The sequence below is a fragment of the Loxodonta africana genome, chromosome X, assembly GCF_030014295.1.
Source record: "Loxodonta africana isolate mLoxAfr1 chromosome X, mLoxAfr1.hap2, whole genome shotgun sequence".
Lineage (NCBI taxonomy): Eukaryota > Metazoa > Chordata > Mammalia > Proboscidea > Elephantidae > Loxodonta > Loxodonta africana.
In genome coordinates, this window is record NC_087369.1 from 22,568,747 (window position 1) to 22,640,835 (window position 72,089).

Sequence of the window (72,089 nt, forward strand, 5' to 3'; positions counted from 1 at the left end):
CAAAGACGTGGATTTTCCATTTCTAGGCAGGGATCAGGATACAGAGTAAATTGAACTGAGATGAAGAGATTTGCGAAAATTATCATCTTTTGGCAGAGCTGGACCTTTTCGTTTGTTCAAGCCACTCTTTTAATTTCCCTGGATTCCTAACTGAGCCCACTTCTTTCCATTTCCTCCTTATTTTATGGCAAAATTAGATAGTGTTAATAAAAGTATAAAAAATGAGAGAAAATGCGTACACCTAGTTACACTACATAAATACATCTTTATATTCAATTTGTATAATCTCTTCCTATCTTTATATATATATGAATTCTATTTTTAATTTTTTATTGTGGAAAATTTCAAACATGAAGGAAAGTAGAGAGAAGGGTATAATGAATCCGTCGATGGTGGTCTTGCTGCATCAGTTATCGACATTTTTGCCAACCTTGTTTCATCTCTGCCGTCTCCCACTTTTTCTTCAACGTTTTATTACACAAATTTTCAATCGTAGAGAAAAGTTAAAAAATTGTAGTGAACACTCATATGTTCACCGCCTAGATTCTACAATTAACCTTTTCCTATACTTGTTTCAGCACATATCTATCTATCCCTCCATCTATCCATAATCAATCCCTCTTATGTTTTGATGTATTCCTGAGTAAGTTGCAGGCATCAGCATATTTTCCCCCAGAAACGTCAGTTAGCATATTAGTAATAGAGTTCAATATTTGCTTATAATTCCTTATTTTGAGGTAAAATTTACATATGGTACAATTCACAAATCTTAAGTGTACCATTCGAAGAGTTTTGACATATGCATATACCTGTGTAGCCCAAACTCCTATTAGGGCCTAGAATATCACCATCACTCCAGAACGTTCCCTTGTGCCCCTTCCCGGTCAATCATGCCTCCCTCAGAGGCAGTCACTTTTCTGATTTTTTTTTCTACCATGTATTAGTTTTTGCCTGTTTAGAACTTCTTATAAATGGAATCATACAGTATGTGTTCTTTTGTGTAAGGCTTCTTTCATTCAGTACAATATTTTTGAGAAGCATCGATGTTATGTGTATAAGTAATTTGTTTTGATCCTCCAATTAAAAAAAATTGAATTATTTTAAAGCAAATCTTGGGCATCATGCCTCCATTTTGTGTGTATTCTTAACTTGTACATAAGCGTAGTCCACCTTCAGTTTTCACTTTCTTTCCACTAGGTTTTCTCACCCCCATTATAGTATTCATTACATCGCAATCACACCACTATTACACTCATCTGTGTTCTATATCAGGAGCCATTTTACATGAATGCTCCTATTTTCATGGACCCTTTGAGTCTGACATGTATACATGGAGAAAATCACAGTAAATAGAGTAAGGATTCATGGTGGATTAAGATTGTAATTTTTATTCTACCTGAAAGACACTGTTTTTACTGAATCTGAATATTTTGGTATAAATATCAAAGAAGTTGTTTTATACTTTCTGATAATTTGAAATTATTTTGCTCTCGAATTTCCAAAGATAAGCTTCTGACCTAACTACCAGCAGTTTAATTGTGGGACTGGAAATGAACAAGGTTAGTGTATGTTCCGCTTCACCACAGATGTCAAGTTAATTAGTAAAAAACTCAGGAGTAGTTTGGGGATTTGATTTTCATCACCCACTGAAAGGGAAAACATCAGCCACCGAGAGCGTCTCAGCATGTCTGCACCCTGTTATTCTTCCACTAAAATTTGACATCCAGAAAAAAATGTGCCCTCTTGGGGAATCTCATGTGGTGGTAAACACATTTACTTCCTCTTTTGTGAGAAGCATAAAAATGCAAGTGACATGCTTATTTCTAAAACATGTTGACACCTTAAATTTTAAGCAAAACATAATATAAATCAAGATTTTATTTAAAAATGTCTCTTGCATAATTATGTACTATATTATATAGTACAAGTAATACTTTAGGCAAAAAAATAAGTAGTATATTCTTTGAAAAATATAATAGTTTGAACCAACTCACCATAAAATATGCTAAAATATCTAATCTGGAGACATTAATAAAAATGAACTTTTCAGGACTTTGTAGGTTTTCCCTTCCACTATTTAGAAATGGCCACAATAGGGTATGTAACAGCACAAAATTATTTTGACAATAGCATTCCACTTTGGCATAAAAAAGAATGTCTGTTGAAAAAAAAACTTCATCCCTCTTTTTCCATGCGTCTTTCCAGTACCATGTACCTTAACAAATATTTGTTGAAAAATTAAGTATAGATAATTGTGTGGATTTAATGGAAAATGGCAATTACCTGGAACTATCATTTAGGGGGAGGCCTGGTAGCACAGGGATTAAGAGCTTGGCTGCTAACCAAAAGGTTGGCAGTTTGAATCCACCAGGCACTCCTTGGAAACTCTGTGGGGCAGTTCTACTCTGTCCTATAGGGTCACTATGAGTCAGAATCAACTTGACAGCGGTGGGTTTGGTTTGGAGTTTTGGTATCATTTAGGGAGGAGCCCTGGTGGCACAATGGTTAAGCACTCAGATGTTAACCCAAAGATTGTTTAAGCCATGGGAGAAAAAACCTGGAGATCCATTCCTGTAACAATTAAAAAAACAAATCAAACCCATTGCCATCAAGTCGATTCCGACTTATAATGGCACTATAGGACAGAGTAGAACTGCCCCATAGGGTTTCCAAGGCTGTAATCTTCACAGAAGCAGACTGCCACATCTGTCTCCTGTGGAGTGGCTGATGGGTTTGAACTGCCAAGCTTTCAGTTAGCAGCTGAGCACTTAACCACTGCACCACCAGGGCTCCTTCCTGTAAAGATTACGGCCTTGGTAATCCTATGAGACAGTTCTACTCCGTCCTATAGGATTTCTATGAGTTGGAATCAACCTGACGGCACACAACAATAACAAATCAGTTAGGGGATTTATGGAATATGTTCAGGGACATTATCACCTTTGATCTGTTCAATATTCATGAAATATGCAAAATTGATGAGGGTCAGTGATGCTCGCTGATTTGCCCAAGGTCACAAAGCTGGAAATACCAGGACTTGAACCTTGATCATCTCAGCTTGTATCTGATTTCCTTCCTCTTATGTCAGGCATCACCATCAAAGACAGAAGAATAGAAGACAAACACAATTATAACACAAGACCATAGACAACGAATGATGTATGTGTAATGTAAGATTCCACGCATCACATCCCGGTGGGGTTATCAGGAATGGTTCTTGGAGAGTATGACTCTGGTTATTGACAGAGAAGAGATAAATTACTTCTCTCTCCCATTCCAAAATATTGATGACTTTTTCATTTGGATTCGAATGAAATATGCAAGTGTTCCAAGTTTGTTTGTCCTTTGTAAAGACAACTTCCTCTTAGGTTTTAGGAAGATTCTAAAATGACTTACATGACTTCCTGAGTATTAAATAGCTTGTGAAGAGCAAGATCTTGATGAGTTATGTGTAATCAGAGTCACAAATCTAAGACATGAATTTTAAAATTCCCCTCAAATACACGTTTCAAAGCAGCAAAAGGAAAGATAAGTTGACAGGAAAAAATGTTTGGGGGTTTTCCTCTTCCTTAAATGGTCACAAATTCTGTGAAAGGTCTAACAAACATAGACAAAAGTCCAACAAACATTGCTGCTGGTTTGTACATTTTGCCCTCAAGCTCACTTTTGAACAAACTTTTTTTCTAAAATTCTTTTTTGGCTGTAAGGCAAAGGATAGAAGTCCTGGAAGTTATTCCTGAAATGGGCTGGGAGACCTTTGAATCAAGTCCTTCCAGCATCCATGATCATGATCTGTTTGGTGCTGTCCAATTAGTTCCAACCAATAATGACCCTATGTATAACACAACAAAACATTGCTCGGTCCTCTGCCATTCTCCCAGTAGTAGGTATTTTTGAGCCCGTTGTTGCAGCCACTGTGTCAGTCCATCTTGTTGAGGGTCTTCCTTTTTTCACTGACCCTCTACTTTACCAAGCATGATGTCCTTCTCCAGGAATTGGTCTCTACTGATAACATGTCCAAAGTAAGTCTTGCCATTCTGTCTCTAAGGAGCATTCTGGCTATACTTCCTACAAGATATATCTGTTCATTCTTGTGGCAGTCCATGGTATATTCAATATTCTAACCAATACCATAATTCAAATGTGTCAAATCTTTTTCAGTCTTCCTTTTTCATTGTCCAGTTTTTGCATGCATATGAGGCAATTGAGAATACTAAGGCTTCAATCAGGCTCACCATAGTCATCAAAGTGACGTCATTGCTTTTGAACACTTGAAAGAGGTCTTTTGCAGGAGACTTGCCCAATGCAATATGTCATTTGATTTCTTGACTGCTACTTCCATAAACTTTGATTGTGGATCCAAGTAAAATAAAATTCTTGACCACTTCAATATTTTCTCCATTTATCGTGATGTTGCTTATAGGTCCAGTTGTGAGGATTTTTGTTTTCTTTATGTTAAGGTACAATCCATACTGAAGACTATAGTCTTTGATCTTTATCAGTAAGTGCTTCAAGTCATCTTCACATTCTGCGAGCAAGGCTGTGTCACCTGCATATTGCAGGTTGCTAATGAGTCTTCCTCCAATCTTGACGCTGTGTTCTTCTTCATACAGTCTAGATTGTTTTCTCAGTATACATACAGATTAAATAAGTATGATGAAAGGATACAACCCTGATGCACACCTTTCCTGATCAAACAGTATCCCTTCATTCTGTTTGATCTTGGTCTATGTACAGGTTTCATGTGAGTACAGTTAAAAGTGTTCTGGAATTCCTGTTCTTTCCAATGTTATCCATAATTTGTTATAATCCACACAGTCAAATGCCTTTGCATAGTCAGTGAAACACAGGTGAACATCTTCATGATAATGTCTGCTTTCAGCCAAGATCCAGCTCACATTAACAATGACATCCCTCATTCCATGTCTTCTTCTGAATTCAGCTTAAATTTCTGGCATCTCCCTTTTGATGTACTGCTGCAATCGTTTGTGAATTATCTTCAGCAAAATTTTACTTGTGTGTGATATTAATGATATTTGTTCTATAATTTTTCACATTCTTTTGGATCACCTTTCTTAGGAATGGCCACAAATATGGATCTCTTCCAGTTGGTTGAGAGGCAGCTATCTTCAAATTTCTTGGCATAGACAAGTGAGCACTTTCAGCTTTGCATCCATTTGTTGAAGCATCTCAGTTGGTATTCTACCGATTTCTGAAGCCTTGTTTTTCACCAATGCCTTCAGTGCAGCTTGGATTTCTTCCTTCGGTACCATCGGTTCTTGATCACATGCTACCGCCTGAAATGGCTGAATACTGACAAATTCTTTTTGGTACAGTGACTTTGTGTGTTTCTTCAATCTTCTCTTCATGCTTCCTGCATCATTCAGCTTTTTGCCCATAGACTCCTTCAACATTGCAACTCAAGGCTTACATTTTTTTCTTCAGTTCTTTCAGCTTGAGAAATGATGAGTTATGGCAGTGGGTTTTCTTTTTTTTTTGGTGGATAAAACTTTAACAATTATAGCTTTATACAGAATTTGTAGTTAAGAGTGTATTTATACACAATAAAGTATTGTGATATTGAAGATTTTTATGATTTTATCATTATCATTATTTTGATTTTTGTTTGTGGTTTGCTCTGATGCTATGGGGTCTTCTTTACAGAGAGCATAACTGTATTATTAACTTTTTTGGTGGAAAATAAGATACAATTTGGGGGGGATCACCCTGCAGTAAGATTTCCAAAGAGATTTTATGTAAGAAGAAAGCTGCAAATAAACTGGAATCCTTATAAACCTGAACACTGCAACCTTAGGTATAAATTAAGTTTCTAGAAAAGATGACTATAATGAACAATTTAATAATGATAGTATTGTACTTTAGCTAAAAGTCGAAAAATGTAAAAATAAGAAACATCAGGACCTAAGTAAAGGAATAAACCTGGACTATCCTCCACCAACATTGCTACAAAGCTAATTACTGCCACAAAGATATATGGTGCAGAGAATGGTATTGATCTCAACAATTCTGAGAAAATTAAAATCTTGAAAATATTTTGTACAGGATTATTGTTCTGGGTCAACTTTGTGTGGGAACATTTCAATGTGATGTCTTTATATGATGCCAATAGATAAGCAGTTCTGGACTGTTTAACATGTCAAATGTTTTAAAATAGCCAGTTGCCCACCTTTCTAAGTAGGAAGACATAACATGTCCTTCATGAGACAGAAGGGTTATTTTGAAATTAGGAATAATTTCTCAAGTGTTACAGGTGGACATATGGTTGCATTGATCAGAAAATGCTTAACTGACTTAGACGTCCGGAAAGTGGAAAAATAATTATTTTGGTCAAAGGTTAATTTGTTATACTGCAGTAGTTGGCACCAAGAGGTACATTCTAATCATTTTCTGGTGCTGCAATTGTGTATCAAGTCCAGCAGTGGGTGTGCAGTTGATTATATGCCAGCGGCAGGCTGCTGAAATGCTATTTTAGCTGGGGCCAGCTTGTAGTTATAATGATTTGACACCTCAGCCCAAATTTAGTGTCATGCCAGTTGAAGTCTCCTTTCTGAGGAAGACTATCTGAGGTGTGGGGGTTGTGCTTTCTGAATTGTCCTTTGTTAAATTTAATTTTAGAACAAAAGCCACGTAGTTATTCCAGTTGTATCAATTTGATCCAACTACTTTTAACAGGATCATCATCACATACAAAGTTTCTGCACTTTTTGTTCTTGTCGTTGATGGGGGTCTGCCTTTGGAAAGTAATGAGGAAAAGATTACATTTGTACAAATCTTAGAGTCTATCACTGGTGATGAAATAAAAAAAATTTTTTTAATTTCATTTTAATAGATTTTCCCACCACCTACCTATAAAACAGTGATAATCTGTGATCATGAAACCCTATACATTTCTAAAACATCACCATTTTGGTGTAATTTCCATAGTGTAAAGTAGAACCTGTCATACTTGACGGTGTTCCTTTCCTTCAGCTCTTTTTCTGTGAGTTGTTTATTAATACCACAATCTATTGGGTCTTTTCTCCTACTGGCCCCCTAGCATGCACTCTTGCATTCCTCCCCCCACCACTTTCCTCTTAACACTCAAGATATTCTGATAAAAAATGCAAATCTGATCATACTCACTCCCTGGACTTCCCAAGCACTGAGGTCCTCCTCCCAAGACAGAGACTGGAGAGATGAATGGCCTTTGTCTAATAGCTAATTGGAAAATTTCAAGAGGTAATTTCAAGCTTTAACCAGGTCTTTGTGTAGCTAACAGAGTGGTCATTAAGAGGTATATGGCTTAGTAATGGGCCATTTCTTATTCTTGGCAGGCTCAAGGAGGTACAATTTGAGAGAAGGGGATAAAAGAAAGGAACTAACACCGCTTTGCATGATAATGTGCCATACTTGCTCCATTGTGAGAGAGGTGACCTTGTAAATTATGGAACTTTAGGGAGTTACTTCCTTTTCGTTCTTAAGGGGGTTTTGTTTGCATTGTCTCTGCAGAATAGTGTTTGTCCTCAAAAGAATATGGGTGAGTGTATGTGTGTACACGTAAGTATATGTTCCAACATTTGAATAATTCAGTTTAAGGGAATTGCTGGGAGCAGAGAGTTATATAGCCTGGGCTGAGAACAAGACCTGTGTGGGTGGCATACAAAACAAACCAAACCGCTTGATCTCCAGTCGATTCCGACTCATAGTGACCCGGTGGTGCAGTGGTTAAGAGCTACGGTGCACTACAGCAGCTAGCCAAAAGGCCTGCTAAACGAAGGGTTGGTGGTTCAAATACACCAGCTGCTCTTTGGAAACTCTATGGGGCAGTTCTACTCTGTCCTGTTGGGTTGCTATGTGTAGATGGGATAGATGTCCCGAAAAATAAGTGGAGATTTGCAAGATGGAGATTGGAAGATTCTCTTGGAGAGGAAGGAATTCAGACATCTTTCCCCACATATATGCTGGGTCCTTTTCCCTGGGTTATAGAGAAAAACTTATTACCCTCGTGGCATAGTGGTTAAACGGTTTGGCTGCGAACCAAAAGGATGGCAGTTTGAATCCACCAGGCACTCCTTGGAAACCCTATGGGGCAGTTGGGTCTACTCTGTCCTATAGAGTTGCTGTGAGCCGGAATTGACTCCATGGTAATGGGTTTGGTTTTTTGTTGGTTTTCTTAAGGTTTTATTTATTTTTTTCTCCTTCCCTCCTCCACTGCAATTCTCAGCCATGCAGGGAAATCTAATACCCATATAGCCCTAAAGGGTGGAGCTACTGGGGATAAATGGACAGAGCTGAAGAGGAAAATGTGTGTTTACCCTTCACTGGTGCCATGTGGGGATGTTGTAGCCCACAGGAATTCTACCCAAAGTTAAACACCAAGTGCAGTGGAGTAAGCAGGGGCAGGCAGCCAGAAGATGTGGGCAGCAACCTACAACACAGGAGAATTTTATATGGACAGCTCAGGAGCCAAATGAGACAACCATTCCATCTCCCAAAAATACTGGAGGAAGTAAACACTTACTGAAATTGTTGGATGCCACTTGCATTAGTGATTTTATTACTTCCCTGCTTAGAATCAATCCTTCAATAGCTTTCTATTGCTTTTAGGAAAATGGGTGAAATGCTTATTGTTGTCTACAAGACCCTACATGATGGTGCCCCTTGTATTCCTTTCTCACCACCTCTTCCAGGCACTCTGAGGTGCCAAGTTTGCGTCTATCTTAGAGCCCTCCCACTGGAATGCTTATTCCTCTCCTTTCAGTAGGGTAACTCCTACTCAATCTAGGTCTCAGACTAAAAGTCACTGTCCTAGGAATGCCTTTTTTTTGGATCCCCAGATTCTGGTATATCATCTAGTACTGAACACCAAACTTCTGCTTAGTTAAGATTCATTGTAATTAGTCAGTGTCTCTTCTTTACTAGACAATGATCTCTTTGAGGAAGCTATTATGCCTGTCATGTTCACTGACACATCCCTTCCTGCCTAGCCAATTGCCTGAAACCTAGGTGCTCAAAATTAGTTGTTGGTTGATTGAACTCATCAGAGCCAGAAACAAGCACTTATGTGTAAGGTTATAGATTACATTGTCTAAAATAACAAAGACTTGGATACTTTATACATGTTTAACATCAGAGAAGTGGATAAATAAACTATATACAGATGCTAGATATTATTTGTTTATATTTTTATTTTTTGACTATTTTTAAAGAGTATGCTTTATCTCCCCAAAACCATAACCAAACCCAGTGCTGTCGAGTCGATTCCGACTCATAGCGACCCTATAGGACAGAGTAGAACTGCCCCACAGAGTTCCCAAGGAGAGCCTGGCGGATTTGAACTGCCAACCCTTTGGTTAGTAGCCGTAGCACTTAACCACTATGCCACCAGGGTTTCCTATCTCCCCAAATATACTGACATACCTCAAAAATTAAAAAAAAGGTAGCTGCTGATTTTTTTTTTTCTTTTCGCTTTCAAGTACAACTAGCAGTGTCAGGCTTTTAAAAAGCTTCTATTTCTTTTTCTCCTCCCATGCATTTCAAGATCTATTGCAATTTGGAATCTCCCCCCATCACTTTTAGCATCTGCAATGTCCTCTTAAATCTTTATTCTATTTTACCTCTGCCAAAGTTGACACCACTGAGCAGTTTCACTGTCAAAACTACTATTGTAAAAACTGTGATAACTCTGGGGATTGGGTGTGAAGGATTGACTGGGAAGGGGCCAAGGAAACTTCCTAGAGTGATGGAAATGCTCTTTATCTTGATTTGAGTGACCAAGTAGATTTATACATTTTATTCAAAAAGTTCCTTTTGCCATTAAAAAGGCACACTGTAAACATTGTTTCCCTTAAATTCATTAATTTAATTCCTTTTTACCCCATTATTTCTGTTTGTCTCTTTGATAACCTAGTGTTATTTTTAATTGAAGTTAAATTTACACACGATAAAATGCCTAGATTGTAAGTGTAGAATTGCATGAGTCTTAACAACTATATACACCTTTATATATAAACACTGTAACCGAGATATGGAGCCTTGATGGTGCAGTGGTTAAGAGTTTGGCTGCTAAGCAAAAGGTCAGCAGTTCAAATCCACCAGCTGCTCCTTGGAAATCCTATGAGGCAGTTCTACTCTGTCATATAGGGTTGCTACGAGTCAGAATCGACTCAGAGGCGATGGTTTTTTTAGGTTTGACTCAAGATATATAATATCTTTAGAGCATAAGCTTTGTATTTATTTAAAAAAATTTTTTAATTGATTCAATGCTATTGTAAATGGGATTGTTTTCATAATTTCCTTTTCACATTTTTCATTGCAAGTATATAGAAATATATTTGATTTTTATACACTGATCTTATATTCTGCAACATTGCTGAACTCATTTATTAGTTCTAATAGATTTTTAGTGGACTCCTTAGGATTTTCTAAATGTATGATCATATCATCTGCACATAGAAATAGTTGTACTTCTCCCTTTCCAACATGGACTCTTTTTATTTCTAAGATTTTTGTATTATTTGGGAAGAAGATAACATTATTGATTTACTTCAGACATGTTAAATAAGCATATAAAAAATCGTAGGGTAACCACACAGAGGAGTATAGTATGTGGTCCAAGCCACTAGAGAAAAATTGGAATGTGGGAGAATAATAAGAGCAAAAATAAAGCTCAATCAATGCACAAGAGGGTAAGAAAAGAACATTATCCTTCTTTGTTCTACTTTAGTCAGGTGGGCAGGCAAGATAGTCAATAAAAATTAGGTTTTTACAAAAAAAGTAGGAGAAGTTATAGAATAAAGTGGCTTCATTCTGAAGCTCAAAAATTGTGTCATATAACCCAGGCGTCTGCTTCAAATGCAAACAAGAACATAGGCAACGTGTCCTGTTCCACAAGCTGTCCTTCACTTGTTCTTCCTATTTGGGCAGATCTTGCTCCAGCTTTGAAGGCATCAGGCTGAACTGAGTTAGATCCCATTGGACCTGAAGCAGTCCGGAAGGTCTGGTCAGGCTGGGGTCAGAGAATCCCAGAATCTTAAAGCCTCTATATGTTAGGGTTTTCTTAAAATCCTGACTAGGATCAACTCCTAATTCTACTCTAGAGAGAATTTAAATTATTTCTTCAGGCCCAGAAGTTTCTGGGTCTTTCCAAGACAACGGACAACTGGTGAATTAAGATCAAGAAGAACCTCTTGGTTATCTTTTGACCTAGATTAATGGGATTCTCTAGGTCTGTGCTAGCATGCTGATTCAGTCTGTATTGCTCTTTTCCGTGTTGTTAAAAGTAAAAGAATCTCAAGAATTTTTTTCAGACCAGTGTGCATTACCTGAAATGAGTGAACCCCACTCACTACTTCTTGCCCCTGGTCTTGTTTATTGTCTGTTTTTCCTCACCCGACCTCCCACTAGAATGTAACACTCATGAGGGTGGGGATTTTTGACTGTTTCATTCACTGTCATATCCTCAGTTCATAGAATAGTTCCTGGCACATAGTGGGTACTCAATAAATATTTACCGAATGAAAAATTCAGGGAACAACCCAGGTAGCATTCTTCTTGGGAAAGGCAACACCATGGAATGCTAGAGCTGAAAGGACCATAGAGAACATCTTGTTAAATACAAGTAGCATATTGTCACGGATTCAATTATGTCCCCCCCAAAATGTGTGTATCAACTTGGTTAGGCCATGATTCCCAGTACTGTGTGGTTGTCCTCCATTTTGTGATTGTAATTTTATGTTAAGAGGATTAGGGTGGGATTGTAACACCACCCTTACTCAGGTCACCTCCCTGATCCAATGTAAAAGGAGTTTCCCTTCGGTATAGCAAGCAGAGAGTTGGGGACCTCATACCACCAAGAATGCAGCACCAGGAGCAGAGCTCGTCCTTTGGACCCAGGGTCCCTGCTCCTGAGAAGCTCCCAGACCAAGGGAAGATTGACGAGAAGGACCTTCCTCCAGAGCCAACAGAGAGAGAGAGAAAGCCTTCCCCTGGAGCTGACGCCTTGAATTTGGACTTTTAGCCTACTTTACTGTGAGGAAATAAATTTCTCTTTGTTAAAGCCATCCACTTGTGGTATTTCTGTTATAGCAGCACTAGATTACTAAGACATATATTTTGCCAAGAAGTGGGCCAACACAGTCTCCTTGGATGAATTCAGTCTATACCATGGCTCTGATGAACACATGGACAGTGAGGCTTCACACGTGTGTTTCTCCAGCCCAGTTTGTCTCTTGTGTCTGAAGCTCCAGGCCTGTGCATAGAGATGTTATTACCATTTCTAGTTAGATGTCCCACAAGCACCTCAAACACAACATTAAGTTGGTCTCATTAGCTGCACCTTTTGAGGGTAATGATGAGAAAACTGATCTATAACATAGTTGATCAACTATACACCAAATCAATTTTCTCACTTTGGCTGCCAGAATAACACCTGCTCAAGCCCAAAAGACTGGCCAATTTATGTCTTATTTCTATTCCAGCCCGCATTTTCTCATCTAATTTGTATTCCCCCTGATCCTGGTGCTTTATTTCTTATTTATTTAACTATTTTCTGTAACTCACTTCAAGTCCTTTGTGGAATTAAGTAGAGTATGGGTAAAAGGATGAAGAACTTATTATCTCTTCCTGCAAATTTGCTCTCCTGTAATGTCTATTCTGGTTTTTCAGGCCCTCTCCTTTTCTGGCTCTACCATAAGAGCATCTCTACTGATCTCCCTGTCTCTCTCCAGTCTTTCCCACTCATGGTTTATATCTTTAAAGTTGCCAGAAAAATCTTTCTAAAAGATACCCTTGTTGATGTTACTTTCCTGTTCCAACCCCTTCATTGATGACTCCCCACTCCCTACGAATGAAATCCATGCTTCACTGCACAAAAGTCAAGGTCAACTGCTGAAGATCTACCTCTGAATGCCTTTCCTCCTGAACCCTTCAGTTGGACTAGATCAAACATTTTGCACTTGCTTGGAGTGTCCCATGCTGCTCTACACCCACGTGCCTTACATGAGCTGTTCCCTCTGTGTGGAAACCTTGCTTTGATTAATCAAGTCCTTTTACTCAGTCTTTAGGACTCAGTTCAAGTGAAACTAATACACCCTGGAAACTTCACCTAAACCCCACTTCACTCCATTTCTTGTAGAACCACTGTACCTTCTATTTTCCTTTCCTTGTAGCCTGATTACGTATTATAGAGCCCCAGTTCTACTCTGTTCTATAGGGTTTCTATGAGTCAGAAACTACTCGACAGTACCTAACAACAACAACATAGCCCTACTCCACAGTTTTTCAATATTTATGTCTAACCTTTTCTGTTGTTCAGTGAGTTCCTCAACCCCATTGTATCATATGCATGGTTTTCCCCAGAGCACCTAGGAAAATGTCTGGCACATAAGAACTGAAAAAAAAAAAACAAAACCCATTGCCATTGAGTCAATTCCAAGTTATAGTGATCCTATGGGATAGAGTAGAACTGCCCCATAGGGTTTTTAAGGAGTGTCTGGTGGACCCCACAAAAGCCAATATTTATGAGAACAGAACTGTGAATCAAGCACTGTTCTCTCCATAATAACTCTTGGAGATAGGTATCATTATTAAACCCGTTTTGTAAATAAGGAAACTGAGGTAAAGGGATATTAAGTAACTTACCCAAGGTCACGCAGTTCATAAGTGGTGGTCAGGATTCAAATTTTACAATGTAGCTCTGGAGTCACTTCTCTTAAACACAAGGAACTTCCCTTATAATAAATGATACGAAATGAGGAAAACAGAGTTTCAGAGAAATTTAGGGTAATGTCCAAGGCCAATACTAAATCAGTGGTAAATATTCTAGGATAGAAATAGATTAATTTTAAAGATCAGTGATGTTGTTAGATGAAGGTTGTAGTTGTGGGTTCCAAGTTCTGACTCTGCCAAGGTAGTTAGTAGTTCTGGTTGTAGGGTTATTAGTATACTTCTTCAAGGAATCCATTCAAAATGAAATAGGTCTTAATAGAATTTCAGTTTAGGTTTCAGTGGAACCCTTAATGGACAGCGATGAGGGAAAATGCTTTCTTATGACTCTAGTTCTGTTCTTGAATTGTAGCTATGCATATCACTTAACCTTTAATCTCTTGAGCACACTATGAACTAGACTGGGTCCTCCAAGAGACAGATGCCAAGATGGGATTAAATGTGCCAGAAATTTATTAGGAGACATGCCTGTGAGAGAAAATGGGGAGGCAGCTGGGGGAGTCTGGAATAGATACTGGACCACAATGCAGATTTGAACCCAAGTAAAGGACAGATGGAAGGAAGGAAGCTTGAGTGGAAGTATCTTAGTCTGCAATGCAATTCTAAGAGTTTGACAAAACTGTAGAGGAGGCTCTGAGCCTAAGTTATCCATTAAAGGAGTCTTGCATCTCCCAGGAATGTGCTTGCTTTAGTATCTTTGCTGCACTAAGTCATTGCCAGGAGCAGCCCTACCAGCCCCAGTCATTGGCTGGGCGATGTGGCTTTGGAGCGGAATGCAGGTGGATTTCAGAGTGCAGCAGCTGGGGCTACCAGTCAAGTGAGCTGCCCAGAGTAGGAGATCTAAGAGGTTCATTCTCATGGCTGCCACACCATTCCATTAGCCTGTCTTTGAAGTCAGTGAAAGTTTTTGTTAAGTTTTGCTCTCGAGTTACAAAAGTGACTTACCAGCCCTGTTCTCCCAAACATGGTGGATTTTAAAAAAATTTTTTCTTTTTGTGAAAAGGAGAAATATTATAAGATTCTTTTCACTGAGAACACATTAAATCAAAGGAACTGACTTGACAAAAGACAAAGAACCACTATTTTAAAAATTTAACTATGTGACTTTGGGTAAGTTACTTAATAAATCTTTCTATTATGTTTCTGGATTTCAATTAAAGTGAACTTATCAAATAAGAATTTGCTTTTCACAGTTTCTGAAGTAGAGGAGACAGGTGAGAGAATGGTTGAGGAACACTGAGCACCAAATGCTTTCAATAAACAAGTGGAAAATGTCAGCATTCTGCTTCTAAACTAGACCACCTTCTGAGACTTGTCTTCATCTCCCACTCTGTTTCCAGATTTTACTTCTGAACACTCATATTATGCAAGTACTAAATGTGTGGAACTTTTTTAGAAATACAGATAAGCAAATCAAGCAATATTAAAACAATATGAAAATCTATGACCTCAAGATAATCGCTGTTAACATTTTGTTCTGATCTTTCTAATATTTTGCAATGGACATATATGTGTATAAAATTATAATCATACGATAATTACTATTTTGTAACCTATGTTTTTCACTTATATTACAAATATTTTCTTTTTAAGTAAATATGGATATGAGTCATCATTTTTGATGGTTGTGTGTTATTTATGCTTTGTATATAAGTACTGTAATATATTGGACCAATTGACTGTTGGAGGACATTTAAACATTTATTTTGTTTCTGGTTCTTCACTTTTTATAAACAATATAGTCATTAATATCTTTATGTATGTGTGTTCTCTAACTTATCTGGTTAGTTCCTTAGGATCAATTTCTTAGAATAGAATTGCTGGATCAAAGAATATGAAATTGTTTAAAGAAACCTGTTAGGATATAAAGCACATTGAAGTTATGCCATGAGTGGCGATCAATATTAGCAAGAAAAGGATAAGTTTGGTTAGTAGGTTTCCCATTTTTTGAAGTATCCAAAGAATTCAGGGCCTCCTCCTTTAATTCCAAATAATGGTCTCCCCCTTCTTTTTGGTGGCTCCACTGGAGGATTCTTAGAACCTCAAGTATACATACTTCTTCTTCAGGGTAGAACCAGGATGAGAAGGAAGAACAGAGGGGTAAAAAAAAAAAGTTTTTTTTTTTTGGTAGGAAGTACAAAATGACCACAAGAAAAAGGGACAAAAGTGAGGGGACAGAGAAAGAGAAGATGCTGTCTCTAAAATGCCATCTCAGGCAGATTGTGTATAAGCCAAAAGATAATCTAAAGACAATATTTGCATGCGTATTTGTGACCATGGAATAGTAAAATAGTTTTCTTCTTTCTGGTTCCTGAATAAGCAGCCAGACATAATAGGCATAACCAAAGTATTACAGATTATAGAAAAGACTATTTGTTCACCAATATCCATTTCTCTGCCTCCTTGTTGTATGACTAGACTTTATTTCCCGGGGTCCCTTGCCATTGAGTTATGGCTGACAGAATGTGAGCAGAAGTGATATATGCCACATCCAGGTCTGGTTCTAAATCTTCCCGTGATTCTCTGTACTCTGTCAGCTGGATGGATGTAGGGGATAATGGAGCCATATGATAGAAGCAGCCTAAATGACTACATGAAACAGAACCCCTTGGCTGACTTGCTCTGGTCCCCGATGGGAGCAAGAAATAAACTTTTATTGTGTCAAATCACTGTTATTTTGGGGTTGTTTTAGCAGTTAGCCTATCCTGACTAACGCACTCATATTTTCAAATAACTCAAGTAAATGTCCCAAATCACCATGTGTTTCATTCAGTTACTAGTAGGTATTTGGCCTCTCAGTGCTTTTGGGTACCCCATGAAGAGAAATAATTCCTGCTGGAACAATTCCTTGGTCTACTTTAGGGATCACAGAATTGTCAGTACCGAATCTGGAACTATGCTTTAGGCATAGTTCCATCAGGTATCCCCTAAACCCTAGACTTTGGCTAAGTAGATTGAAAATGTTGGACAATTTTCTCTCATGCAACGATTACTTCTTGTGCAGCTGCCCACAGTTGGGCTCAGATTCCTTGGACATATAATTTAGGGACTGATGTTTACAGTTTTCCCAAATCCACTCTCTTAGTCTCTCAATGAGATTTAGTAAAAAGACAGGGCAGCATAATATAGTAGAAAAATAGTGAGTGTTTGGATCCTCAATTGTTTTTTCTTTATTTGATTTTCTTGTGTGTTTGCCTCGGGCAAACCACTTAACAGCTCTAAATCTCAGGTTTTTTAGTCTGTAAAATGTGGATAATAATATTTGCACTAGTTCCTCACAGGGTTGTTGTCAGGATAAAATGAAATAAATGTGAGACTGTGTGGATATCTTTAAAAGACTGTACAAATTCAATATTATTATTGATTTCCTCCTGGGTGTAACTCCTAATGTCATATGGGCTGTATAATGGGCTTGGGTTCAGGTAAAGAATTGATGGCAGACAGAAGAAATGAAACTGATCCTTGGCTGGCCATTGGAATCACCTGTGTGATGCTTTCTGAACATTCATGCACCTGAAAACTTTAATTCAGGAGGGCCAAAATGGGCCCAGGTGATTATGGTGGCAGCCAGAATGGAGGGTTACTGGTGTGTAGTGTAGCATAGTGGCTTTCCACCTTGAGTATGTATCAGATTTACCCAGGGAGTTTGAGAAAAATGATGGGCCTAGAGTCCACCCCAGAGGCCTTAATTCGGCAGGTGGGGATGGAGCTCAGGAATCTGCCATGTTGAGGAAACCCCCAGGTATGATGGTTAAGGCTATGTGTCAACGTGGCTAGGACATGATTCTCAGTGGTTTGGCAGATACTATGTAATCATCCTCCATTTTGTGATCTTATGTGAGGAGCCAGACTGTTGAAAGGGGAGTTTCCTTGGGGGTGTAACCTGCATCCAATGTGTATGTTTTGGCAAAGCTTGCCCTCTCTCGATCCTGACTCATCATCCTCTGACCTCCAGTTCTTGGGACATGAGCCAGCAGCCTGCCATCTGACTTGCAGATTTTGGGTTCATCACCCCCTGCAACCACATGAGTCGAGAAACCTCTGACCTGATGCGTGACCGGGGACAGACTACCCAATAAGCAAGGTAAGCATGGGTTTACTTGTGCTTTCTTACTAATCTGTAGTGAACAATTTCACCTGTTTTTCATCACAATTGAGCCCATTCATACCTTGCTTACTATAAACCTGTGTGTACCATGCTTACTGGTTAATCTGCCCTTGTGCCTGACCCACAGATTTGGAACTTGCCAGCCTCCACAATTACATGTGCCATTTCCTTAAAATAATCTCTCTCTATATATTTGGCATAGTGGTTAATAGCTACAGCTGCTAATCAGAAGGTTGGCAGGTTGCATCCACCAGCTGTTCTTTGGAAACCCTAAACCAGAAAAACCAAACCTAGTGCCATCAAGTCAATTCCAACTCATAGCTACCCTATAGGACAGAGTAGAGCTGCCCCATAGATTTTCCAAGGAGTGCCTGGCGGATTCGAACTGCTGACCCTTTGGTTAGCAGCCGTAGCACTTAACCACTAGGCCACCAGGGTTTCCTTGGAAACCCTATGGGGCAGTTTTACTCTATCCTAGAGGGTCGCTGGGAACCCTGGTGGCCTAGTGGTTAAGAGCCACAGCTACTAACCAAATGGTCAATAGTTCATAATCCACCAGGCGGTCTTTGGAAACCCTTTGGGCAATTATACTCTGTCCTATAGGGTCGCTATGAGTTGGAATCGACTTGACGGCAATGGATTTGTTTGCTTGTTTTTGGTTTCTATATATATTTATATATATACGCTTCACTGGTTTTGCTCCTTTAGAGAACCCAGCCTAAGACACCATGTGATTCTGATACGGGTGGTCCATGGCTAGGGTGACCAAGTAATTTACAGTTCAAATTGGGACATTTTTGAGACATCTGTTAGTCTGGGTCCTCTGAGGAGCAAATGACAAAATGGAGTTAGATGTGCAAGAAATTTATTATGAGAAATGCCTGTGAGAGAAAACTGGGAGGGAGCTAGAAGAGGCTGGAAGTGCTGTCGGAACTAGATGCAGGTCTGACTCTGAGTAAAGGAGAGAGGGAAAGAAGGAAGGATGAGTGAAAGCACAGAGTAGTTCTAAGGAAAGTTCAGCAAGTCTGTAGGGGAGTCCTGGAGCCAGAGTCTATCATTCGAGAAATTCTGCATTACCCAGGAATGGGAAGGTGTTAGTACCCCTGTCACAGTCAGTCACTGGTTGGCTGCTGTCTACGGGGGCAGTGACCTCAGCACAAATAAGGATAGACTTCAGACTGCAGTACTTGGGGCCAGCAGTCAATTACACTCCCTGCAGTTAGAGATCTGAGAGGTGCATTCTGACTGGTGCCACAAGACAGAAGGGAGCATTTATAATAATTTTTCTAGGTCAATGGATGTAAACTGGAATTCTTCTGGTCAAAGCAGGACATAAGAACATATTCTCCATGACTCACACTTGAGAAATGTAATGGTTAAGACCATGAGCTTTGTGCCCAGTAGATATAGAAAATGGGAATATAACCAATATAACTGCCTTGGCAGTTGTTATGGGGAGAAAAAGAAAATTTTACATACATGAAGCAATTAACATAAAAAGTGCTCAATCATGATACGATTAGTATTTTTCTGGTTTATCTGGAAAGACAATGTACACTCATAAAATACTGTCCATGCGTGAATCACAGCTCTAAATTATACCATACAGCTAGTCCATTAAGTCTCAGCATTGCAGAGTTGCAGGGTAGACAGAGGAAGGCAGACCTAGTCATAAGACATAGGCTGGAGCAGTTGAGATTTGGATAACAGTTAGCAGAGCAGCCTCACTTTCCTGGGGACGGTATTGTGTAAGGGGCATGACCCAGCTTTAGCAGGCCTGACATCGATGGGTTCTCCGTGCTAGGTCAGAATTATTTTCTAGCCTGCTAAAAAGGCCACTAACTAACTGGCTTTTTATTCAGACCCTCCCTGCCCCTTCGCATGTTTGGGCACCATAGACCATTAGCATTCAGAGTTTAGAGAATGGTTTCAGGTGGTAAGCATTTTTAAATCCTCCCATAGCAATACACAAGAAACAAAATTAATGGAATGAGCTGTAAGTTTGTATGTTAAGGAGAGAGGTTTTGAACTGGTCAGATATGTCTAGGGTTTTGTTTTGTTTCTTGTTTTTTGCTAATATGCTGCAATTCAGAGAAAAAAAAGAGAGAACACTTAAAAATTATATTACTTGTAATTTTCAAAAGTTTCATTTATGCATTAACGTTATAGTTAAGCCCACTCTGAAGATAGATATCCTCCATGCTTCTGAACCTGACAGATTTTTATGGTTTTAATTAGCTAGGAAATGCCCTTTGTGAACTAGGCCTAATTCCAGCTATTGATTTACCCCCCGGAGAGGAAATCTGCCAAACAGGATCACTACCTGTTCCTGTCAACAAGCAACTCACTCAGTGGCATAACCAACACTCTCTCAGCCAGTTTCTGCCTCCTCTTTCCCAATGATCCAGATGTGTCCGATAATGTTGTTGTTATTGTTGCTGTTAGGTGCCATCTAGTTGGTTCTGCGTCGTAGTGATCCCATGTACAACAGAGCGAGACACTGCCAGGTCCTGCGACATCCTCACAATCATTGCTATGTTTGAGCCCATTGTTGCAGCCACTGTGTCAATCCATCTCATTGAGGGTCTTCCTGTTTTTCACTGACCCTCTACTTTACCAAGCATGATGGACTGGCCCCTCCTGATAATGTGTCCAAAGTACGTGAGACAACGTCTCGCCATCCTCCATTCTAAGGAGCGTTCTGGCTGTACTTCTTCCAAGATAGATTTGTTCTTTCTTCTGGCAGTCCACGGTATATTCAGTATTCTTCACCAACACTATAATTCAAGTGCATCAGTTCTCCTTCTGTCTTCCTTATTCATTGTCCGGCATTCGCATGCATATGAGGCGATTGAAAACACCACAGCTTGGGTCGGGTGCACCTTAGTCCTCAAAGTGATACCTTTGCTCTTGAACACTTTAAAGCAGTCTTTTGCAGCGGATTTGCCCAATGCAATATGTTGTTTGATTTCTTGACCACTGCTTCCATGAGTGTTGATTGTGGCTCCAGGTAAAATGAAATCCTTGACAACATCATTATTTTCTCCATTTATTACGATGTTGCTCATAGGTCCAATTGTGAGGATTTTTGTTTTCTTTATGTTGAGGTGCAATCCATACTGAAGGCTGATGTCTTTGATCTTCATCAGTAAGTACTTCAAGTCCTCTTTGCTTTCAGCAAGCAAGGTTGTGTCATCTGCATATTGAAAGTTGTTAATGAGTCTTCTTCCAGTCCTGATGCCATGTTCTTCATACAGTCTGGCTTCTTGGATTATTTGCTCATCATACAGATTGAATAAGTATGGTGAAAGGGCACACCCCTGATGCTCTCAGTATCCCTTTGTTCTATTCAAAGGACTGCCTCTTGGTCTATGTACAGGTTGTGCATGAACACAATTAAGTGTTCTGGAATTCCCATTCGTTGCAATGTTATTCATAATTTGTTATGATCCACACAGTCGAATGCCTTTGCACAGTCAATAAAATACAGGAAAACATCTTTCTGGTGTTCTCTGCTTTCAGCCAAGATCTATCTGACATCAGCAATGATATCCCTTGTTTCACATCCTCTTCTGAATCTGGCTTGCATTTCTGGCAGTTCCCTGTTGATGTACTCCTGCAATCGTTTTTGAATGATCTTCAGCAAAATTTTACTTGCGTGTGATATTAATGATATTGTTCTATAATATTCATACTCTGTTGGATCACCTTTCTTTAGAATGGGCACAAATATGGAACTCTTCCAGTCAGTTGGCTAGGTAACTGTCTTCCAAATATCATGGTGTAGACGAGTAAGTGCTTCCAGCGTTGCATCTGTTTGTTGAAACACTCGAAGGCATCAATTCCTCTTAAGTCTTCTTTACTCATCGTCCAGCTTTCGCATACATGTGAGGCAATTGAAAACACCATGGCTTGGATCAGGCGCACTTTAATCCTTAAAGTGACATCTTTGCTTTTTAACACTTTAAAGAAGTCTTTTGCAGCAGATTTGCCCAATGCAATATGTCATTTGATTTCTTGAGTGCTGTTTCCATGGGCTTTGATTGTGGATCCAAGTAAAGTGAAATCCTTGACAACTTCAGTCTTTTCTCCATCTATCATGATGTTGTTTATTGTTCCAGTTGTGAGGATTTTTGTTTTCTTTATATTAAAATTTAATCCATACTGAAGGCTGTAGTCTTTGATCTTCATCAATAAGTGTGTCAGGTCCTCTTCACTTTCAACAAGCAAGATTGTGTCATCTACATATCGTATTTCTTTTTAATAACAAATAATACTCCATCATATGTCTATACCACATTTTGTTGATCTACTCATCAGTTGATGGACATTTCAGTTATTTCTACTTTTTGCTTGTTATAAATAATGCTGCTATGAATATTTGTGTACAAGTTTTTGGGTAGATATATGCTTTCATTTCTCTTGAGTATATACCTAAGAGTGGAATTGCTGGGTCATATGGTAAGCCCATATTTAATTATTTGAGGAAATGCCAGACAGTTTTCAAAGTGGCTGCACCATTTTACATTCCCACCAGCAGTGTATGAATGTTCCTGTATTCCCACGTCTTCATCAAAGCTTGTTATTGTCTGTCCTTTTTACTATAGCATCCTAATGGGTGTAAATTAGTATCACATTGTGGTTTCAATTTGCAATTCCCTATATATGTCTTTTTATTATTTAGTTGTAAGAATTCTTTAAATATTAGAGATGCAAATTCCTTATCAGATATATGATTTGCAAAATTGTTCTCACATTTTTTGGGCTATTCGTTCACTTTCTTGGTGGCATCTGTTGAAGCACAAATGTTCTTAATTTTGATGAAGCCCAATTTATTTTTTCTTTTGTTGCTTGTGTTTTTGATGTCATATCTAAGAAACCATTGCCTAATCCAAGATAACAAAGATTTGAGCCTATGTTTTCTTCTAAATTATATTTTTAGCTCTTGAAGTTATATCTTTGATCCATTTTGAGTTTATTTTTGCATATGGTGTGAGGTAGGGCACCAACTTCCTTTTTTTTGCATGTGTCCCAGCACCACTTGTTAAAAAGATTATTCTCTCTCCTACTGAATTACCTTGGTACCCTTGTCAAAAATCAACTGACCATAAATGCAGGGATTTATTTTTGAACTCTCAATTCTATTCCATTGATCTGTTTATCCTTATTTCAATACCACACCATTTTAATTACTGTACTCTTACAGTAAGTTTTGAAATTGTGAAGTGTGACTCCTCCATCTTTGTTATTTTTCAAGGTTGTTTTGGCTATTTTGGGTCCCTTGCATTTCCATATGAATTTTAGGATCAGTTTGACAATTTCTGCAAAGAACTAGGCTGGGATTTTATGGAGATTGTGTTGAACCTCTAGATAAATTTGGGGATTATTACCATTTAACAATATTAAGTCTTCCAATCCATGAACATGGAATGTCTTTTCATTGATTTAAACCCCTTGCCATTGACTCATCTTTCAACAATATTTTGTAATTTTCAGAGTATAAATTTTGTACTTCTTTTTTAAATTTATTCCTAAGTATTGTATTCTTTCTGATGCTATTGTAAACGGAATTTTTTAAATAGCAGCATTTGTTTTTAATTAAAAGTTTCGCAGAGGGCACTTTAATTGAACTTTTCAAAAATGATTATAAACATAAGAAAATATCAATTTCAGCTTTCCCATTACAGAGGGCTACTTGAGTTAGGTGGTGTCCTGTCACAGCTAAAGCACTTAGCACACTATCCCAATTGCTAAAAGTGTCACCTCCAATTACTTTGCTTGCAAGGCAACTTCTGTACAGACTCAAGAAAGACATGAGGTCTGTGTTGAATTCCTCAACTTGTCCACATCACCCCACAGTTCTCCTAAGGGATGCCAGCTCTCCTGATGTTCTTTGTCTATCCAGAGGCCGTTAGTGCAGCCTCCAACCTAAGCTTGCTTTTGTTGACCAGGACCCTGAATCTCTCACTCTCAAGTGGTCACCCTTCCCCCTCCATCACTTTCTGTGTGGTGACATTTTTCTTAGCACAGCTGTCAGAGTATTATAGGGTTAAGGTATTGCCTTGCCAGAAATAGTAGCAGACTATGGTGGTGGTATGGTGGTGTAAGAATGGCATGGTGGTAGCATCTGACCTGTAACTTCACAAGGGAGAAGGAAAACCATTATCAGCATCATTAGCCCACAGCTGATTCCTATGAGGTGGGGGTCAAACATGCTTCCTCTCTCCAACCTTTTTACCAATTCTGACACCAACCGTCCCTTCCCTGGTGCTCTCTTTTTCTCTGCTGGGTTCGATAATACGTTGTAATGGCCACACAGAACTCACAGAAAATACTCATGATTTTGGGATTTATTAGGGAAATAACAGGTTACAATTCAGGCTTGGGAATGCTCGGGATACAGTTCTTCAATCAGGACAGCCTCTTCTGAGCTGTACCACAGGTAGACCTCCCTCTGGCCCTTGGCCTCTTGGGCCAGCCTGGCCTCTGCCCTGCTCAGGCAAGTGTTACAAAGCTCTTTTAGCTCTGCCTATAAGTGCCCAGAGGCACCTCATTCTACCAACAAGACTTCTTCCCGAAGGCACTCAGCTTTCTTGCTTCATGGGCCAGGAAGCCCACCATGCCATCTCCTGCCTGTCTCCTGGTTCTGCTGCCTCTGCTGCTGCTGCCGTTTCTCTCCCACTGCTTCTCGCCATCTCACTGTCTCCATTGTTATAGATCTCTCTCTCTTTCTGGGTCTAGGAGGTCTCAGCAAAGGGATCCTGGGTCCAAAGAACACACTCCACTCTTAGCTCTTCTTTCTGGTGGTAGTGAGGACCCCATTCTCTGGCTCTGGAATGGCTCATTTTAAGCTTAGCAGGATGCCAAAGCTGACCAATCCCCTTGTCAGGGTTCCATATATCTTCTTTGCATGGTCCCACCACCACAAAGGTGTTATGCACCTTATTTGAATTATTAGCAAGCTGTCCAATCCCCTTGGTGGGCCATAACCGCCTAATTTGCATAGTCCCACCCAGCCATTTGGTGGGAATTATGAAGACTATGGCTAAAAAAAAAATGGCTAGAAGGGCCATATTAAATAATTCACTGTACTGCAGGTGGTGACAGAAGATGTGGCCACAGATGTATTGCCATAGGCCTCCATGGTGTGGGAGGACTTCAATAAGAGGTGCAGCCACACAGGCAGGCAGAAGGCAGATCCAGGCATAAGGTAAAGGGAAAATGTTCACAAACAGGTGTCAAGGCAAGAATAGTTGCTAGAGTAGGTTGAGGTGTGGTCATGGGGAGGGATGAAGGCAGGGGCAATAGACAAGACAGACTGCGGCTTGAGGAAAGACAGGTCTGGAGGAGCAATAGCGAGACAAATGGTATTAATTCATGTCTCAGCTGCTTCCCTTAGATCAGATCAACTCCTGCCTCTTGAGACGGTCTTCCAAGGTCATAAAGCGTCCAGGCTTCTAGTATCAGTCAGGGTTCAATCAGAAGCAGAATTATTAGGAGATACCTATTCCTGTTATAGAAACCCTGGTGGTGTAGTGGTTAAGTACTACGGCTGCTAACCAAAAGGCTGGCATTCTGAATCCACCAGGCGCTCCTTGGAAACTCTGTGGGGTAGTTCTACTGTGTCCTACAGTGTTGCTATGAGTTGGAGTCAACTCAACAGTAATGGGTTTCAGTTTTGGTTATTCCTATTACTGTCTCTGTATCTAGCTATATCTATGTATCTATATCTGTATAGATAGATATATTAAGGGATTTATTATAGGGATTTGGCATTATGCAATTGTGAAAGCTGATTAAACAGTTCGTGTTTAAACAGGCTGTTGTTTCTGAGTTCAGTAATTGAGCCCAAAGTCTCAGCTCAGTCAGGAAGGGAAGATAAACATGAAGTGGGGGAAACAAAGGTAAACTGGAACCTGCAACGTTGAGCTGAAGATGGACTGAAACCATGTTGGTCTCACACCACCTTTAAGCCTCCAACTTGAAGGATGCAGTTTCCTCCAAAAGTTGGCACCCTTTGTCTTGGAACTAAATGCACAGCTGTTTTGGAGACACTATAGGAGGATCTAGAAGGAGCTGGGGGAGCTGTGGGTCCATCTGCTGCTCCATACCAACATCTGCCAGCAGATGAAAAAGATACTGCGTAAAGTACAACGGTGCCTTGCGCCCCACACTGATCTATCATGAGTAAGAAAATGGCTCTGCTTCACTTGTTCTCCTAGTCTCATGCAAAATGTCCCTTAACCCAGAACTATGCAGAAGAGAAAATTCTGGAAAGATGTAGTTCCAGTTTAGCTAAACTGACACCAAACAAGTCTGTCATGCTTGTCAACACAGACTATGCCTCTTGGTGAAGAATGCCTCCTTATTCTTCCATGCATACTTGATGTCACATCCTTAGAGAAATAACCACTGCCCCCACCCCGTGCGGTTCAGGTCCCCAGTGAATGGAGAGGTGCTACCTCAAGACCTTCTGGGGCAAGAATCTTGATAGCTGGGATCTCAAATGGAGCCCTAAGAAGCATTTCTCACTTAATGAGCTACCTTAATAGATTGAAGGAACAAAGCTATAAGGATGGAATTTCTCATTTCAACAACATCAAATAGGCCCATAACTACCACTCCCACTCATAAGGTTAGCCCTTTATTTTCTCATGGAGTATGGTATAGTTTCAATCATGTTTTAACTGCAATCTGTCCTCTTGTGAAATTTACTTTAAGTAATGGGAAATGAAGCAAATATGGAGAGAGTTGTCTGATATTTATAACTAGGCTTTCCTTAATGGATTTGACCACAGCTCTCTAAACAGAACTAAGAGTGCCTTCTCGAAGAGCAAACAGACGTGGGGTGGCAGGACTACCTATATTCTCCTTAAGGCAAACGAATTCCCTACCTTTAGGTGGGAAATTCTTTCCTTCCTTGGGATGTCTTTACACTGTAAAAATGAATGCACCCAGCATTACCCATTTAATTTTCTCACTTATTTTGTTTATTATCATTGTTAACGAATGGAGGTAGAAAAGTACAACAAGAAAAATCAACAACAACAAAAAACTGCTAGCCTTGGATAGTTATATAAAACTAGTTTAGAGCTTGAGGAGTTTCCAAGAACGAAAAGAATTACAGGTTGGCTTTGCAAATTTTCACCTGCCCAGGGCCAAACATGATTTACGTGTGCAGTTAAGGATTCAGTTTGTTTCTTGTTCTGCCCTAGGATTCCATCCCTCATCTAACAACTATGACATCACCCTCCCTACACATTACACATAAACCTTCCCCCCATCACCAGCAGCTTTGAAAAAGAAAAGCAGACCTTTGCAATGTCTGTATCCTGGTAAAGTGTGTATGCTTTGGTTGGGTTTGCCCAATAAACTACAAAACAAGCATATTTTGCTTCCTTCAAGAAGGAAAAATCTCTTCTTAAACACAAGTAAACAAGATCATGGTTTATTTATCTAGGACGAAAAATGTATTCTTCTTCATCAGAATCTGTAACCTGTATCTTTCTCTGGAGTAAGTAGTTATGGTAACTGGATACCTGCGTTTTTTTCTTCTCTCCTACATAATTCTCCTTGTTAGGAACCCCTTTGGAACCAGAATGCCCTATATTCTTAATGACTTGGAGAGACAGATTTATCCCTCTAGTTTCATCCTTCTTGAAATCCCATTAGAGAAGATGGCCTATTGTTATATTTCCACTGCAAATTGCACACCTGATATTTCAGGACATTTAATAATTAAGTGAGCAGCATGACTCCTGAGTAATTGCAAAATGATTTGACAGCAATTGACAAAGTATATTAGCCTAAACTTCAGCTTCAACAGCTTCCAATCTAAGAGGAAAAGGTGCTAGTACCCATTCAAAGAATTAGATGCAGGAGGACACAACTTCAATTCCTATGGACTGGAGAAAACCAGAGAATAAGAGCACAGGCCATCTCTAAAGCTCTCTTATAATTGGGAACTGAGAATGCTCTACACTGTGATTGGAGATGCTTGACCTGTCTTTGTGATATGTATCATGGATCATTATTGTAGCCCCAAGTGCACATGTTTTTTGATACAGTACTTTTGGCGGGGGGGGGGCGGGGTGTTGTTTTATTTGTTTTGCAAATACAGCGTTTGGTGCAAAACAGATAGCTCTTTAGAAAATATCCAGTCTAAATACTGAGGTAATGGAAAGTCAAAGATGGTTAGAATTAGCAACCAGGCCACTTAGCCTTTCCAAGCTGATGCTAAATCCATACTTACTTTCCCCTAATAGTCCCTCCAGGCCTGTTTTTTTTTTTCACCCTCCTTTGGAAAACATACTTCTGACCTCATTTTCTTTAGGTCTCAAATAAAGGAATCTTGGTTAGTTTGTGGGATTTAGTTTAAAAGAGCAAAATTTGACCTTGTCTACATTTCAGCAATTAGCAGCAGTAGCTATCACAGTTGTAACCTTTTCAGCTCTAAATGTGATTTACATGAGTACGTCACTCAGCTGAAATTCGAAGCAATGAACATATCATCTTTTCTACCTACAGAGAAAGTGAGCAGTTCTACTATATTATGCAAAACAGATTGTGTATAGGAGTCAGATTTTAGTGAGGCATTTTTTATAAGGAGAGCTTGATTAAATTGCCTGAGAACCATTGCCGTGTTAATTTTATAAAATTCAGAAATTTTGCTTCTCGATTTTAAGATTTTACTAGAATCAGGACTAAAATTTGTCTGACGATCGTGTTGCTCTGGTATAACATTCTTAACATCTGTCCGTATAAAAACCATGTACCATTACTGTCAGTAATGACTGGTTTTGAGTTTGCTTTTGTCAGCAAATGACCATTTGTTAAAACTGCAGTTCAAGGAAACTTTCATCTGATGAAATGGGGATTCTTTAAAGGAATTCAAGGAAGTAATATGGGAACCACAGGGCAATACTCCCCTTCCTTCTTGATACCCAAAGGAAGACAAATATACCAAAAAGAGGGAAGACAAATATACCAAAAAGAGGGAAGACAAATATACCAAAAAGAGGGAAGACAAATATACCAAAAAGAGGTCTGGGCACAAAATTGAGCACTGGGCTCAAAAGTTTTCAGACTCAGCTTCGCCACTACCTAGTCACAACCATGGGTAACTCAAATTATGTCTGTGAATGTGAGTTTTCTCATCAGAAAAATGGGCTATGATCTTTGCTTGGCCTACTTCTCTGTGTTTTGATGGCCTAATGAGGAATGAGAAAGTACTTTGCCAGCTGCAGAATGCCATACAAAGCTAAGATATTATACTGTAAGGCTGCCCATGAGTGACAAGGCCATTGGGAGTCAGGAACATCTCATGATGAACAAATATCTGACCATGTTTTTCTCTCAATCAATAGTTCTTAATCCTAGCTACATATTGGGGCATTCTAAAAAATACTGATGCCTCGACTTCACCACCAGTGGCTGATAATGATCGGTCTGGGGTATGGCCTGGGCATCAGGATTTCTAAAAACTCCTCACCTGCTTCCAACTTGCAGACAAGGTCAAGAAACACTGCAAAGCATTATAGAGCAAGAATGTCTGGATGCCTGACTACTGCCCACACTTGGTGCTGCTTTTCTGGCTTAAATGCTGGCCTTAGGAACATCCTCCCGAGACTCCATTGGGCCTACCTATAGGAGGTGGAGGACTGGGCTGGGATCAGAAGACCAGCATGTGAGTTCTGTGTCTGTCAGCTTTTAGCCATGTGATTTTGAACAGTTCACAACTTTGCTGATGATAATAACAAGCAGCCATGGCTCTTAACCACTATGCCACCAGGGTTTCCAACAGTATGATAAAAAAAAAACAGTATGATAGCTACTATTTATTGTATAATGACTAGGGGCTAATTACTAGGTGTGATAAACATGTCAAATCCTCAATAGCAATCCAAGATGAACATTAACAACACTCTTTCATAGCAGAGGAAACTGAGGCTTAACCATATTGAATGAGTTAGCCATGTTTTTTACTCATTTGCAAAGTGAGTATTATAGTAACCTATCGCCTGTGAGGATTAAGTGGCTTAATGTACGTGAAAGTTCTTTGTGGACTCTAAATCACTGTGCATAAATTCACCAAACATATAGCAGATTGGAATTGTGGAAAAAGCATGAGTTTGGGCTTTAGACAGACTTGGGTTTCTATCTTAGTTCTGCCCACTTAATAGCATTGCAACCTTAAGCACTTTACTTAGCATCCCTTGTGCTTTTAAAACCATATAATGGAGATAATAATGCTTTTGTAGGATAGCTGTAGATTACAAATAATGTACTTAAAAGAGTAAAGCATTAGTGCCTGGCACTACAGCTCAATAAAAGCAGCTTTTGTCATTTCCAACTATGTGCATCTCTGTAAGATCATGTAGTTCCTGTTCCCAAATTTAAAATTAATACCTAGTGAATCTGGAAATCATTTCTTGCTTATGTTCTTGGTACTTTTGGAGTAATATTTTTCCTATATTCTGTCTTGATTTTAAATCATTAGGTTTTGGCTTTTGGCTTTGTGTACACTTCATCAAAAGTCATACCGGTCTATCTCTGCAGTTAAAGAGTCTACTGTTTGGTTGATCTCTCATCAGTAAGAGAGGGCCAATGGCACATCTCTCCTTCCATGTTGGCAGGGCCTGGAAAGTCGGTTCACCTTGGCCACCATGATCTTTATCTTACTGGCCAGAGTGTCCATCAGGAGCTTCAGGGTTTATGTAGAAATTTGCAGACACCAATCTCAGCCCCATCCCACATGGGAGAATTCAAATTATGTCTAACAATCATTACAGGGAAATTCGAGCCTTTTCCCATTCTTGGCTCCTTTTTCTTTTTTAATAAAAAACTTCAAAAAGTTTCAACCAACTGAGGCAAATTACTACACTAACAAAACAAAAAGCTTTAGAAGCCAGCTGATCAACACTGGTAAACTATCCACTGGATGAGCAACTGTCCTCATGTGTGCTGTGGTGTGGTGGCTCACCTGAGCACTCCTGGTGATTTAAGTATTCTCTAGCATGTACGTGAAAAGAGAAGAGCATGCAACTCTGGTGTGTACTTAACTCCTGCTCAAGGAGCCACTACAAGACACTGTTAACTAGCAAGTGTGTCATGACATTTACACAGCTCAAATGCTTCCTCGGCTTCATTTCATCAGCAAATACCTGCTTAATACTTTCTACAAACACAGCATATGAGGAATACAGGTGCCAAATAAGAAATAATCCCTGTGCTCAAGGAGCTTATAATTTATTTGGGAAGACAAGATTCTGCAAAGATAACAATTCAAAAACGGTATGTAGTTAAATGATTGCGTCGGCAGTGCAGATGAGGTAAAAGTACTGTTTGTGTTTTTATGAATATGAGATCCATGCAGGCTGGGGTGATTTGGGAAGTCTTTGTGGAGATGGTAAAATGTGAGCTGGGTCTTGAAAGAATGGGGCAATTCTGGTGAGAGTAAGAGCAAAGGCATTCTAGATGACCGAAATTTTATGCATCCCAGAATGACTATGGATAGTTTCAAATGAGTATCTGCTCTGTGATCTCAGTCTCTGTCCCTCTCTCTCTTTGTCCCTTTCTGACTATCTCTCTCCTTCTCTTATTCTTCTTTCTTTTCCTCTCCCACTAGGCATGCCCAATTGTTAGACCAAGTAGAACTCTGAGGAAAATAAAAGACGGTGTTAACTACTGGCTTCTGTGGGACCTGCCATGTTCTGAATAAGATGCACTAACTTTCTAGCAGGTTCCTGTCCCCACCATGGAGAGATTATAACCAAGGCACAGGAGAGACAGCCTCTATGTGTGAGATGGCTTGCTAGTCACTGTGCTCCTCCACAATACTCAGGCGCTACCTTTAACTGTTCCTACCTCAACAGCATGGAGGTCTGTATAGTGACCACTTGGCCTCTGCCCCTGTCTGTGATCCATGCTGGCAATGGACAATAAGCCTAGCCCATTGACTGCATGTCCATTTGTTCTTTCCTGCTTGGCCTGAGCATATTGCCTATGACTCTGGGATTGCCTCTGTTTCCAGGGTACACACATTCTTCCTTCTATGTTCACTAATTGACTCTTCTAAACTCCAGTTGTGACTCCTTTCTTGGCCATACACTTTTCACTCACAATTGCACCCATGGCTCAAACTGCTACCTACACTGGCCATTCTTAAATTCGGGTCTCCATCCCAAATCTCTTTCTTAGTTCCAGATCTGTGGGGCTTGATAGCTTCATCTGGAAGTTCCATACACAATTCAGCATCAACTTACTCAAATTTATATTCTTCTCCCCCGAATTTTCTCTTCCTCTTTCATTCACCTACTCAATTAGTGGTGCCAGCAACTACCTGGTGTCTGTGTTAGTTAAGATTCATTGTGGTTGTGAATGACAGAAAACCTGAAAAACAGTGGCTTAGACAAAATAGAAGTTTATTTTTCTCTCATGCAAATGAGGGGACTTCAGGACTGCTTTGGCAGCTCTGCCGTCATCAGGGATCCAGGCCCCTTTAATCTTGCTGTTCTGCCCTCCTCAACATACAGCTTCCACCTTGTATGCCAAGATGGCATATGAGGCAGCTGAAAATATCATGGATTGGGTCAGGGACACCTTAGTTTTCAAGATGACATCTTTCCTTCTTAACACTTGAAAGAGGTCTTTTGCAGCAAATTTGTCCAATGCAATGCATCATTTGATTTCTTGACTGCTGCGTCCATGGGTGTTGATTGTGGATCCAAGTAAAATGAAATCCTTGACAACCTCAATCTTTTCTCCATTTATCATGATGTTGTTTATTGGTCCAGTTGTGAAGATTTTTGTTTTCTTTATGTTGAGCTGTAATTTTCACATAGACTGTTGCAATAAATCTCCTGAAGGATTTCTCTGACTTCAGTCTCACAGTCTTCTACACACCCAATCCATTCACCACAGGTTGTTAAAATTTTCTTTCAAACATGCAAATTTGACAGTCATTTTTGTTTGATTCTCTACTGCCTTCAGGACGAAGTCTAAACTCCTTAGCATATTATATAAGCCCACATCTCCTTGAACTGTCCCTCTCCTCTGGTCATAGAAAACTTGCATTTCTTGGAAGACACCAAAATCTTTCATGTGTCTCTACCTTCTCCACACTGTTCCCTTTGGCTGGAATGCCCTTCTTTCCTTGTCTTGGCAAATAAACACCTACTTCTCTCAGCCCCAGTGCAACTTCACCTGCTGTGTGAGGCTTCCTCTGACTCCTCCAGGCTGGATTCCCTGCACACACTTCCCTACGTGCGGCAATTCTCTAATATGTACTCCAAGGCTGGGCCTTGTTTATCTTTAAGCCATTAACCTCCAAGAACAGTACCTAGTCCCTAGCAGGAGTCCTATGAATGCTTACTGAACAAGAGCATAAAGACAATCAAATATCTACACTTGTTTGATTTGTATGCAACTTTATAGTAAATAGACTTTCAGAGAGGGTTTGAGGACCTTTCCTAAATATGAGGTGAATAAATTTAATGTATAAACTTGAAGACACTTATTTGGAATATTTTCAGTTACTTTCTGATTCTTAGCTGTGTTGTGAGTAGTTGATGGACTTATCAATGGGGATTATTATTATTATATGCTCAAGATTCAGTATAAGGCATGCAGTATAAAAAAGAATAAGATATGTAATTCTTACCTGAAGTCTATTGTTAAACATTCTGGAGGAGAGGCAGGCAACCTCTCTCCTAGTCCTGGCTCAGCAACTAGCTTGGGCAGGTTGATGAAATTTTCTGGGTTTCAGTTGCTTGCAAGTGAGAGATTTGAAAAAGATGACGTTTAAGTTCTTTGCCAGCTCAAACATTCTATAATTGTGTGAAGCCATTTTCTGAAAGGAAGGTTGATGTATTTTACATTACAGAGCATTTTCTCCCTTGGGTGTTTTATTCTGACTCAGGAATATAAACTCAGGTTCTCTTAGGAGAACAGTCATGACTTGAATGCAGGGGAGGAAGGTCAGGATAAAGATGGTCTCAAAACAGGAGAGCGATAGGGTAGAAATGGAAAGTGAGGTTTGCAACCCAGGATCTCTTCTCTCGCTACCCTCACATTGTCCTATTTATTTTTTAGGGCAAGAGATGAAAGTAGGTTGAACTGGAAGGGGGACAGGCAAAGGGGCATCCTGCAACTGGAGTTTTCTTTCATGTTCCCCTCAAACCTGGGGACAGGGTGGAGGAAAAGCTAATTGAGGTGGGATGACTTCCTGTGCGCCTGAGGGTCCTAAGTCCTTTCATCTCCCTTTTCTCTCTGAACATTTAAACTCTGTGTAATGACAACAAGGCTACAATCCTGACAGGGCTGGGCTGAGCATTTTCTGCTCAAAAAATATGCTTTCTAGACTCTGGGACCTGGGGAGGTTTGTGAGGGGAGATTGAGGACTCTTAATACCTCTCTTTTTTCCAGATGAAAAGGTGGCTGGCTGCCTTTGGAATTTCTGTGTTGGTGGTTTGACAGACATGAAGCTGGAAGTACCTGTGATTGAGAAAGCAAATAAAAGACTGGTTTCCCCTAAAAGAGATGGGAATTGCACTCTCTGAGGAATGCAGTATGACGTGGGAGTGTCTGAATTAGTCCCCAGAAGGTTCTAATAGGATTCTCTCCTTCAAGAACTTTTTTAAAGCCCTGAGGCTCTGTCATACAAGGCTACATTCTGCTGACTGTGCCGCTGAGGTGCTTAACAAGTAGCTCTGTTCTGAGCTAAAAGGTAGGAATTTTCAGTTGTTCCAGCACGTACTGGGCCCTTAGTTTCTCTCCAAGACTTTCTGATTCTTTCTTGTATTTTATTTTGTTTTCAATAGTTTATATGGTAAATGGATAGGGTGGTCTTTGAAAAAGAACTCCCAAGCTTCCAGTTTCCCTATTATGTTGAGGAGCTTATCAAAAGTGGAGTTTTTAGCTCTACCAAATAAGTGGCTGTGATCTTTTTTTTTTTTTTTGTAATGGTTTATACTGTGAATAATTACCATTGACCTCTTCACCCCCGACTAGATCGGCGACATATTGTTTGTAAGATAGTTCTTTTCCAAGCCCTGATTTCCCTGGACTCAGAAACCTGACATCTAGACAAATGCTGCAGTCAGTAGCAGGGCCAGTGGGTGCGTTCTCACCTTCCTCAGCACTGGGTATCTGTCTATACAGACTGGTGATGGAAAAATCTCCACCAATGCATATAGGCAGATCTCATCCTTTTTTTATGGCTGCACAGTATTTCATGGCATGGATGTGCCATAATATACTTAACCAGCTATAAGGACATCTGTAACTTTTAGAAATATGTGTGTACGTAAGACTAATTGCTGCAAGGGACAGCATCATCGCAGTTTCCTCCTCCCCTGTTAGGGTAAATTATGTGGTATCTGTGCCTCCTCCCAGGGACACTAAGTTTGGTGTTGAACCTCCCCATAGCCTGAAGCTTGCATTCCACCTTTCCACTCTGCCACCAGACCCCTGGTACCTGGCAACTGGTTTCTTTTCTCCAGTGAGAAGGCTGGATTTCTCACCTCTCAGCCTAGGTTATCTTATTACCAATATTCCTTTTATATAATTTCTGTCATTATGCTCTGGGCATGGGGAAAAGTTGTTTCTCTATTGCCAGGCCACCTAAAACTGTGACATGTAATTGCCATGTTACTCTATTCCCTAGTCTCATGCATATATGTCATCAGGCAGCTCCACTGTACCCAGACATACATCACAGGTTGCAGAGAAATCACTTGAGCAGCCTAGTTTGAGAGCATAAACTGATTCTAAAAAACTCGGAGTGCTTCATAACATTCTTTGCATTTTACAGTGGCTCACTTCCTTTGTGAAGCATTGGTAGTTTAGTGGTAGAATTCTCTCCTTCCATGCAGGAGACCAGAGTTCGATTTCCTGGCCGATGAATCTCAGGCACAGCCGCTACCCATCTGTTGGTGGAGGCTTGCATGTTACCATGATGCTGAACCGGTTTCAGCAGAGCTTCCAGACAAAGATGGACTAGGAAGAAAGGCCCGGCAATCTACTTCTGAAAATTGGCCAGTGAAAACCCCATAGATCATAACAGACTGGTCTGCAGCTGATCATGGGGATGATGCGGGACTGAGTAACATTTCACTCCCTTGTGCATGGGGTTACCGTGAGTTGGAGGCCCATTTGATGGCAGCCAACAACAACAACAATGCTGGTTTCTTTACATATCTCAGCATGTATACGGGACCCAGACTGAGCTTTCCAGGGCAGCAACAACCATCTGTCTTAATCATTTTGTTTTCTCCAGTGCCTGCCACAGTCCCTGAAATCTAGTAAGCATTTACCCCACTAAAGGATTTGGGTGTTTGGAAAAAAAAAATATTTAGAAAGATAAATCCTGTTAAGTTCTACATAAAGTTCTTGTATCTGTCAGGGTTTGATCATGGGACCAAAACCATAAGCAATTATGTAAAATAAGAGATTTATTACAGAGATTTGACTTTATACTATCAAGGAAACTAATTGAACAGTTTTTGCATGACTATTGCTTCTGTGACTGGTGCTGGGCCTGAAGTCAGTAGGATAGACAGTGGGTAGGATAGATGAACATGAAGTAGGGGAGCATAAGAGCAAACTGGGATCCAGAAGGACAAATTAAAATCTATGTCAGTCTCCAACTGTTCCAAGTCTCCAACTTCAATGATGCAGTGACATGCAAGAGAACCTGGAACCCTTCATCACAAAGCTGAGGGGGAGACATTGTTGGAGCTAGAGGGACTGCAGACCTTGCTGTTGCCCCAGAAACTGCATACACTGGCCCAAGAGTCAGAGAAGCTCTAGAAGCATCTGGCATGAGCTAGAGGAGCTGTGGGCCCAGCTACTGCCCAGCACCAACAAGGTGAGTCCTCAGATCAGAAAAAATGTGCAGGAATTACAACACTGCCTTTGTCCCGCATCGTCCTTCCAAGTGTAAAAAAAAAAAAAAACCATGCTGTGTCACTTCTACCTTTCAAATCTCACACAAAATGTCTCTTATGGCCCACAGTAACCGAAGACTATGAAGAGAAGGGCATTTTGGGAAATGTGGTTCCTGGTCAGCTAAGTTGACACAGCGTAAAAATCTACCACAGACCTACAATAGCATTTACTTTATTCTGATTTCTCAAAAAAATCAGGTTCTCTACAAAAAAAATTTGTAAATTGTCAATTAGCTGTCCAATTTAGCCTTTGATATCAGTAGAAAGGCAAAGAACAATGTTATATCTTTCCACCCCTCCCTAAAGATAGTATTTTTATCCTCATGGGAAACCCATGATTTTACTGGGATAGGATAAACACTTCCCATAGAAGAATCTATTTTATGAAGGCCAAAATATTCACCTCCAGATTATATCATAGAGCTCAGTTCAGGCAGGAAAAAATATAATCATGTTTTTCTAGTAACTGTTTCTTCTGATTTCAGTATTTTTCCCAACCCATTCAAGGTTTTTAAAAAAATGCTGTACCTATGAGTTCTTTTTTTTTTCTTATTTACTTCCATTTTATACTTAAATTTTCTAACATCCTGATAGTAGAGTTCAGAAAATCTATTAGTATTTTAAAAAGGAGATATTTTCAGCCCATTCCAAAGTTGCTCAGTTCATTTAGACCTGTGATAAGGTGCGCAATTGGTCCCAATTTTTCAGTCCTTGTATCCCCACCTTTGTTATGTGACTTTGCAGTTCCTCGAACTAAAGTGAACACGCATATTTCCTCACCCATTGATTTCAGACTTGGCCATATGACTTGATTTGGCTAATGACATGTTGGCAGAAACAACAGTGCCCTGTTCTGAGCCTACACTTAAAACTTAAGAGGACTTGTGCCCTTTGCTTGCCCTCCTACACCTCTGCCATCCCATAAGAGGAGCTCCTGCCAGATAGTGCGATCCCTTGGCTGGGGCCCCAGAATGAGTGAGCACAGAACAGAGCTGCTCCAGATGACCTCAAGATCTGTGAGAAGAAATAACTGTTGTTTGAAGCTGGTGAGTTTTGGGGTGGTTTGTTACATAGCATTTTTGTGGCAATACCTGTTCCCAGTATCTTTTGCTATGTAATCTCTTCTCCGCCCCCAAATTTAGTGGCTTCAGATAACAACAATCACGTACTTGCCAACAGATCTGAGATTTGGGCAGGGCTCTGAGGGAAGGCTCATCTCTGCTCCACATCGGGCACCTTGACTAGGGCTGGAAGATCCACTTCCAAGAGGGCTCACTCAGATCACTGGCAAGTTGGCATTGGTTCTCAGCTGGAAACTCACTGGGGCTTCCCCACAAATACTTCTTCCAGCTTCCTCACACATGGTGGCTAAGTTCCAAGAATGACCATCTCAAGAGACAGAAGATAGAAGCCGTCAGTGTCTTAAGGCCTGGGCTCAAAAACTGGTATAGCCTCACTTCTATCATATTCTATCAGTCAAGCATCCACAGAACTCATATTCATGAGGAATGTCAAATAATGTTGGGACAATATTCTAAAACTGCCATGTAACTTAAACAATATGGACATCTTTGGACATAAACCCTTCTACCAGAGATGGAAAGCACATCTCTGAGGGTAAGAACTGAAAAGGAAGGAGTAAAAGAAATACAGAAGAGGTATATGGTAAATATTAGATCATTTCTAATCTAACAACACAGCAAAAGAAGAGACCATACTTGTGTGGCCCACTTGGCAATTAGAAACATTAAAAGAACTTTGGACTTGAGGATTCGAAGTAGGAATTGACAAAACAAAATCTGGGCCACTGTGATGTTATGGATAGAAAAAGAACTTTAATTAGGTGATCCGGTTCTGCCCCTATTCTGCGCCACCTTAATGTGATCTCCAGCACATTACTTAACCTCTCTGGGTTTCAGGTCTTTGATCTCTAAAATGAGGTGAACAGGATGGTATTTGAGATTTCTTCCTGCTCTGACACTTTATGAGTCATTGTCATTTTCTTTATGATTCTGACATCTAGATGATGGCCTGGACTTTCTATATTTAACTTCCTAGAATCTATTTTTGCTACATGCCCTCGATAATGAATGGGATTCCTTAGTAAAAGCAAACCCTCCAAGGTCTGAGCAATAATGAGCTCCAGAATAACGATGGCCCGGGTGAGTGGGACAGCTACACCAGTGGCTGAGCACTCACTTCTCCCTGCAATGGGAAGAGAATGAAAATGAAAACACTTTTTCTTCCTCCACCTCACCATAGGCAAGGTACATCAGCATTTTCAAACAGCAGTTTACTAAAAACCAGGGAAAACAAAATAGAAACAATTACCCCCAAATAAATAAATAGTATAAAATATTCCTTTCTAAAATACAAGAAATAGAAGCAATAAAGAGCTGAAATCTCCTCATGCTAAATAGCTACCTCCTATCACTGTTGGGAAACCCTGGTGGTGTAGTGGTTAAGTGCTACAGCTGCAAACCAAAAGGTCAGCAGTTCAGATCCACCAGGCGCTCTTTGGAAACCCTAGGGGGCAGTTCTACTGTGACTTATAAGGTTGCTAGAAGTCGGAATCGACTAGACGGTGATGGGTGTGGTTTAATGGGTTTTATCACTGTGGTGTTATAGATTAAACCTTGTAAGACTTTGCCATTTAAAACAGTTTTTGCTGAGCCAAGTTACTTAAGCATATTAAGCTTCAATTTCTTCATCTCTAAAATGAGGATAATCATACCTATTGCTCACAGTTGTTGCTAAGATTAAATTAGATAATATTGGCAAAGTAACAGCCTAATACAAAGTTGACTTGACTTGGAGTCTCTGAAAAGCAGACTCTAACACAGATTCAAGCGTGCATGGCTTATTAAGGGAGGTGTTTTTTAGGGAACACAGTCAGGGAAGTGGGAAACTGGGAAATAAAAGACAGCCAATAAGGGCATGGTTATTAAGACAGCTACTAGAGTGATGACTGAAGCTTAATCCCACTGTGGAAATTCTAGGAACTGGCATAAAATACTTGATTCAGATTATTCCACTTGGGAGTCAGGGAAGCTTCCATTAGTTATGGTTGAGGGCTGCTCCTGGGGTTGTGAATTCCCCATGGCTTATGATCTGCTATGGCAGGGTAGAGTGGTCTTCTGGAAAATCCCTCAGGCACAGAGATTGAGATCCTGGCAGGTGGGAGATGGCCGGAGCACACTGAGGTGTGAGGTCCAAGGGGCACGGGCAGTGCATAGATAGCGTCTGCTGTAAAGGTAGTCACCAAATGCTCATTTCTCTTTTTTCCATAGGTTCTGATACACATTGGTGGCACCCAGCTGATTTTTTTCCCCTCCAGATTCTTAGTTTCACTTTCTGATCATAGAGACATTTCTGCTTCAAAATTTGAAATACAACAGTGGTTAATATCAAATCATTGAACTTTGGTGGTGAAGCTGCCATCTTAGATCTCTTTCTCCCTTCGCTCCCTCTTCAGTCTCAGGGTCACAAGCCAGAGACAACTGAACTTCCATCTGAAGACTGACACCTTTAACTCCTCACAGACAAGACCAAGGGAGAGTCCTGATGAATGTCATTAACTTGGCCCAAGAGTTCCACTTCTGATGCAGGGACAATGAAGTCCACCATGCCTCTCCTACTGTCCTCCATAGCACCAAAATGCAAACCCCTCTGAGCCCTTGTTCTCATCTGTACCCCCTTTCCCAAGCTGCCCTGCCCTTCCTTTTCTGCTCTAGCTGTAACCCTTCTTCCCAAACCTTTCAGCTATACCCTTTGGAGGTTTCCAGTAGCCTCTAACTTGTTGCGAGATACTTTCTCCACTTCCACAATTTACTAGAAACTTCATTCTTCTTGTCCTATAATTAGGAACATCACAGAATACCATTTCTGAATCTCTTCCTCAGAATCCTCTAAGCCTGAACTACATTACTGAATTTATCATGAAACCATGCAGACTGGCACCACTATAAGTTCATGGCCATCAATGTTAAAATATCAAATAGAATCTTAGCTCAGCCCTCCTAACTTGCTGGATTTTCCTGGTCCATGGCAACTATTTCCATGTGGCACAGTGGCTGAGAGCTTAGCTGTTAATGAAAAGGTCAGCAGTTCGAATCCACCAGGTGCTCCTTGGAAATGCTACGGAGCAGTTCTACTCTGTCCTATAGGGTCGCTGAGTCGGAACTGACTTGATGGCAACGGAGGAGTGGCAACTATTTCCCATGTTGTCCTTTCTCCTCATACTCCCTGACTGACCTCCTCCTAAGCTCCTATTCTCAGCAAACGATTTTGTTTCCTACTTCACAGAGAAACTAGAGGCCGTCAGTTAAGACTTCCACGTATGTTCTATCATCAAATCAGTCTTCATCCTTGCCTCTCCCTCTTGTTATGTTGGAGGAGGCTAATCCCTTTGTCCCCCTGTTGTCTGGATCCACACCTTCTTACCCTCTCAAGAATCTTGCTGTCTTACCTCTGCCCTTTATCTTGAATCTTGAAGGTCTCCATTACTAATCAGCATTTAAACATGCCCAAGCCTAATCTATCCAAACAAAACTAAATAAATACAAAAACAAAAATCACCTCTCAATCCCACACTCCTCTTTGAGCCACTATCGATCTTCTTTTTTTCCCCTAGTTTACAGCTAAATTTTTTGAAAGAATTATCTACAAAGCCCACCTCCATTTCTTTTCCTATTCATTCCTACAACCAAAACCAAACCAAACCAAACCCACTGCTCTTGAGTTGATTCTAACTCATGAAGACCCTGTAGGTCAGAGTAGAACTGCCCCATAGGGTTTCCAAGGCTGTAAATCTTTATGGAAGCAGACTGTCCCATCTTTTTCCAGCGGAGCGGCTGGTGAGTTTGAGCCACTGACCTTTTGGTTAGCAGCTGAGTGCTTTAACCACTGCGCTGTCAGGGCTCCTATTCATTCCTAAACTCACTGCAGTTGAGTTTCTGTCCATACCATTCCAATGATAACTCCCATATAACTCAGTTTGTAACTAAATCCAGTGGATAGTGGACAGTGACTTTTCGGAGTAACTTTCTTACCTGACCTGTCAGAAACATTACCCACTCCATCCCTGAACCACTCTTATCTTTTGGTTTCTCTGATACCGTATCTCCTGATTTCCCTCTACTTCTGGCCTCTACTTCTCAGCTTTCTTTATAGGCACCCCTTCTTCAACCTGCCAGAATATATATTGATGTTTTCCAGAGACTCCTTGGGTAATCTCACGCACTGATTATTCCCAATCCTATATCTTTAGCCTTAAATTCTCTCCTGACCTTTACTTGAATACCAACACGTCTACTTAAATTTAAGCTATACTGTAAGCCCTATGGAGCCCTGGTGGCTTAGTGGGTAAGAGCTCGGCTGCCAACCAAAAGGTCGGTAGTTCGAATCCACTGGTAGCTCCTTGGAAACCCTATGGGGCAGTTCTACTTGTCCTATAGGGTTGCTATGAGTCAGAATACTCAATTCAACAGCAATGAGTTTGTTTTTGGTTGAGTAAGCCCTATGGGTCTTGGAACTTATTCACTGATAGAATCCCAGTACATAGCACAGCACACTGTGCTATGTACTGGGATTCTATCAGTGAATAAGTGCATATACTAGGCACTCAATAAATATTTGTTGAGTGGATGAACAAATGAATTAGTAAATTATGTCTCACAGGCACCTCAAGCTCAACCTGTTAAAAATTGAACCATCAATAGACCCTTAAACCTACTCTTCCCCTGGAATTCCCTGCCTCATTGAATGGTACTACCATTCTCCTAATGGCCCAAGCTAAAAACTTTGACGTCTCCCTCATCTCCACATTCTATCTATCACTAAGCCCTGTCAATTCTTCTTAAAAAATCTCCTAAATCTCATTTCTCTCTGCCTCACAGTGGCTATAGATAGTCCAGCCACTATCTTTCATCACTAGATCTTCTTCAGTAGCCCCCACATTGGTCCTCCTACCCATTCTTCACACTAGAGCCAGAACAATGCTTCACACTAGAGCCAAATACAGTGCTATCCATACCACTTCCAAGCATTTCAAATTTTTCTGCTACCCTTAAAATAAAGCTCAAACCCATTAACGTGGTTTACAAAACCCATTATGACCTGGTCCCAGCTACCCTTTTTGATCTTTTTTTTTTTTAACCAATTCATCTTACTTCTTCTCTCAATTTATGTTCCAGCCTTACTGAATTTTCTTTTCAGCTACTCAAAGCCATCACACTCTCTTCCTCTTTCACTCCAGGTTTTTGCATATACTGTTCTCTTTCTGGGACACTCTACCACTTTTTGGAATGAATAACTTTATCTTCCTCTTCCCTTGACAGACTGACTGGCTTCTACACCCATTTTTTCCTCTTGCCACCCAGTTTTAGGAGATGAGTCTCCCTTTTCTATTCAAAGTCAACATATCCACATCTATTCTTTTTTCCCCCCTTTTTAAAAAATTAGTTTGTTTATGTTGAGAATATACACAGCAAAACATACACCAATTCAACTGTTTCTACATGTACAATTCAGTAACATTACATTCTTGGAGCTGTCCAACCATTCTCACCCTCCTTTTCTGGGTTGTTCTTCCCCCATTCACATAAACTCACTGCCCCTTCAGTTTCTCTCTGATCTTTCTAGTTGCTGTTGTCAATTTGATCCCATATAAACAGTTCTAAAAAGCATAATGCTCAAGGCAGATGTTTTTTCCACATCCATTTTTGGTACTTTACTTTCTTCTTTTTACTCCAATATTTTATTCCATCAATCCTCCTGTTCTATACCTTTAATTTCTCCCTTTCTTGTGATTCTTTCTCTCCTATAAAGAAACTTGGGTCCCTCCTAATCTAAAAAAATTCACTTGACCCTGGATTTCCTCTCTGACAACTTTACTAATTATCTCTGTCCTTTCGAGCCAAGCTTCTTGAAAGATTACTACACAGTCATTGTCTATATTTCTTTACCTCCTGCTTACTCCTCAACCTACTGCTTCTTCACTACTCCTCTGAAATTACTTATGCAAAAGTCATAAGTGACACCCATGTTGCCAAAACCAATAGACATCCCTCCTAGATGTCCCCCTGAACCTTTCTTCTGCAGTTGACCCATTGGACACTGACTGTTGCAAATACATTCCCTTGGCTTTTATGCAACTATTTTTTCTTCTCTAGCCCCCACATTCAATTAATTATCAACTTCTGCAAAATTGGCATTTGGCATAATTTTTGAGTCTTTCCTTTCCTCTCCATCCCTCCCTGCTGCCACTGTCCAAATTTAAGCTTTTACCATTTCTCTGTTAAATAGTCCAATAGCCTCCTAACAGGCCTTCTTGCTTCTAGTCTTGCCTCATTAAAAATTTATCAGTTCTTCCACCACAGCCAGAAATGTTATCTATCATGACATCTGGCTGCATCACTCCCATTCTTTAAAACCTTAAATATCTCTCAGTTGCTTATAGAGTAAAAGTTCAAGCCTCAGTATGGCATATAAAGCCTTCTATGACCTAGCCTCTGCCTACTCTGCCAGCTTCCACCACCCTCTACCTCACACTGCATCCTTTAATGAAACTAAATGGCTTGTAGATATACACACATAATACATAAACCCATGCTTTTCAGGACTCTATGCCTTTGATAATGCTGTTTACTCTGTTTATAATGTTTTTCCCCAGACTTCTTTGTTTAAGGGTCTCTATTCTGAGATTCCACAGTATCTTGTTAAGTGCCTCACATATCAGTTACCATGTGTCTTATTCATCTAGCACTACTGTAACAAAAATACCACAAATAGATGGTTTTAACAAAGAGAAATTTATTTTCTCACAGTCTAGTAGGCTACAAGTCCAAATTCAGGGCGTCAGCTCCAGGGGAAGACTTTCTTTGTTGGCTCTGGAAGAAAGTCCATGTCATCAATCTTCGTTTGGCCTAGGAACTTTTCTGCACAGGAACCTCAGGTCCAAAGGATGTGCTCTGCTCCCAGCACTGCTTTCTTGGTGGTATGATGTCCCCCTGTCTTTCTGCTAGCTTCTCTCTTTTATATCTCCAGAGAGATTGGCTTAAGACACTATCCAATCTTGTAGATCTCATCAATACTACTGCCACTAATCCATCTTATTTCATCACAAAATAGTAGACAATCAAACAGTACTGGGAATCATGACCTAGCCAAGTTGGCAGATATTTTGAGGGGACACAATTCAATCCATGACACCACGTTACATTAAAATCACCTATTTAGATGTTTGTCTCCCCACTACACTGTAAGGTCTTTAAGAACAGGAAGCCTGCTCTCAGCAGCTAGTGCAGTGCCTGAAATGAGCCGAGACCCCCAACTTCTTGAGCAATTTATTATTGAATAGCCAGTTCTCTGATAGCAGTTCAGTCATTTTAAATAAGAGATCGTTGTAGTTGGGAGGGAGCTTTTGGGTCACTCAGTGCAGCCTCCCCTTACAGGAGACCCTTCTACAATAAAAAAAAAAAAATTTTTATTAGGGACCGAGATAATTCATAGCTAAATGTGGTAGCCCATTCCAACCTTGGACAGCTCTAATGTTGACACATATTTTTCCTTCTAGTTAGAATGGAAATAGATACTGCTATCTTAGTAACACATATGAAGGGCCTTAAATGTTTATATATTTTATATAGCAATTTCTCTTCCAGAAATCTCAGAAAATAACCCAAAAATATGGAGGAAAAATATTAGTGCATGATAATGTTCATTATGGAAATACTCATAATAGAGAAAAATTAGAAAGGGCAATAGTACAGGAAGTGTTAAGTAAATTACGGTGCATTCATAATATAGAATTTAAATTATATCATTTTAACTGAAAAATTGAGATATAAAATTGTCTACTCACTATAATCTCAACTATACAAAAAATGTTTAGGGAAATAACACTGAAAAGAAATGTTACTCAACTTTCTGTGGTTGAATATGGATGATATTTTGTTTTATTTTCCAAATTCTCTACGGTTAGCATGGATTATTTGTAATAACAAATATTGTGGCTTTTGTTTTGTTTTGCTTCTTGTTTTAGGTTTTGTTGTTTTAAGAAGCTTCTCTTAAGAAACAAGAAGGAGGATAAACTAAGTTAACTTCAGGCAGAGTAGATTAGATTCAACAAACATGAACTGAGCTCTCACCAACAGCTAAGATGAGGCTACAGATAATAGATGAAACTACTGAGGCCTCTACCAGGACACCTAGCTATTGTAGAAAATACTCAGAAAAACGTGAATTAAAACTTTAGGAATTTTTTATTAAAAAAGCCTCACTCTCCCAGCATTTGTTTTCTGCATCCTACCCTTAAGGTGACACTGAGAACAAAAGACTCACTCCAACTTTAACTTTTGGCTTCCATTCAAACAGGCCTTTATGTGTAGTTATAGCCTGCTGCCTCTGCCCTCTAAAGTCTCTGGCTTATGCCAAGTCACCCCCTCTTGCTACTGGGCTTCCATAATTTATCTCTGGAGCACAGCCCAGTACAACCAACAGAGCTCATCTCTTAGGCCCAGTGCAGTATGTATATGTGTTCCCTACCTTAGTCCTTTTTGACTCATGCCTTTGTCTCTCTTGCCACACGCCAATTCAGAGTAGACCAGTCCATCCCTTCTTTCACACACATGCCTATCATGGCTTTATGTTAATTTCACTTCTCCCACGGAGATGAGTAAGTTATAGTTCCTGCCTTCTATGTTCAGGGTTGTATCCTTTTACCATATTTATTCAATCTGTATGCTGAGCAAATAATCCAAAAATCTGGACTATATGAAGAAGAATGGAGTGTTAGGATTGGTCTAACAACCTGTGATACGCAGATGACACAACCTTCCTTGCTGAAAGCAAAGAGGACTTGAAGCACTTACTGATGAAGATTGAAGACTGCAGCCTTCAGTATGGATTATACCTTAATATAAAGTAAACAAAGACTGTCACAACTGGACCAATAAGTAACATCATGATAAATGGAGAAAACATTGAAGTTGCCAAGGATTTCATTTTACTTGGATCCAATCAACACCCATGGAAGCAGTAGTCAAGAAATCAAAAGACACATTGCATTGGGCAAATCTGACCAATAAGTAACATCATGATAAATGGAGAAAACATTGAAGTTGCCAAGGATTTCATTTTACTTGGATCCACAATCAACACCCATGGAAGCAGTAGTCAAGAAATCAAAAGACACATTGCATTGGGCAAATCAGCTGCAAAAGACCTCTTTAAAATGTCCAAAAGCAAAGATGTCACCTTGAGGACTAAGGTGTGCCTGGCTCAAACCATGGTATTTTCAATCACCTCGTATGCATGGGAAAGAGAAAGCTGGACAATGAATAACGAAGGCCAAAGAAAGGAGAATTGATGTCTTTAGGTTATGGTGTTGGTAAGGAATATTGAATATACCACAGACTGCCAGAAGAACGAACAAAACTGCCCTGGAACAAGTACAACTGGAATGTTCCTTAGAAGTAAGGATGGCATGGCAAGACTTCATCTCACATACTTTGGACGTATTATCAGGAGGGACCAGTCCCTGGGGAAGTAGAGGCTCAGCAACAAAGAGGAAGACCCTCAACAAGATGGATTGACACAGTGACTACAGCAATAGTCTTAAAGATAGCAAGGATAGTGAGGATGGTGCAGGACCGGGCAGTGTTTTGTTCAGTTGTACATGGGGTTGCTATGAGTCAGAACCAACTGGATGGCACCTAACAACAGTAAAAACAGGGTCTCACAGCCCTGATAAGGGAGCCATGCAGGTAAAGAATTAAATCACCACCCAGTGTGATAAATAGAGCAATAAGTGTATCCAACCAAGGTAGGAGGAAGGAAGAGATTGATGGTTTCTGAGAGTTATGAGGAAGTCTTCTCTGTACAAATGGATGCAGGATGCCTCTGGGATAAGATTTTCTCCCTTAGAATTACAGCTTTACAGCTGACCTAGAGCTACTAGGGATTTAAGAGAACATTCTCCAGCCCACATATTATTTTACAGATGGGAACTCTGAGTTCAAGTGATGTGGTCAAGGTTTCACAGTGAGTTAGTGTCAGACCCAGAACTAGAATTCAGGCTGTTAGGCTCCTGTGGTCACACGTTCTAATGCTCTGCAACTCGGTTTGCTAAAGGGAGGACAGCTGTTTTCTTAAGCCTTTCAGAACAAGAGCCCTTAACCCAAAACAAAACGACAAAGAGTATGCAGAAACTAATAGAAACATAAACACTAGTTCCTGCTTTGGAGGCAGATTTAGGGACTCTGAGAACTACTTTGACCCTGAGGTTATTAAAAAATAAAAGAGGGCATGTTGGGAAAACAAACAAGAGTCAATTACTGTTTTGACTCCAATTATCTGGGGAAAAAAATGTGAAACCATTGCCTCCTTTCATCTCTTGACTGCTGTTTACTAAAGGAGGAGCTGATTAAAGCTGTCCTTTGGGAATGCTGAGCAGCTCTGGGCAAGGACCCTGCAATCCAGGCTGACCCTGCCCCACCAGGAACAACAGACTGAAAAGAGGCATTGATTACATATTCCCAACTCATAGCTACCCCCTGGCAAACAGAGCGTATTTACTGAGATTGGTATAAAAGGTATTTATCTAATTAGAGAGTGTTTCCCCCTTTTATTAGTAAGCAATTAGACCACACTTTAGTACATTAAGGAGGTTTTGAAAATCCAACTGCAAGCATATAAATTCTGTAATTGTATAATTGTATATTGGGCACAAAACCATGGATTTTCTTCTATTTTGGCTTGACCATTTTTTTTTAAAGCAATTTAGGGTTTTCTAAGCTATTTTTTTTTGAAGCTAATGTTAAGCTAATGTTCATGTAGTGAGTGTTTTTTAAAGCTTAGGGTGATACATATAATTTAGCCATTCTTTGGTCTTCAACCCAAACCAGAAAATGACACAAATTCCACACCAACATGTATCAACTACTTGTTTTCTTCTTCTTAAAGCCTGGAGGTAATTCTTTTGTTTCACAAATTTTTTTTTTTAAATACAAGGTAGCATACTGTCATTCTTTAGCACAGAAACCATAAATTCTTCTAGCCAAATAAACCCACAAATCTTCCTTTAAAGGGCTGTAGCTCATATGCATATGATTGAATTTGTCTTTATTAAATTATGTTTGCAAGACAGAAGTGGAGAAGAATAAAGAGCACATCAATTTGAATATTAGCTTTGTTAGGTTAAATATATTAGGTTGAACCATTTGACATGACCAACATTTGATCCTTTTTTGACTTACAAAATGGTAATTTCCTATGATTCCATGTCTACTATATGTGTTGTCCCAAAATTTCCAAGAAGGACATTAGAAATACCCAAAATGAAAAGCATGGTTGATTCGTACCCTTAATAAACAGTCCATCCATTTATAAAAGGTGTCAAAAGACTTGATAAATTATATAATAAAAAACAGATTTTACCACCATTTTTCCTAGTAGCTACCTATGGGACCTTGGGCAAAGCACTAGGCTTTGTGGACCCTCTGTTTTCTTCTCTGATAAATGAGCGGGTTGAACTAGAACCCAAAACTTTAAAAAAATTTCCATAAAAGGCATATCACTAATCAAATTAGGGCAAACTATAGGTAATTTTTTATAGGTAAGGCTATTATTTTAAGCAAATTGAAATCTATGTTGTTATGGAAGCAGATCATAGTATTTCAGGTTTTATATATTCTAAGAAGCGACTCAATTGATTGGATGATAATCATAATAATACTAATGGGAGCAACTACCATTTGTTGAGTACATATTATAAGCCACACACTTAAGCACTTTTTACACATTATCTCATTTAATTATACCACATACATGAGCACTGGTGTGCTGGTAAGTGCTTGATAATCAACCATCCCAGAGGGTGAAAAGCCCCGATTTGTAACATTGGCTGATTTCCGTGATATAAATATTCCCACCTTGACTCATTTCAAGTTACCAACCTGGCTTCACTGAACATGGAGCATTGGGAAGAGATGCACAGTAGCATACCATCATATAGCTCATCTACCATACACACTAGACATGAGTAACTTCAAGGGCACAGATAATAGTAAAATTTAAGAAGCAATATGTTTTGAGTATTATTTTGCTTTAATATAATTTATGTAAGTTTAAGTTTACATAATATAGTTTTTAGTAATGGCTGTGTTTAACAACCAGCTCACAAAATTCCTGAAAATTTAACAAACGATTTTCATAATCCAAGGGCAGTACTGTATGTGAAGTCGATTCTGCCATCTAATTTCGTTGAAAATAGGAAACAGTAATATATAACAGGAGTCCCTGGGTGGTACAAAAGATTAATGCACTTGGCTGCTAAAGGTTGGTGGTCTCAGTTCGCCCAGAGGTATCTCTGAAGAAAGGCCTGGTGATCTATTTCCGAAAAATCAGCCCTTGAAAACCCTATAGAGCATAGTTCAACTCTGAACATTTGAGATCGCCATGAGTCAATGAACTCAACAGCAACTGGTTTAATATATAACAGGTTAAGTAACTTGCCAAGGTTATATGCTAGTATATTCAAACCCTAGTTGGTCAGACTGTAAAGTTCATACTTCTTAATTCTGAGGAAGCTTATACAATGAATATTAAGAACACAGCTTTTATAGAATCCAAGAAGCAGTTGTTGCTGTTGTTATTTTGTTTATTGCAGAAAAAGAGCAGGATGAGAATTTAAAGGAATGTCTTCTAGAAGAGGGCCTGTTGAGAGAAAAGGTGCAGGTCACTGATGACGTGTTTCTGTTTCATGACATTCTTGAAGGTTAGTCACAAGGAACTGGTAATTGAAAAAAAGAGAAGTCAGAACAGTGAACAAGCCACTCTATTCGTAGACATCGCAGATGAGTACTGAGGTGTGAAATCCTCCTGGGAGAGGCTCACCAGTCTGTGAAATACTTAAATTCTGTCTCCTTTATTTTCCTGCCCTACGGTCCCTGTAGAGTAGGACAGATACCACCACACTTTTCCCCAACTGTTTGAGCTTATTTTCTCCATAAAAGAGGAGGAAAAACTCTACATTCATGTTGATAACTTTGTGATCTCTGGGTAATTTCCAGCTATATTTTATAAAATAATCAGATATAAATTGTGTTGCTATAGCAATCCACTTATTCAAAAGTTGTAGGCATCTTAATTAGGCAGTGCTTCACTGGTACCGTTGGCTAAGAACTCTGTGCCAAGTGCAAATGGGCCAAGCTTTTACGCCTTTCATGAAGACTTGGGTTTGTTCTGTATCAGAGTAATGCTGCGTCTTTACTTAGAATCCCAACCCCTCTAAAGCAGATGCCAAGAGCTGCCCTTTTCATTAATGCAGGCTCCAAATAAATACAGGGGTAAGGAAAGAAAGGAATAAACTCATACTGTTTGGTTACTCCTTCCATAGATTTGAACTTAGTCGTATGTTAATAATAATTCATATCATTTTGGCAAATCACAGATAGCTGTTATGCCCAATCGTTAGGAACTACCTCAGTTTTCTCCTCTGTATAACAAGGAATAGTAATAGTATCTTTTTCAGATGGTTCATGTGAACATTAAATGAGTTAATAATGTATGTAAAACATTAAGATCAGTGCCTGGCCATGTTGTTGTTGGGTGCCGTAGGGTTAATTCCAATTCATAGCGAACCCATGTGACAGATGAGAGTTACCCCACAGGGTTTTCTTGACTAATGTTTATGGAAGCAGACTGCCAGATATTTCTCCTGCAGAGTCTGGGTGGGTTTGAAGGCCAACCTTTCAGTTAGCAGCTGAGCTCTTAACCTTTGTGCCACCAGGGCTCCTTTTTTCTGGTCATAGGAAGTGCTATATAACCATTAGCTGTTATTACTATTGTTGAGAATTTCTGGGTGTCTGGCGAGTCCCGGGTTCAGGCTGCAGACAGGGTTTTCTCAAAATGATATCACTCAGATTGTAGAAGTATCTTCATTAGCAACATATTAGCCACAGGTTGCCAGAATTTGCACTTTCCTAGGGCTGATGTGGCCAAAATTTGCAGTTGTTTTTTTGGTGCACTTGGATTTTTGGTGCTTGAAATGTTTTATTTGATAGCTTTTGGGGTCCCTTTGTAAAAACAACTTTTTCCCCCAAAGAGGCTCGGCTCTGGTTGTCATATGACTTGGGCTCTAAGGTGTCTTGGTTGATGTTCAGTGATGTTAGTTAATGTGAAAACTGTGCCCTTGATTTTGCAGCCTGTGCACGTTTTCACCAGGGCCAAGGTCAAAGTAACTCACTCATGACAGCTGAGAAATGACTTCTTTTACCATCAAATCTTGCTTTTCAGTGGGTTTCTAGAAATGATTGGAGAGCCATGTAAACAAGTTTAAGATAGTACATCTCTTAGTAGATACAGAAAACTACAAACTTAAGAGCTTCACTTGAATTGACAAATCAAAATGTTACTTTGTATAATGGGTGGTGAGAAGGGTGAGCAGTCTAAGGAAATCATCAGTCTCAGTCTTTCTGCCTCAGAGTTAGACCCTTCAGACGTGTCTTGTATTTTGCTATTATGTCTTACTATTGCTCACTGTAATTATATTGAATTCATGCTTATTACTAAATTTGCAACAGCCTTATCAGAAATGTCAGCCACCTCCATAACTTTATTTCCTTGAACACCTGTAATTTTTTTCACCATCATTGCAGTCATTTCAAATCACATCCTTTTAGAGCTGGTTAGGCCTTCAGGTTCATTTAGTATAAACCACTTAGTGTACAGTTAAGGAATCAAAGGTCCAGAAGTTAAAAGTCTTGTCCTAAAGCTCAGCACATCAGCATCTTACTAGTTTTGAACTTTGTATTTTTGAATGAGTTATAAGCAAAGTCTGGAATACATCCATTTGTAAAATGGCATCAGTGATACCAATCATGTTGTCTTGATAGGTAATAAAACCACTGAGGACACAAGATGAGGAAATGAGTAGCTTACTGTGCTGTCCGACACAGTAGCCATTAGCTACATGTGGCTATTTTGAAATTTAAATTAGTTAAAAGTAAATAAAATTAAAAATTCATTTCCTCAATCATACTAGGCACATTCAAGTGTTCAATAGCCATGTGTAGCTAGTAGCTATGGTATTAGGTAGCACAGAATAGAACATTTCCATCGTCCCAGAAAGTTCTGTTGGACAGCACTGGAAGACTGGTCTGGATCTCCACTGAGCTTCCAATTTTGTTGGGGCCTTCTTAGCTGGGAAGGTCCTCCTTTCTTTAGGTAGTTGTATCAGGGGATGGGAGGGAGGCTTTCTGGAGCAACAATCTACTCAGCTCCTAAGTAGGAGGCCTGGTAGACAGCTGGAAGCTGTAATACAACTGCCTGGCACAGGAATGAGTCTCAGTATCTCATGCTTATGGCCCACTTCACCTCTGCCCATTTTGGGAGTGGAAGTGCAGGGCAAGGCATGAAGGAGAGAGCAGACAGGACTTAGGCAGTCTGAGGTCAGGTGAAAGTGTTTTTGAGACATATCCCAAACTTTCTGAACCTTGCTTTAGACTTCTGCGGGGGCTCAAAGGAAACTAACAGCAACAACAACAATCAAATTTGGGGGAGTGGAGGTGGTTCAGTGGTAGAATTCTCACCTTCCATAGAGGAGACCCCAATCTGATTACTGGCCAATGCACCCCATGTGCAGTCACCACCTTTTTGTTGGCAAAGGCTTGCATATTTTTATGATGCTGAACAGGTTTCAGCAGAGCTTCCAGACTAAGACAGATTAGGAAGAAAGCCCTGGCAATCTACTTCCAAAAATCAGCCAATGAAAACCCTAAGGATCACAACAGTCTGATCCCACTATGTGTGGGGTTGCCGTGAGTTGAGAGAGGGCACTGGCAGGGGGTGGGCTGACTCCCTGGCGGCTAATAATACCACCCTCTTTTTACCTCTTTTTACTCCCCTGTCTGTGACCTCCTGTGATAAGAGGTGTGGCCTTGAGGAGGTCCAGCCACTTTCTGCCACTTAGGGGTGTTGAAGAGGAAAATTAATAACAGGCAAAGAAAAACCTTAAAAAATTAATTTTAAGGTTTTTCTTATCCATGAAGCCAAATTAACCATAAAAAGCCTGCCAGAAAACACTCATTAAGGAATGTAAATTTGTTCTATCCTGCAGAAGAGGACAGTTGTCAAACTATTACCTTCTAATTTAAATCTCAAAAAGTCTCAGGTGGGTGGAGGGCCAGAAGTAACCTGTCATCAGTTGACCTCAGTAAAGGGGGAAGGCAGGGTTCAATAAGTCATGTTATCAATCAGTCATGTTATCAATCAGTCATGTTATCAATCAGTCATGTTATTCTTAGCCAATGATTGATCTTCTATTCTTCTCCCTCCTCTTCTGTTTATAAGTTTCATTGTAACTAGCAATCTTGGAGCCATTTGCTTTTTTTTCTAGAACCAGAATGGTCTCCCTATATGCATATAGAATAACTGCTCAGAATAGACTTCATGTTTCAATGTCATTGAGTTTTGATTAATGTTTAACAGAGGATAGAGGAGGTGATTAGCCAGACTCAGGGGAAAGAGATGGGTGAAGGCAAGAGTGTCAATCCCTCACCAAATTTGCTGAAGCCTTCAGCACACCCAGCGCAGTAGTAACAGCTCCATTGAAGGTACAAAGATGGTCAAAATTGCTTTAGAGAGGCTCCTTTTTTTCCAGGGCCCGTTTTATTTTCAGCTCCCCTAGCTGGATGGCCCAGAACTGGGCCTGACTCTCTAAGACCCCTCAGTGCCCACACTGGTACTGCCTTGGTTCAAACCAGACAATGGTCCTTCTGCACCCTACAACGAAAATACCAGCATAGTTCATTTAAAAAAAAAAAAAAAAACCTCATTGCCATCGAGTTGACTCCAACTCATAATGACCCTATAGGACAGAGTAGAACTGCCCCAAAGGGTTTTCAAGGAGTGGCTGGTATATTCAAACTGCCAACATTTTGGTTAGCTCTTAACTACCACCAGGGCTCCAAGTAAGGGGTTAATGACTTAATAGGTCTCTTTTCCCAGAAGTGTTTATATTTCAATAGCCACCTCCACACCCTCATCCCAGTTTTCTGCCCAGTAAAATGAGGAGTTTGAACTAAGTGATACATAAGTCCCTCCCAAGTACAGAAGCTGTTCGACCTAGTGACTTGGGGGGATGCCTTAGCCCAAAAGAGAGCTTGTCCTGGCTTGGGAGTTGTCCAAGAGATACCTCTAAACAGTAAAGGTGTCTTCTCACCTCCATCTACATTTTTCCTCCAACTGAAATATTATTTATTGTCTCTTCCCCCATTGTTGCCAGGTAGAATCCCCAGGTTCTGGTCAGTGCTACTCGTCTCAGCCAATAAACAAGAGACAAAGGTGGGAGAGTGGAAAGGTACCTTTATTTCATTGTGCACAGAAGGGAAACAGTTGGGGCTGCTGCCACCAAGCCTGCTCAGCAAGAGCAGGGGGAAGGTTACTTTTAAGGGGTTTACAAGTAGGACGTTCATACAAGTTACATCAGCCACATTCTTAATTTTACTACACAGGCACAATGGGGTTTACATATAACTTCATGCATCATGTGTTCAGAAAATGGTGGTTAAACTCCATCCAGAGGTGGGGAAGTTACTATGTATAAGGTCCAAAAAGATTATCCTGAATGTCAACATGGCACCTAAACTGGTTTCCACCAATTTTCTCTAGTTTGGGGAAAGCAGTTAAGGAGAGAAGAACCAGGATTCTAATGTAAAGCTACGGGGCATGCCAAGCAAGCTGCTTGAGGCAGTGGAATTTTCCACAGCCTGGGAACCTCTGTGTTACCATGTTTAACAGAGAAAAAGCTCCCTCAAATACTCTCATGGTTTGGTTTGTTAAAGCTGGGATCCTAAAGGCAACTGGCAGAAGTAGTAAAATATGAAGAGGTTGTCCCCTTGGCCATCATCACACCCAAAGTAAACCATGGTTTTCAACAATGTGATTCTTCAGAAACTTCCAGCACAGAACTCTTTCAGAGCAACACTGAAAACCTAAACCTTGTGTTTCTCCTAGATAAAAGCAATTGTTGTGTGCCATCGAGTTGATTCCACCTCATAGTGATCATGTAGCTGCCATTTATTGAGCAACAATTATACGCCGGGCATGCCTGGTTGACTCTTTATAGGCATTATCTCATTTACCCTAATTCTAGCACATTGCCATATCACAGATGCCAAAAAGGTTCAGAGAGTCTGGGTAATTTGCACTGATTCATATGGCTAATATTTTAGAACTAGGATTAGAATAAAACTTCATCGATTGTTACAGTCCATCTGTTTTACACTATGCCGTTAGTTTGGAAATCATTTTCCAAGGAATCCTAAATTTCCTTTCAAGATGTTCAAGACTGTTGAGGGGCTTGGGGATAGATAAGGGGAGAGAGGAGGGAAAGACTTCAAGGTCTCCTCTATCCCTGTCCACATCTTGTCTGTCCCTCTCAGCCCACTCACTTTAACCCCTACAGCTACCCTTTTAACTGTTTTACGTCCTGGGATTCCACGTAATATTTCTCAGCTTTAAAAAAAAGTTCAAAAACCATGGTACTAGGGCCCGCTTTCTCCAAGGCCCTCCTGACACCATCCCAGCAATAGCCTTTGTCCATTTACAATTGACATTTACACATGTAATTTTACATAAATTAATTTATCCAACAATTGAAGAACAATTAATTTTAAAAAATCATTGTACATCTTTAACTACGTTGTCTTAGTTACAGATTAGAAATCGCTCTGGTAGAAATTGATTATTCAGAGACATGTGAGTCTGATTCATCAGAAAGAAAAAAAGGTGTCTGGGCCACTGCTGCTTGCTTTCTTTCAAAAAATAAATTAGGTTTAGACAAGATGATCATTTGATGTGTGATGGCCCTTGGCCGAACAAAATATATTCACTTTCACTTTCTTCCAAAAGGATCATTTTATCAATCAGGGGTAACAGGACTGACTTTCAAAGAGGGTTTTGTTCACTCTTTTTCTCATTTATTAACTACCTAGAGGATTTATAGCCTCATTTTTTTTTTTCTATTAGGTAAAACTGCTTGGAGGCCTGAACAGAGAGAAGTTTCAATTTGTTTTTTACCTTCTACATGTGTTCTTTTTTTTATTTTTTGAAGTGTGAAGATGTTCCCCAAAGATTTCTTGTTTTGCTCCTGGTGTTCTTTAAGATTCATCTTTGTGTGTGTGCATACTTAAACTCAGGTCAAAATGTGCCAGCATATACTAGGATCACAGGGTAGTAGTGTTCTCCAGTATGTAAAACCTTAGAAAGATGAACAATGCAAGTCTACTTGGTGCTGTGTCCCACAGGAAGCTGCCCCTGGGCAACCTATTTGTTCAGTCCATTCACCAAACAGCAATTGACAATATTAATCAAACGTCTCTTACGGGTAACCAGAAAGGGAAATCAGGATGTTCAGACCGGGGTTGAATGAGTACTTGGCAAAGATATTGTAAATAGATTCCAGCACAGACTATAAAATCAGGGCTTTAGAAATTTAGGGTCTCTTCTATCTTGGAACTCTGAGTTTGTGACCATAAGATTTGGATTCTCCCCTCTAGGACCTTACAGTCCAGAGGGAAGGTGAAACATTTAGTTCATGGTGACTGTTGGATATCTTTGTTTGCCAGAGATGACTCTGGTCTTTGCATGGAGGAATAGATCTTCATGCAGAGCAGAAAGTTGCCAAAGGTGGAAAAACACTGTGAGATGCTTGGTCATAAAATTTAACTGAGGAAATACAGTCTGGGGGAGATAAGGATATGATTATATGGTCCTGGGAGAAGTTGCATGTTTGTTGTAGTGGAGTATTTTTTTTTCTTGGCCATTTTCATTGGTCTTCTTGGGAAAGAGGTAGGGAAAATGGGGATGCCCTGGAAAGAAAAGGAAGGTTTGCAGGGAAAGGGCACCCCCAACACTTGGAAGAATTATAACATTAGTTAGCAATGTGCTTATGAGGGATCGAGTGGGCACAGCACACAGGTTTCTCCTTTAACGGTGGACTGTTCATGCACTTTGATTTGGCCTTCAAAACAACCTCATGAGGAAGAGAAAACTTAGGTTCCTAGGGGTTCAGTAACCTGCTCAAAGTCACACAACAGGGTGGTGGAGCTATGACTAAACCCGCCACTGTCTGGAGCTAAACCCAATACTTCTTTCCATCATCCTTCAAACATGAAGGTAGGGAGATATAGGACAGTTTATGGTGATGGCCAAATTCATGGCAGAAACAGAGCTGTGTTACAGGATTCCCTTTCTTCTACTATTACAAGAACTTTTTTCGTTTTTAATATTCTAAGAAAGCATTTCCTCATTTAGCCTGGGGAAGGTAAAAGAACTAATGTTCTTGGTCTACAAAAATATTACTTTATTAAACTATACGATCAATAAGCACAACTTATAATGAATATTTGATTTGCAGATAATTTTTCTTTGATTAACCATCAGTAGAGAACTATTTTTTTTCCCAAGGAAGGTGGAGGGAGGGCACAAAATCAATCAAGAACCATACACTAAGGGCAACTTAATTTAGTGTGATTTTCATTAGAGTACAAAACCTTCAAATTACCCACTTTTTAATTTAAGTGGTGAGAACAGAACATTTTATTCATCAGAGCAAAGAATACTAAGTGCTTTAGTTTCTTATGAAGGCAGAACAAGTATAAGATGTACTGGAAAAAATATTGGAAGAAGGGCAGAGCGGTCTAAGAGACCTTGTACCTGACAAGCTCTCAGTGGGGCTGTGTTCTACTCTCAGCTCTGGATTTAGCTGCATGAACCTGGGCAAGCTATAGAGAGTTTGAAACTGAAGAAAACATCAGGGTTTTCGACTCTGGGAAAAAAAAAAAAAAAAAATGGAGTCCGACCTATAGTCAATAACTTGCTAACCATCATACAAATAGTGGAGAACAGGGACTTAACTTCTCAGTGCCTTAGTTTCCTCCTCTGTAAAATGAAGGAGCATGACTAGAAAGCCATATGATAGTGTGAAAAAACACTTGACTTGGAGATTGATTTCCTGGGTTTGAGTTCTTTTCTCCGATATTCACCCATTAACTTCAGGCAAGTCTCCACGCCTCTTGTAAGTCTCAGTTTTTGTAAATTTTCGGTTAAAATTTCTCTCAATATCACAGGGATATTGAGAGAAATTAATAAGATAATATTACAGGCAAGAACTTTAGAAAGTGTACTTTGAAGTGAGGCACTTCAGAGGAGCAAAGGATTTATAATAATGGTGATGATAATAATGACAGTGATAAAGCCCCTACTGCTCTCAAATTCTAGTTGGAAGGGAGAGTTTGTATTTGGGAGAAGTGGAAGAGGTTATATTGGTAGAACATGGGCCAGATCATGGAGACTTGTAAATGGCAAGATGTGAGTTCAAATGGCTTTTAACAGATGGTGGAGCAATTGGTAGAATTGCCAAATAAAATCTGGGATTCCTGGTTAAATTTGAATTTCAGATAAACAACAGATAATTTGTTAGTATCAGTATGTCCTATGCAATATTTGGGAAATACTCATACTAACAAATTATCTATTGTTTATCTGAAATTCAAATGTAAGCAGGCCTCCTCTATTTTTACTTGTTAAATCTGGCAGCCCTAACCAGTGGGGAATTTCTGTGCAGGAGAACAAGAGATAGAATGAAAGCAGTGGTTCAGGAATATTCAGCAGTCACTATTATAGGTATATGGGGATCAGGAAGGAGATAAGCAAGTAGACTGTACTAGTTTGGGTACCCCAAAGTAAGCCTAAGAAAGGACTTAAAGGCAGTAATTTATTTCTGAGGCAAGGCTAGGAAATATGGTGAGAAGTGGGAAAAGCCACTGAAAGGGTACATTATGTAGGTCACTGCTGTAGGCATTGGGGGCAGAATTCCATTGGGATCACTGGAAAGCCTACACAATGCCTCCCCCTAGGATAGGATTGTGAAAGTAGGGAGGCTAGGGAATTTATCCACTAGCTCTTGTCTCCCCACAGATTAAGGGTTGCTGCTGGGTGTATTCACACCTCCACATGTCAGGGCTGCACACCACCCTGGGATGAGCACTCTCCAAAAGCTTCAAAGAAGGCTCTGAGGCAATAAGCCTTGGAGGAGCTCAGGGCCCTTGAAGTGAGATGGTGTTGGCAGTAGTTTGATCCACATGTAAATGTTCATGACAGTTGTGGCTGAAATCAGAGGAGGGTTGTGATGGCAAAATTATGTGTAACTTGGCTAGGCTATGGTGCCCAGTTGTTTGGCTAAACACTAGTCTAGTTGCCATTAGGAGGTAGTTAGAAAAAAAAAGTTTTGTTTTTTTTTTTACATGTGATTAAATCAGTTGGCCTTAAGTAAAGCAGATTACCATCCATAATGTGAGTGGGCTGCAACCCAATCAGTTGTAGAAGGCCTTAAAAACAAAAAAAAGGAGTTTCCCTAGTCTGTGTTCTATTTCCAGACTCTAAACAAACATTGGCCAGAACTCCCTCTTCTCTTCACTTTTCCCATCACCTGATGTACAGATTTGGGGACAGGAATCTCCAGTCTGTTGCCTGACCTACAGATTTTAGATTTGCCAGCCTCTGCAATTGCGTGAATTAATTACTTAAAATAAATCTCTCTCTCTCACACTGGTTCTGTTTCCCTAGAGAACCCTAAGACAAGGATAGAGGGTTTGTGATGTGGAGCACCCAAAATATCTGCTACAGAGACCACTGATATAGCTCAGAAAGGGCAAAATCTTGAACTACGGTAGGTTATTCGTTTGTTCAAAAAACTCTTATTGAGCACTTACTATATAATAAGCATGTTCTAAACACTGGGAATGCAGAGAAGAATGATATAGCTCCTGCTTTGAAGGGAACTTCAATCTACTAGAGGGAAAAAGTCAAAATAAATATAGTAATAAGAGTATAGTGTGTTTAGTATTGTCACAGAGGTATATTTTGTATATTATCAAAATAGGAGAAACATACCAAAGAGAGAGAGAGAGCAAATCCCAAAAGTAAAAGAGATTTTAAAGACCAATCAGTCAAATTAGGCAAATGAATAGTTTCCGCTGTCTTTCACATGTTATACTCAAGTAAGAATCCAAGATTTTGAATGAAGGTGACTAAAGAGTGATAAAATTAACAGAACTGCGAATTTTGGAAGGTGAGTTTGTTTTATGGTGAATGATAATTTTTTTTTTTTTCTAGACCATATTAAGTTGGAAGCGGTTAGGACCTGCAAGGAAAATGTCTGGTAGGTCTTTAAGCTGATGTTTGGCTTAAAAACCAGAACTGAATGTCATCTGAGAATTCAGTAGGCATGAATGAGGGTGGGAGCCATGACATGGTGTGTTCAATAAATGAAACTGTGATGAGAGAACTGAGTTGGTGCCAAGAATAGTGCCTCAGAGGGTACCTGTGACCAGAGAACAGAAGGAGAAAGTGATCATTGAGACTGAGACAGAGAAGTCACAGACGTGGGGGAAGGCAAAGGAGGAGTTTCAAGAAAAGGATTGGTTGGCCAGGAAGTCAAGTAAGGTTAATTGGTCTTTAAGGAAAAACCATACCAAGTATGACTGCATTAAACCCAACTGGCAATAGCTTAGTTGTAATATATGGATATTTACAGTTAATTCCATGTGCTTTTCTGAATCCGGCTTGAAATTCTGGCAGTTCCCTGTTTATATACCTCTGCAAAAGTTTTTGAATTATCTTCAGCAAAATTTCACTTGCTTGGGATATTTTTTTTTCATTTTTTTTTTTTGGGGGATATTAATGATATTGTTGGATAATTTCTGCATTCTGTTGGATCACCTTTCTTTGGAATGGGCACAAATATGGATCTCTTCCAGTCAGTTGGCCAGGTAGTTGTCTTCCAAATTTCTTGGCATAGACAAGTGAGCGCTTCTAGCATTGCATCTGTTTGTTGAAACATCTCAATGGGTATTCTGTCAATTCCTGGAGGCTTGTTTTTCACCAATGTCTTCACTGCAGCTTGGACTTCTTCCTTCAATACTATCAGTTCTTGATCATATACTACTTCTTGAAATGGCTGACTATTGACTGACCAGTTCTTTTTGGTACAGTGCCTCTGTATATTCCTTCCATTTTCTTTTGATGCTTCCTACGTCATTCAATATTCTGCCCATAGAATCCTTCAGTATTGCAATTTGAGGCTTGAATTTTTTCTTTAGTAATTTCAGCTTGAGAAATGCCTAGTGTGTTCTTCCCCTTTGGTTTTATAACTCCAGACCTTTGCACATTTCATTGTAATACTTTACTTTGTCTTCTCAAGCCGTCCTTTGAAATCTTCTGTTTGATTCTTTTTCTGATCATTTCTTTCGTTCACTTTAGCTACTCTATGTTCAAGAGGAAGTTTCAGAGTCTCTTCTCAAATTCATTTTGGTATTTTGTCTCTTTTCTGTCTTTTTAATGATGTTTTGCTTTCTTCATGCGATGTCCTTGATGTCATCCCATAACTCATCTGGTCTTCAGTCATTACTGTTCAACTCGTGGAATCTATTGTTGAGATGGTCTCCAAATTCATGTGAGATATACCCGAGGTCATACTTTTGCTTTCGTGGGCTTCTAATTTTCTTCAGTTTCAACTTGAGCTTCCATACAAGCAATTGATGGTCTGTTTGGTTTTGGCAGTCGGCTCCTGGCCTTATTCTGACTGACGATACTGAGCTTTTCCATTATCTGTTCCCACAGATGTAGTTGATTTGATTCCTGTGTTTTCCATACAGTGAGGTTCACGTGTATAGTTGCCATTTATGTTGTTGGAAAAAGGTATTTGCAATGAATAGGTCTTAGTCTTGCAAAATTCCGTCATGCGATCTCCGGCATCGATTCTATCACCCAGGACGTATTTTCCATCCACTGATCTTTTTTTTTTTTTTGCTTCTAACTTTTGTGTTCCAACTGCCACTAATTATCAATGCATCTTGATTGGATATTTGATCAATTGCAAATTGCAGATGTTGGTAAAAACCTTCAGTTTCCTCATCTTTGGCATTAGTGTTTGGTGTGTAAATTTGAATAATAGTCATATTAACTGGTCTTCCTTGTAGGCATGTGGATATTACCCTATCACTGACAGCATTGTACTTCAGCATAGATTTTGAAATGTTCTTGTTGATGATGAATATGACCCCATTCCGCTTCAATTTTTCATTCCTGGCATAGTAGACCTATGATTATCTGATTCAAAATGGCCAATACCAGTCCATTTCAGCTCACTAATGCCTAGGATATATATATTTATGTGTCCCATTTCATTTTTGACCACTTCCAATTTTCCTAGATTCATACTTTGTACTTTCCATGTTCTGATTATTAATGAATATTTGCAGCTGTTTCTTCTCATTTCGGGTCATGGCACATCAGCAAATGAAGGTCCTGAAAGTTTTACTCTATCCGTGTCATTAAGGTTGACTCTACTTTGAGGAGGCAGCTCATCTCCAGTCATATTTTGAGTGCCTTCCAAGCTGAGGAGGTCATCTTCTGGCACTATATGAGACAGTATTCTACTGCTATTCATTAAGTTTTCACTAGCCAATATTTTCACAAGTAGATGGCCAGGTCCTTCTTCCTAGTCGGTCTTAGCCTAGAAGTTCCTCTGAGAGCTGTCCACCATGGGTGACCCTGCTGGTATTTGAAGTACTGGTGGCATAGCTTCCAGCATCACAGCAACATGCAAGCCACCATGGTATGACAAACTGACAGACATGAATTCAGAAGATGACATTGAACGAGGGATATCATTACCGATATCAGACAGATTTTGTCTGAAAGCAGAGAATACCAGAAAAACATTTACCTGTGTTTTATTGACTATGCAAAGGCATTTGACTATGTGGATCATAACAAATTATGGATAACATTGGGAAGAAAGGAAATTCCAAAACAATTTTGCTCATGAGGAACTTATACATAGATCAACAGGCAGTCATTTGAACAGAACCAGGGTATACTGTGTGGGTTAAAAACAGGAAAGATGTGTGTCAGGGTTGTATTCTTTCACCATACTTATTCAATCTGAATGCTAAGCATATAATCCAAGAAGGTGGACTATATGAAGAAGAATGCAGCATCGAGATTGAAGGAAGACCCATTAACAACCTGTGACATACAGATGTCACGACCTTGCTTGCTGAAAATGAAGACGGCTTGAAGCACTTACCAATGAATATCAAAGACTCAATATGGATTACACCTCAACATAAATAAAAAAACATAAATAGAAAACAAAAATCCTCACAACTGGACCAATAAGCAACATCCTGATGCACAATCAACACCCAAGAAATCAAACGATGTATTGAATTGGGCAGATTTGCTCCAAAAGACCTCTTTATAGTGTTGAAAAGTAAAGATTCCACTTTGAGGACTGAGGTGCACCTCACCCAAGCTGTGATATTTTTAGTCACCTCACTTGCATGTGAAAACCGGACAATGACTAAGGAAGACCAAAGAAGAATTGATGCATTTGAATTACGGTGTTGGCAAAGAATATTGAATATACCATGGACTGTGAGAAGAAAGAACAAGTCTGCCTTGGAAGAAGTACAGCCAGAATGCTCCTTGGAAGTGAGGATGGCGAGACTTCGTCTCACGTACTTTGAACATGTTATTAGGAGGGACCTGTCCCTGAAGAAGTACATCATGCTCGGTAAGGTCAACAAAAGAGAGGAAGAACCTTGCCTAAATGGATTGATACATTGGCTACAACAATGGGCTCAAACACAGCAACGGGGGGACATCTAGTTCAATTGACATAACAGTGTCTTAGTCATCTAGTGCTGCTATAACAGAAATACCACAAATGGATGGTTTTAACAAAGAGAAACTTATTTTCTCACAGTGTAGTAGGATAGAAGTCCAAATTCAGGGCGTCAGCTCCAGGGGAAGCCTTTCTCTCTTTGTCAGCTCTGGAGGAAGGTCCTTGTCCTCAATCTTCCCAGGATTGAGGAGCTTCTCAGGTGCAGAGACCCCAGGTCCAAAGGACGCGCTCTGCTCCCAGTGCTTCTTTCTTGGTGATATGAGCTCCCCCACTCTCTGCTTGCTTCCTTTTCCTTTTATCACTTGTAAGATAAAAGGTGGTGCAGGCCACACCCCAGGAAAACTCTCTTTACATTGGACCAGGGGTGCAACCTGAGCAAGGGTGTTACATCCCACCCTAATCCTCTTTAACCACAGGAAGAGATTATGATTTGTAACTTGTAGGAAATTCACAAAATGGAGGACAACCACACAACACTGAGAATCATGACTCAAGCAAGCTGACACATATCTTTGGGGGGCACAATTCAATCCACGACACATAGTTTATAAAGGAAATGTTCTACATCCTACTCTGGTGAGTAGTGTCTGGGGTCTTAAAAGCTTGTAAGCGTCCATCTAAGATACTCCACTGGTCTCACCACACCCGGAGCAAGGGAGAATGAAGAAAATCAAAGACACAAGGGAAAGATTAGTACAAAGGACTAATGGACCGCAACTACTGTAGCCTCCACCAGACTGAGTCCAGCACAACTAGATGGTGCCTGGCTACTACCACCGACTGCTCCGACAGGGATCACAATGGAGGGGCCCAGGCAGAGCTGGAGAAAAATGCAGAACAAAATTCTAACTTACACACACAAAAAAGACCAGACTTGCTGGTCTGACAGAGACTGGAGAAACCCCGAGAGTATGGCTTCTGGACACCCTTTCAACTCAGTACTGAAGTCACTCCTGAGGTTCACCCTTCAGCCAAAGATCAGATAGGCCCATAAGACAAACAATGCACGTAGCTCAATCATATGTACGAGACTAAATGGGCACACCAGCCCAGAGGCAAGGACAAGAAGGCAGGAGGGGAAGGAAAGCTGGAGGAATGGAAATGAGGAACCCAAGTCGAGAAGAGGAGAGTGTTGACACATCATGGGGTTGGCAACCAACATCAAAAAGGATGTGTATTAACTGTTTAATGAGAAACTAATTTGCTCTGTAAACCTTCATCTGAAGTACAATTAAGAAAACAAAAAGAATTTAAGGCAAAGAATTAGAATACACACACACACACACAAAAAACAAAACAAAACAAAATAGCAACAATCATGTGTACATAGGGTGGCTATGAGTTGGAACCGACTTGATGGCAACTAACAACAACAAATGAATAATTCATTTGTTAGCCTTTGACAATCAAGCCAAAGGAAATTAAATGAAACCAAATATAGCAAAAATACATCACTAGCATGAGCCAATCTACCTGAAGTTAGGTAAGTCTAGTGAGTCTCGAATATATGTTCTTCTGGACCTGGGACAGGTATCTATTTCTTTGAATGGTTTCAATAATCATGTGTGTTGGAAACTCTCATGCAACTCATCCAAATCCTCCTTCAATAAAGAGCTTCTTGCCCTAGTAGCTGGGAGTACTACCTTCAACTTTCCATTGTCAGTCCCTTCTAGAGTTGCCTTAGTTGCTAAGAGCTACCTGGCCTAAGGTCAAACCTTTCTTAGTAGGGGTTCGTATCCAATGACTAATGGAGATGAAAGTATAAAGGTTGGGATGTTTTGACCCAACTCGGGTCAACACTGAAGGGTCATTTTAGCTCCAAATTTCCCCATGAGTTCACCTGGGGCTGTCATTAGCCTGTATCACAAGTTACCATTTCCTTCTACTCTTCCTTTCCACAAAAAAACGCTGCTTAATAAACCTCCTGCACATTAAACTCCATCTCAGAATCTGCTTTCCTAGGAAACCACCCTGTGGCATCATGTAATCTACCTTTTATCACTTAAACGTCTGCACAATACAAACAGCTCCATCTCAACTGGTTTAAAGAATAAGGAAATATTGTTATCTCACATTACCTGAGAGTCCTGAGGTGGGGCGGTTTCAGGGTTGGTTAATCCAGTGACTCACTAAAACCATCAAATCCCCAAGGTTTCTCTCTACTTTGCCATCCCTCAGCATGGTGGCTTTTTGCCTCAGCCTAAACCCTCCTACTGACAAGATGGTGTCACATATAGGTGTGAAAATGTCTAGCAAGAGAAAAAACACAGGTTCTTCCCTTGTGAATCTTTTTAAGAGCAAGACAACCTTTCTCAGAAACCCTATAGCAGACCTCCACCTCACTCACTGGCCAGGACTAGGGCTTGCACCTCTCTCCAAACTAATCACGGGCAAGGGAATGGGATGGCCATGATTTGTAGAGACTGATCAGAAATTTACTCCTGAATCTCTTGAGAGGTTTATATACCCCTGGAAAAAGTCAGAGTTACTATATTACTACAGCCCTAAAAAAAAAAAAAAACATGTTTATTCAGCATTTTCCTTCCAAGTAACTCGTTTTACATAACTTAAAATCTAGGTTAGGTAGCTGGAGGGAACTGTTATTTTTATATAAAGCACCTGGATGGGCCTTCTGTGAATCTTCTTGCAAGGACAATGAAATGACATTTTCTTGCCAGGGGGTAAGAAATGTTTTTGTTGTTGGGTTTTTTTTTTTTTTTTTTTAAGCCGTAAGTGAGCTTGCTATGCATTGAACATACATGCATTATCTCCAGGGCTTAAGTTCATTGGGAAGCAGGCAACATCTGACATTCTGTACCAATTTCAGTGAATTTGAAAGGAAGAGTTAAGTACATTTTCAGAGAACTCCTATGGGAAGAAGATGCAATAGCTGGGGTTAAAATTCTTTTTTCTTAAACTATGGAAATCTTAATTACCCACTGGAGCTGCTTTAACTTAGAAACATCAACTCTAAGCATATTTCATTGTGTTATATTTATAAAATGGCTTTGAGTATTTTGAATGATCATAGTTGTTAGCTCATTGTGAAGCAATATTAATTCTAAAGAGAGTTTTGAGTTAAGATAGTTAATTATTCCTAAATAAAATTCCATTATTTTGATAACAGAGACTCTAACCATCTTATTTCAAGACAACATGAGTGGCTACATATATAAAAAATGTAGCTTACTTAAATCCACATTTATATCATTTTCTGAATTATGTGAAAAATAATAAACTGTTGGGGCAAAAAAATCATCAAAATTGGATGAAAGTATTAATGGATTTTAACAGCGTGACTGGTAGTTTCGTAAATTTCATCCCTAACCAAAGTATGTCACTATAAATAAGTTTCAACTTATCTTCGGCTCAAAAAAAGAATATCCCACTGAAATATTCTTAGCTATTTAGAGTCAAACGGGGATGTCCATCTACTGAGGAGGATGTAGAGCAAAGTTTTGTACTAGGGAGAGGAGGTTACATTTGGTGATTTCAAAGGGTTTTTTTAGCTTCATGATTCTAAGATATGCTGAATCCCTGAAAATTACTCTCATTAGCACTGAACAGAAAGAGATAATGCATTTTAAGGAAACTTCAGCATCACCATGTTCACAGGAACTTCTTCCAAGACAGAACAAGTCTGTTTTGGAAGAAGTGTATTCAGAATGCTCCTTGGAAGCAAGAAGGGTGAAGCTTTTTTCTTATGTACTTTGGACATGTTATCAGGAGGGACCAGTCCCTGGAGAAGGACATCCTGCTTGGTAAGGCAGAGGGTCAGCAAAAATCAGGAAGACCCTCAATGAGATGGACTGACACAGTAGCTGTAACAATGGGCTCAAGCATAGCAATGATTGTGAGGATGGTGCAGGACCATGCAATGTGTCGTTCAGTTGTACATAAGGTCACTATGAGTCAGATCTGGCTCTATAGCACCCAACAATGACATGTTCATAGTAATAAATCAATATTTTTCTAATATTCTATAAATTCAGAGGCCACTATCATGGCAGCAAATATCCCCACTAAAGTGATTTATCCTACTTATTTCCATTATCCCAATTAAATTTATAAGATCTAATACTATGGCTGATGCTGCTTAGTATTTTAGGAATGAAAAAATGAGATAAATAAATGGAGACTGTCTTAGTCAATTTCTATAGTAATGAAGAGAAATACAGACTACCTGAAACATGATCTGTGCAGCAGGTTCTGTCAGTGCCCTTCCATACCCTCTTGGTAGTCAGTGTTCCTGTTAATGGTGTCTTACTTCAAGTACCTGTGACTTTCTGCCTGAGGGCTTTCTCTGGCCACAGGAGCATGTACAGCCCATGCAAGGGACAGCCGGAAGTGCCAAAAAGTTAATACTCCTGGGAGTAGCCCTCCACCAATGATGATTGGGAGTGATGAATAAACATCTCAGCTTCCTTTCCTCTTGGGTTGATGATTCTGAGTCTACCCAGGGATCCCTAGCATGACCGAGCCTCAGTTTCCTATAGCAGTAATATGCTCATTAACATACCTGCACTGGCTTCATAAGGAGCCATGGTACCACAGTGGTTAAATGCTTCGCTGCTAACCAAAAGGTCAGTAGTTGGAATCCACCAACCACTCTGTGGGAGAAAGATGTGGCAGTCTGCTTCCATAAAGATTTACAGCCTTAGAAACCGTATGGCGCAGTTCTGCTCTGTCCTATAGGGTCACTATGCGTCAAAATAGACTCACTGGATATATTCCAAGGAGTGGGATTGCTGGATTGTATTATGGTGGTAGTTCTATTTCTAGCTTTTTAAGGAAGCGCCAAATTGATTTCCAAAAGTGTAAGTGTTCCAATCTCTCCACAGCCTCTCCAACATTTATTCTTTTGTGTTTTTTGGATTAATGCCAGCCTTGCTGGAGTGAGATGAAATCTCATTGTAGTTTTGATCTGCATTTCTCTAATGGCTAATGATCGTGAACATTTCCTCATATATCTGTTAGCTACCTGAATGTCTTCTTTAGTAAAGTGTCTGTTCATATCTTTTGCCCATTTTTTAATCGGGTTATTTGTCTTTTTGTAGTTGAGTTTTTGCAGTTATCATGTAGCTTTTAGAGATCAGGCGGTGATCAGAAATGTCCTGGCTAAAAACTTTTTCCCAGTCTGTAGGTAGTCTTTTTACTCTTCTGGTGAAGCCTTTGGATGAGCATAGGTGTTTGATTTTTAGGAGCTCTCAGTTATCTAGTTTTTCTTCTACATTCTTTATAATGTTTTGTATACTGTTTATGCCATGTATTAAGGCTCCTAACATTGTCCCTATTTTTTCTTCCATGATCTTTATTGTTTTAGACTTTATATTTAGGTCTTTGATCCATTTTGAGTTAAACATTTCATAACATGGAGGAACCTGGAAGGCATTATGCTGAGTGAAATTAGTCAGTTGCAAAAGGACAAATATTGTATAAGACCACTATTATAAGAACTAGAGAAATAGTTTAAACTGAGAAGAAAACATTCTTTTGTGGTTACGAGAGGGGGGATGGAGGGAGGGTGGGAGATGGGCATTCACTAATTAGATAGTAGATAAGAACTACTTTAGGTGAAGGGAAAGACAGCACACAATACAGGGAAGGTCAGCACAAATGGACTAAACCAAAAGCAAAGAAGTTTCCCGAATAAACTGAATGCTTCGAAGGCCAGTGTAGCAGGGGCAGGGGTCTGGAGACCATGGTTTCAGGGGACATCTAAGTCAATTGGCATAATAAAATCTATTAACAAAACATTCTGCATCCCACTTTGAAGAGTGGCGTCTGGGGTCTTAAATGCTAGCAAGCAGCCATCTAAGATACATCAATTGTTTTCAACCCACCTGGATCAAAGGAGAATGAAGATCACGAAGGACACAAGGTGATTATGAGCCCAAGAAACAGAAAGGGCCACATGAACCAAAGACTACATCATCCTGAGACCAGAAGAACTAGATGGTGCCTGGCTACAACTGATGACTGCCTTCACAGGGAACATAACAGAGAACCCCTGAGGGAGCAGGAGAACAGTGGGATGCAGACCCCAAATTCTCGTAAAAAGACCAGACTTAATGGTCTGACTGAGACTGGAAGGACCCCGGTGGTCTTGGCCCCCAGACCTTCTGTTGGCCAGGATAGGAACCATTCCCAAAGCCAACTCTTCAGACATGGATTGGACTGTACAGTGGGTTGGAGAGGGATGCTGGTGAGGAGTGAGCTTCTTGGATCAGGTGGACACTTGAGACTATGTTGGCATCTCCTGCCTGGAGGGGAGATGAGAGGGTGGAGAGGGTTAGAAGCTGGTGAAATCGACATGAAAAGAGAGAGTGGAAGGAGAGAGAGGGCTGTCTCATTAGGGGGAGACTAATTGGGAGTGTGTAGCAAGGTATATGTGGTTTTTTGTGTGAGAGACTGAGTTGATTCGTAAACTTTCACTTAAAGCACAATAAAAATTATTTAAAAAAAGACTCAATGGCAATGGGTTTGGTTTTTTAAAATTGGCTTTCTTCCCTAGCCTATCTAAATTCCCTACCAATGCTTCCTGGGATCACCTTCCAAATAAACTTCTAGCATTCAAATCCTTGCCCTCGGTTCTGCTTCTGAACTTAAACTAGGATAATCAGTAAGGGAAAAAGAATCTCATAAGAATCCAACAACTGGCATGAGATTCTTAGGGATTTCCCTCATGGCAAATAGATTTGGCATTGGGATCTCATGAGTATTCACCACAAGGTTCCACCAGTACATGAAACATGCTGGTTTTCTTTGGGAGTCTTTTCATTTCTCTTCTCTCTCCTAACTAATTCCTCATCCTTTGTTCTGCAGGTCTTTTTACCAACTTTGGAGCTCCTACTTATTCATAAATTTGAATTACTCATGATGTTGACTCACTCATGGCCTATCATGACCCTCCCACTTTTCTCTACTTCATGAATTTTCAGCTTCAGTTTTCACTGTTATTCATAGGAGTCTAATTCCATTTCTCAATTCAAATGCTGGAATGAAAATCTAATATATCCAGTCTTTGAGCAGAGCTAAGTAAAACAGATTAGTGATGCATAGTTAGGCATCATCTAATCAGGACACTTATATGAAAGTGAAAGAGGCACTATTAATAATTAAGCCAAGCCAATAGGTATAAACCAAGACTGTTCTGAGCAAATTGAGATGTATGGTCAATTGGGCATATGGCACTAACCAATTTATACTGGTTTCCTTAAGGTCAGTTGCCCATTGATTTTCAAATAAGCTGTGACCTTTATGTGTGTGCATAAGGGAGGGGGGCAAGAGACTGGCACATGATTGTCTATTAAAAAGTCTAATGATTACCTAAGGAAATGAAAATACGGTCATTCATACTACAGGGTTATAAAGACCATTATGGGTCACCATTGATCCCCATGCCAAACTTTGGGAACCACCAGAACAATCCACTCTTTGATGCATTGTCAGAACACATTCTAAGGCTAAAGATAACTTGGTCATGAATTCACCTATGGCCATTTCATAAAACATCAGTAGTCAACAGAATGTTTCAAATCAGTATTGATGA